Raw genomic sequence first — 55745 nt, 5'->3', positions numbered from 1 at the left:
CCGGTTTGTTATTCAGGTTAAAGTGGGAAGAAGCAGCGGGTCTGTGGGGCAGCTGAGTGAAGTGGAGCCTGAGGAGGAAGCACCGGTTAGCCCCGGTTCACTACAGGCAGATTCTCTCGCTACAGGGGCGAGGAAATAAAACCTGAACAGCCAATCAAAGTGATCTCTCTCACCGACAAGCTCTGCCACCGATTCAACATGCTCAATTGGCCGAAAAGCAGCTGACGCCGAAGTGCCGACGGTGCGGGACACACCGCAAAAACTAGGGCGACAGACACTCACCGACGGCCTGACTTTGACTGATGGCCAACCGTCGGCTTGGTGTGTCAGGGCCTTTAAAAGGGGGAAAGGGTGAGCCGGTAACACAGTGCTTTAAATGTGGATGTTGCTGCTAAGAAGCTCCAAACTGGATCCTTCATACACATCTTCAATCAGGAGATCTAGACGATCCGCAGAGTTTAAGATGGACACCCAGGATTAGAGTCACCAATTCAGTGTCTGCCTTTGTGTTTATGAGTTATGGCGTTGAGTAGCGCCCAGAAAAGTGTTTCTGCAGAACATTATGATGTCACAGTGAAGTTGACCTTTGACCTTTTGGATATAAAATGTCAGCGCTTCATTATTTTATCATAATAACATGACTTTTTTAATCCCTCTATTTTTATCCGCTTATCCAAGGCCGGGTCATGGGAACAAGAGGCTAAGCAAAGTACTCCAAACATCTCTCTCCCCAGCAACATTTTCCAGCTCCTCCTGGGGGATCCCGAGGCGTTCCCAGGCCAGATGGAAACATAGCTGCTTGTATCCACTGTCAGTCACTACCCAGAGCTCATGACCACAGGTGAGGGCTGGAACACAGATGGTCCAGTAAATCAAGAGCTTTGCTTTCTGGCTCAGCTCCCTCTTCACCACGACAGTTGCGCCAAACTGCCTGTCCATCTCATGCTTTGTGTAACTCCTTTGCTTGGCCTTGACCTTTGACCTTTGACCACCAAAATCACAGCAGTGCACCCCTGAATCCAAGTGGACCTTTGTGCCAGATTTGAGGAAATAACCTCAGGGTGTTCTTGAGAAAACACGTTCATGAGAATGGACGGACAGGATACATGGAGAGAAATAGGGGTATGAGACACAACACTGGTTTCCTGGTGGTCATGTGTTATGCACAGTAACCATTAGGATACCAGGATGCCAATAAAATCTATTTTTAGCACAAGAAAACAATGACAGACCCCCCCTGCTCTCTCATAAAAGTCACACCTGACAGAAAGGACACCTGCCACCTTGCATTGAGGTAAGAGTGAGATTTTCAACAGTGGACAAAGGAGGGAGCTTCAGACTGAAGATTTGATTTTTAAAAAATGTGCACCATTGAATTACTCAAATGACATAAATGCATTCTCATGATAAAGATCTTAAATACTGGCCTGTGTGTGTTTGTGGCCTACAAAGAGTCAGAGGAGTGCCGCAGCAGGTGTGGCAGGAGCTGTCCTGAACAAACACTCCGCACCTGTCCTCCTCTCCACCTCCATTCCCCTCATGTATAAACACACTCTTTCTCACAGACACACACAAAGCTTCCCACCACTTTTCTGCCTGACTCATGTTTTGCTCTCTGAGGCAAAGAATCAGACGTGAAAAGTGAGCTGCTTTTGTTCCACTGACCTCGCTTTACTCTCCAGGGGACTCATGACAGAAACCGCATGAGAAATTCTATCTTATCTCAGTTTGGGAAACACAATCACTGGAATAGTTATTGGCATTGTGCGGTTCTACAAACCATGGATACATTAGATTTATCTGTTATTATAAAGCAGATGCGCTGTAACTTTATTTACGTTTCGACACTGCTGTCTTCAACCTGTGGTTAAAAAAATCCACTTATTTATGTTGGGAAAACATCATGTTTTGGCTTAAAATACCTGATTTTTGTGGCATTATTCCAGAAGAAGTGATGGCTTGTTAAAAAAAAAAATTGACTTTTCTTGGCAATATCTCCAGTGGAAACACGGGTCGCTAAAAAACATCCACGTTTTTTGGCTAAAAAGCCTCTAAAAACATTGTGATGACTCTTCTCCACCTCCTGATTATAAATTCAGCTTATATCCTCCTGAGACCTGAGCTTTTGTTTGGCATGCATTTTTAATTTCTCCTAGCTATTTGAGATCAGTAGGATCTGATAAGTATACAAAATTAAGCATTAAACTCAATGATATCCTCACATGGGGACGTTGGGTTTATTTTTGATAGGAACAACTGTGTAATAAAATATAAAACAGTTCATTTAAATGCCTGAACATTGTTCATTTTGTGAATTTTAAATTTTCCTTGCGCCACACTCCAAGCTAGGAATGTCCTTTTTGTCTGGAACAGTCTGTCACTCCTAATTGGCCTGTGTGAAATGCTGCAATAATAAAGTCTCAGTGTCCAGATACGTGATGATGACAAGGTCCCAATGTCCTCAAACAAATATTTCCTAATTAACAGCATCTTAGCTTGTTATTCTTGTTTAGATTAGTCAAATTTGTATGCGATATTTAGATTTAGCATTTATATTTAGATTTAACATTTAGATTTAGATTGAACATTTAGATTTAGATTTAACATTTAGATTTAGATTTAACATTTAGATTTAGATTGAACATTTATATTTAGATTTAACATTTAGATTTAACATTTATATTTAGATATAGCATTTATATTTAGAATTAACATTTAGATTTAGATTTAACATTTAGATTTAGATATAGCATCTAGATTTAGCATTTAGATTTAGATTCACCATTTAATTTCTACCTCAAATGTGAAGAAAATGATTTAAATGTGAGAAAAGTTAGCTAAATATTCAAAATATATCTAGATATAGCTAGAAAAGTGTGACTGAATTCCACTTTTGTGTCGGGATCAGCTGCAGACTGACTTGGCAGAGATGGCTGCCATCTTGTTTTCACCTGTAATAGTGTACTGTGCTTTTGCTACCACTAGATGTCACACAAACAAGATGTCCACGAACGAGGACAACAGGTCTAAGTTAAGCAGAATGGAGCTGATATTGATATTGATATATGTATGAAACGTACAAATGCAGCTCAGCGTAAGTTCAATCAAGAAGACTTTTTTTTTTTGCTAAATACATTCACAATTCTCTCTCTATCCCACTCCCACCTCTTCCACCAATCAGCTGACTATGTGTTTCCTCTCCTAGTTAGCTAATCTAACTTTGTCATGATCTCCTTCAGCCATTCATATTGCTGCTGCCAAACTTTAAATCTGTGCTCGAATAACTTTTGGTCGACTATTACTGTACGTTCAAACCAACAGCGACCAGAGCTTCCAAAATGGCGGAAGTCATTCATTTTCAATAAGAGCCCTGCGATTTGGGCGACTTGGGTGACCTGGTCATCAGCTGTGCGTCTTGGGTGACCAAAGCGACTGGAGTGGTCCAGAGGGAAGTTAAAACTCGTTTAACTTTATGGTAATGATCTCTGACGCGGTTCGGCGACAACCAATCAGAATGCTGACGTGCTTCGATGAAGCGGGTCCCAGAGAACAAGCCATGTAACTTTGGTTCCTACAGCACACTTGTTCCCACAATGGATATCGAGAAGTTGATTACTTGCGTTTGCGCCCACTCAGTCCTTTATAATGTGTCACTGTTCGGTTACAGAGACCAAAATAAAAAGAATGAGGCTTGGGACGGCGTCGCGGAGGTAGCTGGTTGGTCTGGTGAGTTTTAAAGTGTGTAATGTTAGTAATAGAGGAGAGAATATTGCAGGCTAATGTTGCGACGTAGCATGCAAGTCTTCTTGCTTGGTTTGAATGGGATGACATACGTTTTCTGTTTTCGTTGACCAAACATAACTTTCTGTAGGCCAGCTACTGTATGAGCTTTTTCATCGGACAACCGCAAGCAGCAACTACGCTGCTTTCAAGCCAGTAGTCCGCTTTGCGGCTCCTTTAAACTGACAAGCACGATCGAACGTTGAATGATTCACGTGATGAGCGACTAGAGCGACCAAAGCTGCCACAAATATTTTTGACAGTCGTGCTTCTTGGGCGTCCGCGAGAGACTTTGCCTCTTTGGAAGCTTCTGGTGTGAACGTACAGTTAGGGGGCTATCATTATACTAGAGCCAGCATATCTTCATATCTAGCCGGGTGAATTAAGGGTTTATTTTAACAAAACCAGAGCTGGTGACCGTCGGGACAGTGGAAAGACGAACCAAGATCACTTTTGATTTTACAGTGTATTTTAGGATGATACAATGACTGTTTATTTAAATGGGAGTCAGGCAGGTTTGGCGATAGCGACTCTGGGACTGTTTCTGGTTAAACAAAAAGAATCTTACTGTCTATCTCTGTCGGGATCCTTTCCATAATGTCGCCTGACACTTACAATAACAATCTGAGCCTGTCAGTGACAAAAACAAGAACTTCTAGTGGACGTAAACTGACGGTGCGAACAAGCTCCAAGTGGTTACAGTGCAGCCTGTTTTGTGGCCGCAGTGACTCAACACAAGACAATTTTCAAAATTTGCTGTTACCGTGAGTCACTCAGTCACAAATACATCAGAAATAGGGTCAACGTTGAAAAACACTGACCTTACCCTTTAAGATATTAAGATAGGACGAGCAGTTCCTCATATTTCCCTAGCTCCGTGCTTGTGACTCACACCTCTCCCTCTTTCCCTCACCCCCTGTTTGTCCTTTATTTCCACTGACTTGTTTTTGATCTGTTTCTCACCTGCTGTTGCTCGCCTTTTCCCTCCCGTCACCCTCTCCCTCCTCCCGCACCTCCGACCAGCCCTATGACTTTTTAATAGTCATGACAGGGAGGTTTTCCAGCGAACTCTTAAAGCAGACTTGTGTCACTTTAACCATTACGGGTTGACGTTCGCCGTCAGCTCAGTATGTAAAGGTCACGGCGCAGGACAGGTTCCCATACCAGTGGCAGTGTCCAGTATCCCCCCGAGCAGATGAATGCCTCCACTTTGGTGTGTTGGAAACTCCGCATGTTTGTTTATTATGTCTGGGATGGAAGCCGCTGAGCCCAAAGTGGAAAAGACACATTTCTTTGATGAGTCAATGGAACTTAAATATGAATACAACATATTTCTCTCTGTGTGTGTTTGTGTTGTGAGGGTGGATGCAAACAAACACACACAAGCTTCAGAGGCTTCAGTGTTTTTTTCTGCCTTCGTTTTCTCTCTCCGTGTCGGGCTTGTTTACACGGGCCTGTTACATCACCTCCGCACACTGACAGAGAGAAATGACTTGTGTGGGAAGAGGATGGAAGTTTCGTGAATACATAATTTTGCCCTCTGTGTAGGCCTGTGTGTGTATGTGTGTGTGTATGAGCACATGCTGTACTGTGTGTATTAGAAACAGTCTGTGCTCCAGGTGTTACCATAACAATCTGAAAAACAGATACACAAAAGTTTGCTTAACAAAACTTACAGCTGTTCTGAAAGTATTCCCAAAATCCTTAAAGACTTTTCTCAGCATCTTCAATCTGTTGGGCAATAAAACAAATTTATTACCTGTTTCTCAAGATGCAACTGTATTTCCTGTCTGGGTAGCAGCAGGACTCTATCATGGCAACATCCAGTGGCGAATATTCCTTTAAAATCACAAAATAATTTAACATAAGGTTAAAATGATCCAAAGACTTAATGCTAACAGTCAGTCTATGTTGGTTTAATACGTCCATCAGTGTGTGATCACTACAGTCAGAACATGCTACAACATAGAGAGGGTGGAGTTGAGTGTATGTTGAGAGCGTAACGGTCTGTGTCCACATAGCCGCCGTAGTTTTTCAATTGTCCCCGATGAGGAGAGAGCGTATGCGGCCTTGAGAAAAAGAGCCACGTCCAACATCTTTTTCAGAGTGCTTCGCCTTTTTTGTTTGGCCACAATTCCTTTAGCTACTGTATCATATGTCAATCAGAAACTATTTCAACAAAGACAGAGAAGTCAGTTTGTGGGAGCAGATTGGCCGGCGGACACTGGATGTTGCTGGTGAGCGTTCTGCTTTTAGCACTGTACACGTTGTAAGCTTGTTAACTGTGTAGTCGACCGTCTTACCCCTGGACATTTTTGCCCATTTCCAAAATTCAAAAATTCCCTCACAGACAAATGAAGGGTCACAGGGGGGTGATTTTTGCATGGGGGTGTCATTCTGGATGAATTTTCAAAATCTCAACTTTTCAGCAACAACTCAAAGTACACGTCAAATAAAATTTCTCCAAACATGTTTCTTGTTATTTTAGGTAGTTGTTATCACGCTAATGTATGTTCAAGTGTTCATTTCCCCCGATAAGTTGGTTTTAATTCGTTATTTGATTCTATAAACACAGTCTGACCATCTCAAGCTTTTATTTTGGTACTTCCGGTGACCGGCAGTGTGAATTTGCATATTAGCTAAATATTTAGTTTCACCCAGAACATTTAGATTTAACATTTAACATTTAGGTGCCACATTTAATATTTAGATTTAACTATTTAATATATTTCTAAGTTAACAAATATTGCTGTAAATGTGGTAAAAGGTGACGTTAAAAAATTCACACCACTTTTTTAAACATTGCTTGAAGCTAAATGTGGCAAAATGTTGATGTTATTTTCAGCGTGAGCCAATGTGGCAAAATGTTGATGTTATTTTCAGCGTGAGCCACTTTACAAACGGCACCCCATAGTGGCTCAGTGAGTGGAGCAGGTGTCCCATGTGCGGGGGCAATGTCCTTGCCACAGTGGCCTTGGGTGTGATTCCAGCCTGTGGCCCCTTGCTACATGTCATGCTTGCTACATGACTTATTACTATCCTATCAATTAAAGGCAAAAAGCCCCCAGAAAACAAAAGATATTGTTGTCATAGAAGCAAACCCAAGTGTACATCATATCAACAAAACAAAAACGCTGGGGTGCTTTTTATATGAAGCACTGGAAGCTCTTTTCTGATAAAGAAAAACAGTATGAAGACACACACCTTTAGAGTAAGAGAAAATGAAAAGGCAAAAGTCATCTGGCGTGCAATACAAAAAAAAAAAAATAGAAATAAAATTTAAAAAGAAAAAATGAAGGCAGTGAAATTTGCAAATTTGCACATACCATATTCTTTTGCTATCCATAATTTTGTTTGCTTGCTCGGTTCTTTTTTTGTGTTGTCTTCTAAGTAAAGTCTACTTCTTGTCTGTAATAATAATAATAATTAAAAAAATTAAATCAGGAGGGGGAGGCCTGCTTAGAGCAATGAATGCACTAGGTTTGGCACTGGAAACATTTTGTTTTGCACAGGTGTTCATGGTTTCCAGAGGATGACTCTTTGTGACTTTGGTGATCCCCTGACTTTTCCTCTAGCACAACCAGCAGGTTTACATTTGAATTAAATGTCTGAACAATTATTCGATGAATTCTTACTTAATTTGGCGCCGCTGTAATCACTTTGAAGAATTTTCCATTAGTGCAGCCATCGGGTCAAAAAATCCACATTATTTTCTAATGCTTTGGTTTATGACCAAAAACCAGTGAAACTAATGACATTCCCATCAGTGCAGATCAGCAAATGTTTGCATGTAACTCACTAAACTAAGATTGTGAACATGGAGAACATTATACCTGCTGAACACTGGGATCTTTGCAGTGTCATTGTGAACATGTGGCCATGCTGATGTTATCAATTAGCTCAAAGCTTCCCTGTCCCTACAGAGCTGTTAACATGGCTGTAGACTCTCAGTATTCTTTAACAACAAGTATTAACTTTTGACATTGTTTGAAAATATAATATAAATGTGTACCATGAGGGTTGGATCAGTCTTATTGAGAAGAAACAGCAGGATGGAGATGGTTGACTTACCTAAGCAGCACTTCACTCTACTGCACAGCAACATTTTCTTGTTCCTGGCTCATGTGACTGAGTTCACCAATCAGAAGTTAGGAAGACAGACTGAGGTAAATGATAGAAAAACCACAGAGGTAGATTCATCACATTATTGTCACTGTTTCATCATCACTGATAAAAGTATTTAAATGTGTAAAACTGTGAATAGTTCACTGTGTAAAAACACTATTAACTTAAAAATATGCATTAACTTCACTTCTGAACCTTACCATAGTGAGCCTACAACTTTTTATGGTTTTCTTTATGTAAATTAACAACGGAGAGCTGCAGCTGGAGAAAGAGTTAAAGGCTTTACAATGCAGGAAATGTCCGCTACCGTTAGTGAACAGGATAAATGAAAGCAGAACCAGATTTGCTATCTTTGTGTTTTATCTGATTTTTGTAGCTTCCTCTTGGATATGTGCTGCTCATGGTCTGGCACATGGTCACAACCTTTTCATAAAATCGTGACCTCATCTGTGCTCTGTGCCAGGGAACATCCTGTACACAGCAACATAAGAAGGAAATAAGAAAATACAGACAGAGGGCAGTGTCTCTGCAGATAAATACACCACCACACTGAGAGTAGTTCATAAGTCAGTCTCTCCGGGAATTTGCATGCTGTTTTTGGATTGTTGCGGCCTAGAAAGCCAGATTTTTGTGTCTTTTTCTTTAGTGTCCACCATCTACTAAATATATACTACAGTCTATGGTCAAGACGCATCAAGAAGTGCAATGTAGCCAATCAGAGGCAGAGCAGGGCGGGCCTTGTCAAGAAAAGCCAATAGCAAAGCAGCAAGCAGAATAAACTGAAGGATTAATATTTGATGTCGTATGGAAGTGTTTCCCTCGTCTCGCTGGCGTCAGTCACATTACTCATCCTCAGTTTCATTATCCTTACTTTTATCCAGACCTCTGCAGGAACAAAGTCTTCTGGGGAAAATTGCTTGTAACTTTTACAGGTGCTACCACACTGGTCACTCAATTAATCAACTTCGCTACCGAAAAGCTATTTGACTCAGAAAGTCGTGACGTTACCACCACGCCAATGAGAAATGCAGTCGAGTTAGTAACGTCGCAACTTATAGTGACGCTGTTACCGGCTCTCCCTTTTTCCCCTTCCAACCTCATGAGAAGGCCATGTTTAATGTTTTGTTGTGAGGACTGTAATAAAGTCATTGTTGGTGAACGGCGCCCGAATGTCTCGCCATTCTTCCTGCTGCAGAGTGGCCTGCACCGCTAGAAGCTAGTTACCAGCTAATAAGAAGCTAAGTTAATGTTAATAAGCCAGGGTGTTCCCAACTACGGTTCAGGGCTGGTAAGCTGTCACTGAGAGAGAGGTAACAATGCTTCTGCCCAACACTGTCAATAACTATTGGGTAGCATTAGCTTTGTGATGCTAAGTGTTAGCCCTGTCACTGTGTGAGTGAATCTGTCCCAGACACAGAGCTACATGGTGCGTTTGAGGTCGGAAGTCAGAAGTGGGAATGACGTCACCTCCGAGTTGACAACAGTTTATGCATTCTAGTTGACAACAGTGGACAAGTCGGAAAAAACATGGACGTTACTGTTCTACCGTTGGGCTAGCTGTAGCCACTGTTAGCAATATCAGTTGATAACAATGCTCTATGTGGTAATTTGCACATACAGACAGCGTAGCAACATGCCCACGGATAAAAATTGAACAGTACTACGGGTATGGCTGACCTAATGTAAAACAAATAAGATAAAAATGCTATAAACAGTACTTTAGCAGAGTGTTTACTCACTATGTATGTGACCGGCAGCCATCTCGAATTCGTAAGTCGGGGTTGATGTGGTTGCTCCGAGTTTCCGAGTTGGAAATCCGATCTCAAGGTGCGTTCGAGTTTAAACTTCCGACAGGGAACTGGGAATTTCCGACCTCAGAGTACAAGTGCAAGTACAAGTGTTAAGTGTTAATTTTAACATAAATTGTTATGCTGTAGATCACCATCAGCTGTGAACACCTCATAGGAAATTACAGCTGGTGTCATGAAGTGGGATAACCAACTCACTAATGGTGCAAACTATAAATTAAAACACAAATGACAATAACTAGCATAAACCACCATGTTCTGAACAGACATGGCAATTACAAATAATGACACCTGCATTATGGAGCAGAAAACAGCGAACGTAACAGCGAACTACTTAGTCCAGCATGCTGGGAAATGTGGGCGTCACTACAATAGTATAGCTTTAAAAATATTTGTTACTGTGCAACACACATCATTTTTTAACCAGATGATTTAAAGAATCTGAAAATACCTTCAGATTAGCATTTGGGTTTATCAGCTGCTCAGGTCTGTGACTTGGATATAATGGTATAACATGTAAAGCATATAATGGAGTTACATGTGTGTGAAGGCTTTTGGAGTGTGTTGCTGATATGCAGATGTGAGTGTGTATGCAGATGTGTGTGTCTGTGCAGCAGTGGCCTAATGAATGCATCACTCTGCATGTGACCATTTGGTTAAGTGCAGGGGCTGATTTAGGATGAGGGGGGACGATGGTACAAATGACTGCAGGCTTCCCTCTGCTTAATGATACATTTCAGGGAAGCTGCGAGGGAAAACAACAATTTACCCACCCACAATCCCTCTCACTGAATCTCAACAAGCTGCCCACTGCGTGTGTCACCGGTGAACACTTTAATGTGATGTTTGAGAGCGCACACATGTGGGATTCGTATTTAACCCTCTCACACAGAGAGCATCAGTGTGTACGTTAGCCACCGGCTCAGGTACTGCAGATGGCTGGTTTCCTGTGTGCGTGTCTGTGGGGATGACAGGAAGATTACCCAGGCGGTGCTCACCTCCGCTCTGCTCTCCTCACTGAAAAACCAAAGGAACTAAATTCTTGTGTGTTTACATGGCTCGCTGTTTGTGTGTGTGTGTGAGTGTGTGTGTGCAGAGAGGTGGCCTGGGAACCTCTGAGTAGGTAAAAGGGATGTGGGGGCTAAAGACAGGATATGGAGGGAGGAAAGGAGAGTGATAAATTGCACGGGAGATTATCATAATCATTTTCAACATCACTATCACTCAATCACGTCGTTACACGCAGCTCCAAGACACACTCGGCCCTCCTTGTGTGTGTACTTTATCTGTCCGCTTCTTGTCTACAAGTATTTTTATAAAGTGGGGGAAGGAAATTCCTCCCTGTTTTCCATGGCTGCCCCCTGTATTAATGTAGCACAGACTAGCAGCTGAGTATATTTATTTTACTTTTCACAAAGCAGCGGCCGGACAGAGGTATGCGTGTGAAAAGAACTTTAAAGCATCGAAAATATTATTTTCGCTCAAACATAAATAAATAAACACCCAGAAGCCAGGTCCTCACTGGAATGTAGTAATTCTGAATTTTTATGAATGACTGCATTCATGCTCGGCCACGCCCCCTCTGCCCCAAACCTCAGCTCCCTCCGTGTTGGAGGCTCCAAGCCCCGCCCACCTCCCCTCCCTGCAGGGATACCTTGGCCGCGCGCCTGCCTCTTAATTGGTTAAAGGCGGTCTGGGGTGGGCGTGGCCGCCATAAAAAGCACGGGGCTGATATAAAAACAAGCCTCAAAGTTTGATCCATGAAAATGTGCAAGTGATGGAAGAAGGAGAAGAGGAGCATCGCGCATGACGGATTTAACCTTTGTGGACAAAAGCTATTGTTCCTGAGCCGGAGGAGGATTTATTCTGCTGTGACTTACATACTCCTTTTTCTTTCCTGTGACTCAGCTGACAGCATGGGGATACTGCTATTATTTGCTGTCTTGCAGGTGGTGACAGTCAGCCTGGTGAGTGCATGGAGTTTATTTTCTGTCACTGTTTGTTGCTTCATGTCAACACAGAGGAATAAAGACTCACGTGCAGCGGCAGCTCAAATCCGCTTCTGGAGCTGCGGCTGTCGGTCTGCTTTCACTGTGCAGCGTTGCATGTCAAATAATTATGGCCGAAGTAAACCCACTGTTCAGCCGCACACCAGTGAATAATACTGTACCTGTTGTACACTTAACTTCTCCTTCAGTGACTTAGTGTTGGTTGGTAATGTGTGGAGAATCTGTGGTTTCCAAAGTGGGGTTCAGGGACCACCAGAGGTCCTTGGGGGACGCCTCAGGGGGTCCTCAGCAAATTGAGTATTAGGATAGTTCAGGATAGGACTGCTGAGGACTTTCAGAAACATACTGCAACATAAAATGCACGGAAAACGTCACACAAGTAAAAGTTTTTAAGTATTATTATTAGAAATAACTCATAATGACTTAAAAATTATACTGTTGTAAATAATATAATTTAATTATTATTACTGATGCATTAATGTGTAAGAAGCTTTTTACTGCTGTTGGTCAGTATTCTGTATTCAGTAGGTCAGTTAAATCTGTAATAATGCGTTGTTGCACACAACGCAATGTTTTATAGGATCATCATGTGTTTATGCATAGGCGTAACTTTGGGGGGGAGGTGCGGGGGACATGTCCCCCTCAATATTTAGATCATACGCATTTTTCCCCAGTAAAAACATGGAAGTAGCAGAGGACTTTTATTTTGACAGAATAAGAGACAATTCCATCATAAATTTCGACAGGAAAAGGCACAAATTGGTGCATAAACACCAGAATGCATGAACATTTTTTATGTTAAATGCTGTTAAAATTTCTGACAGAGGACCCTGAAACCCACCGTTTATATATGAAAGTAGAACAGGACTTTTAATTTGACAAAATTAAAGACATCTCCACCGTAAATTGACAAGGGAAAAGGCACAAATTGGTGCATAAACACCAGAATACATCAAAAAATTAAATGTTAGATGCTCAAAATTTTCTGGCGGAGGACAACCCATCCCCTGATTTCATGCCCCCCCTCCCAGAAAACATCAAAGTAGCAGAAGACTTTTATTTTGACTAAATAAAAAGACATTTTCACCATAAATTTAGGCAGAAACGGTACAAGTTGGTGCATCGAAATTTACCAGAATACAAGAAATTAAGTGTTTGATGCTCGAAATGTTCTGGCGGAGGACCCCCAAACCCCCCATTTACATGCCACCCCCTCCCAGAAAACTTGAAAGCAGCAGAGGACTTTTATTTTGACACATGAAAAGGCACAAAATAGCGCATTAACACCACAATACATGAACAAATTAAATGCCAAATGCTCAATTTTTTCCCCCAAACCCACCCCAGAAAACATTTAAGTAGCAGTGGACTTTTATTTTGACAAAATTAGAGACATGTCCACCATAAATTGAGGCAGAAACATTACAACTTTGTTCCAAATGTTCACCAGAATGCAGAAAATCAAGTGTTGGATGCTCAAAATTTTCTGGCAGAGGACCCTCAAATCCATCGTTTCATATAAGACCCCCAACATAACCTACACCCTTGTCTTTATGTATGAAAAAATGTTACTTGTACAGTAAAGAACTGTCTAATTAAGTCAAGTAGAGTAAATGTACCATATATTCCTGTGAAATGTAGTGAAGTTGAGTAAATGCACTTGGTTATGTTCCACTGCTGCTCATTTAAATCTACATAAACTGATGAAACTTGGTGTATCAGGGGTTTGTGTGAGCGTTTAAAGGGTTTATTAACCTGAAAAACTTCCACACTTCACTCTTTTACAAAGTATAAGTACATAAGCTTCTATCTTTCTGTACTGTAGCTCCAAAATTACACTACTGTAATATTATCCAACAGTGGAGATAAAAATAAGGCAGATATGAACCCAGTGAACACTATAAATATTATCTGACTTATGCTCCAAGCACCAGGTTATACCCCAGTGATGATGCTAAAAATGGAAAGCTATTGTCCCCACATTGTGCAGTGTCATATCTTTCATCCTCATGAGACTGAGTTGACCCGGTGTCAGCAGCCCACCAGGACCTGGCCCGGGTTGAGACGGTGTCAGAGTCAGGAAGGGATCCTTCAGGTGACTGCGGACAGCTCTCTGTGATCTCTGCTGGGAGTTGTTGGAGTGGCTCTGGAGAAACAAAAGATGTAGGAGCAGGAAGGTGGGGGTGTGGAGGAGGGGATTTTGGGTCAGAGAACGCACCTTTCATCCCCGCTTGCCCGGCGAATGCCAAGCGGAAGGCGACAGAGGGTTACAGATATCCCTGTGGGGCTGGGGACAGTGCTGGGTATTCAGCGAATGTTTAAGCCTCACACACTTTGAGGAATTTCTGTGATCTGCGTAACATGAGTCAAACTATTGTCCTGCCTGGTTCCAGTGTGGCTCCCCCTTAAATGCACCGCATGAAGTGCCAGTATCCAGGTTAACTAACACCGTGTCCCCTCCTGTAGGTGACTGCTGGCTGCCCGGTGGTGTGTGAGTGTCCGGCGGGGCCTCCGTCCTGTCCCCCAGGGGTCAGCTCGGTGCCAGACGGCTGCGGCTGCTGCAAGGTGTGCGCCGCTCAGCTCAACCAGGATTGCCATGAAGGGCGGCCCTGTGACCACCATAAAGGCCTGGAGTGCAACTACGGCAACGATGTGGGCCGTACCCATGGCATCTGCAGGGGTACGTACCACAGAGGGCTGACAGAGAGACAGAGGGGGGGGGGGGGGGGGATGCAGGGGGAGCTTTTGGGTTTACAGAGTTTGGGGTTTAGTTTGGGGTTGAGTGAGGGAATGTGTAACTTCAGGGTGGGGAATCTGGCGTCCGAGCCAAGCGGCTGGAGTCTCTCTTTGATAGGGGCTTCGGGTTTGAAGCCAGTGCCACGTTTCAAAAACAGAGCACCTTCATGAGCTGCGACTGAAACCTGGCCAACTCCGGGATTTATATAAGTAGTTCAGTGTGTACACAAACAGCCCCATGAAACACACGAGCACACGCACGCACAGTGGTATTTTTATATGCCTGTTTATTTGGGGGTGTTTCTATATAAAGGGGGGTATCCAGGGTGTTGCATGGGGAGTCCCACTCAGGGAACGGAGGGGAAGGACATTGTAAACAAGTCAAAACTCTTCTCAGATCTAAGAATAGAGCTCGCTTCATAAATCTGGAGATAGTGTGTCTCTGCCTCTCTCCTCTGATCTCTGCGCGTATTAAAGAGTCATTTACATATGAGCCACTTCCTGTTTGTTGTTTCTCCTGCGGCTTAAGTTTTCATCAGCTTTTTTTCTTTGGATCCAGAATATTGGATACATATGGAGGCAAACAGGAGACAAAAGTGTTTGAACTTTAAACAGTCACTGAATTTATTTGCTCTGAATTTATGTCTTTGAAATTAAATTATATCATTTCTTGGGTTCCAATTTCATATGCTGAATTTTAACATATTTTTTTTCAGTGATCCAAAAATTCTAATTTCAGAATTTAAAAAAAGCAACAACAACAAGAAAAAAATAAAATAATTTCAGGTGGCTCTAATTCAATTGGCTAAATTCAGATCTAAAAATTCAAGTTGAAAAAAATTCAGATAGCAACATCTGGGCTACCCAGGACATGATAATGTCAATGACAATCAATATGGAAGCAAATAAGAGACATAAATATTTTTAATTCTAACAGTCACTGAGTAATTAATATTAAAATTAAAATATATATTTATACAGAATTCATAGCATTGAAATATTTTATTTGTTCTGAATTAATCTCTTGGAAATTAAAATATAAAATTTCTTTATTTGCAATTTCAAAAACTGAATTTTTTTAACAGTCGACACAAATTCAGATCCAAAAATTCAAGTTTCATCATTTCAAAAATAAATAAATAAATGAATAAAATAAAATGAAAATTAAATAATAAGATTCAGGTTTCTGAAATCCGATTGGTCAAAACAATTAGCCTCGATAGCCTATCCTGTCCCTGGTAGCCTGGGATATTGCTGTTTGAATTTTCTACAACTTACATTTTTCACATCTAAAATTGACCAGTTGAATATTTTTTATTTGTAAACACTGACAAAAAATATTCAGTATCAGCTTTTGAAACTGCAAATCAATAAGTGCTTGATTTTAATTTCAAAGAGGTAAACTCAGAACAAATACATTTAGTGCCTGTTAAAATTCAAATACTTTTGTCTATTATTTGCTTCCATAAAATGAGCCTGAATATTTTGACCAATCGCATTTGACTGTTCTATCTAAATTTTTAAATTTTCTACTTGAATTTTAAGATCTGAATTTGACCAATTAGATTTAAGTAACCTGGATCATTTTTTAATTTAAATTCTCAATCTGTAAATATTGACAAAAAATATTCCAAATAAGCTTCTGAAATTGCAACTCAAGAAACGCTATATATTTAAATTTCAAAGAGGTAAATTCAACACAAATAAATGTAGTGTCTGTTAAAATTCAAATACTTTTATCTCTTATTTGCTTCCATAAAATGAGCCTGAATATTTTGACCAATCGCATTTGACTGTTCTATCTAAATTTTCTACTTGAATTTTAAGATCTGAATTTGACCAATTGAATTTGAGTAACCTAAATGAATTTTTTGAAATTTATGACACTTGAATTTTTGGATCTGAATTTGTGCACATTTAAAAAAAAATCTAATTTAGCTTTTGAAATATTTTAATATTTAATATACAGGTAAATATAGAACAAACAGATTTAGATACAAATTAAAATAATTCACTGCTATGAATTTAGTGGTGTTTTAATATTAAGTATTCAATAGCTGTTAAAATTCAGATAGTCATGTCCTTATTTGCCTCCACAGATATCTGAACACGTTTGTGTTTCAAAGTATTTTAACCGACCTGTCTGTTTCCTTTCCCTCAGCAAAGGCAGAGGGCCGCTCCTGCGAATACAACGGCCGCATTTATCAAAACGGCGAGAATTTCCGCGCTGGTTGCAAACACCAGTGCACCTGCATCGACGGAGCGGTGGGCTGCGTGCCCCTCTGCCCCAGCCACGTGCCCCTGGCGTCCCCTTCCTGTCCCTCTCCACAGCTGGTCAAAGTACCAGGCCAGTGCTGCCTCACCATCGACTGCCACAAGGGAACCACCGTCGTGCCCCCGGTGCACCGTCGACCCCAACCTCCAGCTTACCCGCCTTACCCCTTCATCCCCTACCCAGCCTACCCCTTCCCGAAGCCTTACCCGAAGCCTTACCGGAAGCTGTACCCCTACAAACCCAAGAAGGAGAAGGACACCCTGGGCAACGAGCTGGTGGAGGTGGGGCGCAAGTGGGACAAGCCACGTGGAAACAAGCACCTGGCGGGTAAGAGAGGGTGCCGCCGTGTCGCCTCAGAGTGCCGTCTGTTTCCTCTACGCAGTAAAGCATCATGTTTATGTTTTAGTCATTTTAGCCCCCTGACGCACAAACGGCCTCACTGTGAGCCTTTTCCTCTGCATCTATGTGTGTGTGTGTGTGTGTGTGTGTGTGTGTGTCAGCATTTATGTGAGGCTTGTTTTCCACTGGCTCCTTGCACACCAGAGGTGCTCTCACACACTGCTCTCACACAGCACATACCTCTGTCACCCAGCTTTCCCCTCTCTGTAATCACCTTCTCTATGCGTCAGTGTTGCCTGTTCACTGAATGAGACCAGTGTGCTTTGCATCTCTGGACCTCTCCTTCTCCGTCTCTCTCCCACCGGCCCTTTTTACCCCAGCGTCACTTTGCTGATCTTGCTTCTCTGTCTCTGACTCGCCAAACTCTGCATTGTCATCTCACACGTCCTCTATATCATCTCTCCTAGCCTGGAGGCAGGTGGGAGATCAGTGCGTGGTTCAGACTACTTCCTGGTCCCAGTGTTCTCGGAGCTGCGGGATGGGCGTCTCCTCTCGTGTTACCAACGACAACGCCCGGTGTAAGCTCATCAAGGAGACGCGTCTGTGCAACATCCGGCCCTGTAGCTCCATGTCCATCCCAGTCAAGGTGAGGAGTGTGTGGTGATTTTAAGACTCTCATGAAGCGACAGAATGCAGCTCTTCCTCTGACAGACCACAAACACGCAGAGCAGCCACCGGGCTAAATAGATTCAGGAAAGGTTTGCTCTCCAGGGGACAGATTGGTATTAATACCGTGGCATGTGTACAGACCCCACCCACCCTGAATCCGTCTGTAGCTGAGCCCTTTCTGGTCCATTTGGTCTATTCACAGTTCTGTTGCTGTGTGGGAAACATCCTCAGCAGGATGACGACAGAGCAGATTTAGACCAAGTTTCCTCTCTGCAGCTTCGAGCTCAGTTCTTGGTAGCCCCTCTGTAAATGACAACTAAAGCATTTGGTTGCTATCTAGCACAGAGTTAGCTCTCATGTCTGTACGGTAAATATGAAGCCAGTAGGAAGTTAGCTTAGCACAAAGACTGCACATAGAGAGAAACAGCTACCCTGGCTCTGTCTACCATCACTCTAAATCTCAGTAATTAACACGTCTTAACATGTTGTATCCTTTCAATCATTGATTCATTTTCTGTAACCGATCATCCTGTTCAGGGTCGCAAGGGGGCTGGAGCCTATCCCAGCTGACACTGGGTGAGAGGCAGGGTTCACCCTGGACAGGTCACCAGACTATCACAGGGCTGACACATAGAGACAGACAACCATTCACACTCACATTCACACCTACGGACAATTTAGAGTCACCAATTAACCTGCATGTCTTTGGACTGTGGGAGGAAGCTGGAGCACCTGGAGGAAACCCACGCTGACACAGGGAGAACATGCAAACTCTAGGAACCAGGGACCCTCTTGCTGTGAGGCGACAATTGAGGCTGAAGTGTAGAGATATAATTTCGACATTTTACAGAGGGTTCTTGGCTGACGGTGGTAGCTTCCTAATCTATAAACAGAAGTCTGCACATAGATGCAGAATCTCCAGACAACAAGACCAGATTTTGGTATCAGAAGTGTTCCGATTGTAGTCCATGTACTATTGAACAATTGCGTTTGAGCAAGCTTTGGCTGCATGCAGGTAAACAGCCCGTATACACCAGTCCAGCACATATGGGAACCTCACAAAATGTCAAGGGGATAGAACGCCAAAGATCCTATTATAAAAACATGTCTAATAATTGTTTTGTGACCTTGCCTGAACCTGAGCATTCACCATTCCTAAATACCATAAATGAAAGTTGATCATTAAGTCCCTTTAGTCCTCCCCCATCCAAGTGGATCAATGACCCAACACAGTGGCCACTATATCTGATTGAATCACCAGGTATCAGTAGGATAAGTGTTGTTTGTTAACAACCAACTGTTTGATCTAGGTTGAGATTTAGTCGGAGACAGCTGTCTGATGCTGCCACAGTATGACTGTGCTGCAGCACCTTCCTACTCAAGCTAACGTTAGCTATCTATCAGTATCAACTGTCACCAGCATCATTTAGCATTTTCCCGTTTCTCTCTTTATGTGACGGTGCGTTGCTTTTGTCCAAAAGGGGACATGGAGTTGGGGGTGAAACCTTACCGCTCAGGTCTATAGCTTGGAGCCAAAGCCCATGCTGCTATCTTCCATCTGTTTTACAACATGGAAGGGAAACAAATAAGAGATACGTGTTTTCAAATTTATTGCTGGTGCAACCAACTACACAGCAACTCTTTGGCTAGTCTCTTACACAGACGCTGATGACGTCAGCATGCTGGCTGACTCTGTCGTCTGTTGACATTCCCATAGGAAAGTTGTAATAGAACTAGCGCTGGCTCCCAGCGGCAGTGATGTGATTGGATCCAAATCCGTGTACTTCCACACTTCCTTGACCAACGGCTGGTTAGCTTTGCCTTACACCCGCCTACACTGGAATTGCTGTTCCCGGAATTGTTGTCCGTAGTACAACAGAAAAGGAAGTGTTCAGTGCATCGCAAGAAGAGATTAAAATGGATATGATTTCATTTCATTCAGTTATATTGCAGAGCTGCAACGTCTCTGTTACATGTAACACACATGCTGTACCTATGGCAACGCCGTCACATGGTCTGGATATCTCCGCCCATTTCTATTACAAAATGAAAGATGAATGTCCCCAGACTCCCATTCCGAAGTATAGGGAGGCTGGTCACGCGAGACTACTCTTTGGCTTGGGTTATATATTTAAGCCGGTTTGTTTAACGTAGGAATTTGGAGACATGTTTCATCATCCTCAGTGTCCCAAAAGAGGACGTTGTGATGACAGCCTAGTCTGGATGACGCCTTGCTGGTCTTGTGTATCAAGAACAGAACAAAATACCATCTCAGAACTCATCAGCTAACAGCTTTTTAAAGTTTATCTGCATTTATAATCAGAAATCTATAATAGATATCGTCTCTCAACTCCAATTCCGTTGTCTTGTTTCGACTTGCTAATCGGACTGTAGACAATCATTGTCAGACTGATAGCTGATGTGTTCGGAGACTGGTAACTTTCGGCAGTCTCTGCTTAAGGTAGTTCTTTTCTGTGATCTTTTTAAAAACACAATACATCACCAACATTGTTATCAGCTTGTTTCTAAGTTTTCATTTTAAATAACACTGCAGCTCTCCCAGAACTTTTCAGAGATGTGACAAAGGGATAAAATCCCCCCTCACTCGTCTGCGGGGGTTTGCAGCTCTCCCACACTGACCCCGCGACGCTGTGGCAGTCAGCTGCACTCAGTGGCTCTCTGCTGTGTGATTTAAAGAGCACTTGATTCGCCCACTCTGCTGCTCTCTCACATTTCATACACAGCAACACCCTCAGAAACATTCTGCCTCTCGCCATGAGCCTCTCATGAGGCTGATGGGTTGTTATGCACCTGTTTCTCTCTGCTCTTCCAGTGTTTGCAGAGTTGCTGTGGGTGTTAATGTGTATCAGTGTCAATCCTTAACTATTGCTGGCATGCTCCCCTCGCTGGCACTCAGCGGTTGCTCTGACCTTTATTTTGTTTTTCCCCCGTCTCTGTACTTAACTGCATTAACTTTGTTTTTCATGGCTCACGGCTCAAATGATGAGTTGTTACATTTTGCTGTGCGGTATTCTAACAATGTGACTCTATGAAGCAGTGTTCAACCTGCTCTACAGAACGCGGCACATCACAGAAAGAAAAGATTATTAGCCATGCCTGCAGCTTAACTTGAACTATGGGTTGCCTTGAAATTTTGTAAATAATACTCATAGTCTCAAAAGATGAATCCCACTATTCATATTAGCCTTAGATAAAGTCAGTATTGATGGGAACGCCCACAAGACGTCACATCCTTTTACACCAAGGGGGAAAACAGAGCATTCCCCACTATGCTCAAGAGTTGCTGTGCTGCTTTCTGCATGTCAAATAAACATAAAAACCCAGAGTTAAGGGGTACTTTTCAACCTGGACTTTATTTTCCCATGTTTTTGTGTCTAAATAACCAATGGGAACAAATGTAGTAGTCAACTGTTGGGCGAGAGCAGCAGCCAGGCTGTTTGTTCAGTCAGTATACGAACAATAAAAGTGCTTGTTTTTGCCACTGACAGGCTCAGACTGTCATTTTAAGTCTCTGACAACATCGTTGAAAGGATCCCTACAGAGATAGACCTTTTTGTTAAAGCATAAGATCCTTTTTGTGTAACCAAAAACAGGCCGGAAAGCGCCATGATCAAACCCACCAGATTCCATTTAAATAAGTAGTAATTTTATCATCGTAAAACACGCTTCATTCAGAGTCAACAGAAAAAAATAAAATGTACAAATACTGTCTTGATTCGTCTTTCCGTAATTCCAGCAATCAGCAAATCTGGTTTGGTTAAAATAAACCCTTAATCCACCCAATTAGATGTGACAATATGCTGCTCTATACAGGCTAAAATTACTGTTTATTTGAATGGAGTCTGGTGGGTTTGACAATGGCGATTTCGGGGCTGTTTCTGGTTAAACAAAAAGAATCTTACTCTTTAACTAAAAGGTCTATCTCTGTAGGGATCCTTTGCATAATGTTGTAAGACACATAATAAAAATCTGTGGCAAAAACAAGCCCCTCTGGCGGACGTAAATTGACGGTGCAAACATGCCCCAAGTGGTTACATTGCAGCTTGTTTTGCTGATGCTGGATCACTCAGTAGTGAACCAATTTCAAACATTGTTGTTCCCATTAGTCACTTGTGAGTTTACAGACGTCTGTATTAAAAGTAGTAACAGAATTTTTTTAGCAACCCTCAAGTATAAGTTTGTTGTAATGTTTACTTCATCAGGTTTGACCTAAAACCTAAAAACCTTTATTATAATCTTCATCATCAATGATCAAGCCATGGTCATTGTTAAGGCAGAAATTATTTTGTCGTTGGTATTATCTTTATTCTCATGTTCAATATGTGTTGTGATACACTCACAGCGGTGGCAGCACGGTTGTGCAGCGGTTAGCATTGTCATCTCACAACACAAAGGTTCCTGGAACCCTTCTGTGTGGAGTTTGTTAGCTCTTTCTGTGTCAGCATGGGTTTTCTCCGGGTGCTCCGGCTTCCTCCCACAGTCCAAAGACTGTGAATGTGAGTGTGAATGGTTGTCTGTCTCTATGTGTCAGCCCTGTGATAGTCTGGTGACCTGTCCAGGGTGAACCCTGCCTCTCACCCAATGTGAGCTGGGATAGGCTCCAGCACACACGCGACTCCTAAAAGGTTATGGAAAATGAATGAATTTTTCTCACATGATAGAACAGATATCCAAAGGTTTAATTTCAGTCAACACTCAGTTTTGACCAAAAACATAATAAACTTTGTTGGGCAACATTGGTTGCCTTGAAACTTGAAAACTTGGAAATGCTCTCATGGTCCTCAGAGGATGAATCCTACTATTCATGTTAGCCTTTTAGCTTCACAGAGTCGTTAGCATGGCTTTAGACTCTTGTTAATCTCCTGAAAGACTGAATTCACTCTCTCTTCTCTCTCCGTCCCCAGAAAGGAAGGAAGTGCTCTCGTACCCATAAGGCCCCTGAACCACACCGCCTGTCCTACGCCGGCTGCAGGAGCACACGTCTCTACAGGCCCAACTACTGCGGCGTGTGCAGGGACGGCCGTTGCTGCTCACCCCGTCGCACACGCACTGCCAGCGTGACCTTCGCCTGCCCTGATGGCGAGCGCTTCAACAGGTCTGTGATGTTCATCCAGTCCTGCAAGTGCAGCGACGAGTGCAACCACCTCAACGAGGCCGCCATGCCTCCTCAGCGATGGCTCTACGGAGACACGCACAAATTCATCGACTAGTGGTATCAACCCCCGCCCCCAACCTACATTCCCCCATAAACTAAGACATTAACTCCCCCATAGTGACCCCCGTTATAGAATAGCTGTCCTTAGTGTATCTATGAGTAGACGTTAGCGAGGTGCACACGTCTTTTCTGAAAGATTATTTGGGGAGGAATGGGGCGAGAAGAAGGAATCAGACCGGCGCATCTCCACCTTGGACAGAGCAAAGTGAGCAGCCCCTGCTGTAGTGTAGATAAGAGGTTGTGTCTGGTGTCACCAGACTTCGACAGACTGTGATGAAATCTTTATAGATGCAACCGGCCGCCATGTTGCTGCCAGGCACCAAGTGTCCCCTGAACTCTGAGACTTTGGTCGGGGACGCTGGATCAAAAGCCGACGTGCTGGTGTTTCTTTTGTAGGTGGTGTGGAGCTGCATCACAGTCACTGAGCAACAGGTCCGACTAGTCAATAGAAAGCTGGTCTGACGTTGCTTCGGAGCCAAACAGGAAACCTGTTGGTGCACTCCGATAATTAGTATTGATAAACCAAATGAAGACTCACGGAGAAGACTTGACAGCAAAGACTGGGATCGAGATGGCAGAAGATGGAGGAGCATCTCAGATGTTCTCGCAGGAGTGTGGCTTGTGTCTTTTTATGGTATTTATTCACTGGTATTTATTGTTGAGACAGACATGATGACACAGCGGCCTGCCACCAGGGAAGGCGGAGCTGCTATGTTTGGAGCTTCAGCATGGCTGAACGGGGACAAAACAGCTGAGAGCTGTCAGCCACGAGAAGGAGAGAAGGACTCCCACAGATCCAGGGCTCGACCCTGGAGGTTACAGCGGTCAGAGAGCCGTATCTAATGATGGATGATGAAGGCTACAGGAGAAGAGGTGGTGCATACTAGAAAAAGAGTTGAACCTGACCGGTCGAGGCTTTGTGCGCATTAGCGGGGGAATATGTCAAAGGTTGTTTACACAGCTGGACTCATCCCCTGCCTCGCCTCCACAAGAGACTGAGACATTTAGCAAGCACCAGAAGAACAAGCCTGGGATTCTGGCGCCGAGACGTCGACCGCCTAATTCTGCGCAAATTACAATCCTGACTCGGAGGGGCGGCGAGAGCAAATCAGCCACTCTCTGGTTTTGCTGTAAAAATAAAAATTGAAAACTGCGTGTGCTGGGGTAAACATGTAATTTGTGACTGGCGGGTGGAACCGCTCTGGTGCCCAAATCTGGCCTGTAATCGAGCAGCATGCAGGCTCACTGACACAAAACAATAACTCATGCTTCCTCGTGTTTAAGTGGTGACTGTTTCTGAGAAATGAAGGCTGCGTTGTCAGTTGACGTCACTGTCAGAGGCGGAGAGGAGCAACACGGCCCTGCAGAGGACGGGGCCAATGAGAACCTGTATCTGAGGACATTTTGAAAGAGGGGACTTTTGTATTATTCTGTAACTGTTGTGGCCAAAATCCTTTACTATGACTGAAGAACTCGAGCGTCTCACTCGACTGGGACACGGGTTCAAGTCCACGCACCTTAAGACAGCCTTGGTTCATGACCTTTTATCTCAAAGGTAACACAGAGGGACTGAGAGGTCATTTCAAACTGATTTTTACACATTTTTAAGTGGGTGAAATTATTTAAATCACCATTTTAACATTTCAAAGATGTGTTTTCTTTCGTGCCATAAAATAGTGGCTTAGACATGATGTCAGTTTTTATGTGAAACTGGAAAATATTTGCATTTTCTACCATCTTTCGGCTACAGTAGGCTTCCGTAGGTAAAAAACTCGAAGCCTGACAACCTTTGAACTTTACAGGTGATTAACAAGACGCTATTTGCCTATGTAGATGCTGTGGTTTTGGTACTGTATGTGTAGTTTTGTTAAAGGACACTATAGAGCAGCTATGTACAGATGCATTGTTACCTTTCTTTGTAGTTCTATCTGCTGTATAAGGGCCAATCCGTTTACCGAGTTATACTGAAGTAGTCCACGTATAGTTTAGCACTGAACAGAGCAGGGTTCAGATCCTTTATGAGCATTAAGTGCCAAGTTGAAAGCATGATGATTGTATGTCTTCTAGTGTGCATTAATACCATCTGTAATAATAAAGTCATGCTTTGAAAGATTACATATTAAAATAAATGTTCACATGTTCCACACAACGACTTCTGTTGGAAACTGGTTGGATTTAAGAGTTGGAGTGAGTTCATCATTTTGCATTTTTAATAAAGACATTTTCACTTCCTCACTCGGTGTCAAGCATTTACCAAAGTCATAACTGTCCCATTGTGTTGGATCAGTGGCCTCCCTCTGGTGCAGCCAAGGAGTCCAGATTTCTCCTTAGTTCAAGGTCCACGCAGTTTAATATATTCAGCATCATACTTGTGTTTGGTCACATTGTCGAGGTAGTTTGCTATCCTGTTTTATGTTGTGTTCACACCGGGTGCAAATTAAATAACTTGTGCAAGTGAAGTGTATGTAAAGACGAGATTAAACAAATTCCCGGCAGGTGGCACAGTGCATAAATGAAGCAAGTAGCGCGATTTTGCGTCATTTACTTATTCGCAAGAGTTGAAAAATCTGAACTAGCGACCAATTCGCGCTGGATAGCCAATCAGCATTGAGATTCTCCGGGTGTATGATGCAGCGGAAGTTCATTTATTGATTCAGCAATTTCACGTACGTATGAAGCAAGTCAACACTAAATTTTCTAGCAATCAAACTAGCCCGAATAACGCAATGTGAAACTTTGCATCATGGTTGGTGTGAACACATAACATAGCCTGGATGTTGCTATTTGAATTTTTCCAACTTGAATCTTTAGATCTAAATTTGATCGGTCAAACTTGAGCAGCCTTAATTTTTTCTTATTATTTTTAATTATTAAACTTTGATTTTTGGATTTGAACTTGTGAACACTGAAAAAAAAATCAAATTAGTTTTTAAAATTCCAATCTTGAGACCTGAACTTTTGTTTGGTATGCTTTTTAAATTTTTCCAAGCAGTAGGGATCAGTAGGACCCGACAAGTATAAAGAACTTAAGTCCCAATGTCTTAACAAAAGAGACGATAATAATGTCTTCAAATGAGTGCTTCCTGATTAACAGTGTCTTATGTTGTTGCTAAAATTCAACTTTGTTGCCGTATCAATTTACGAACATTATTAATCATAAATAAACAAGTTTCAATCATAAAATAAGATCAGGTTTTGGATCTTGTCTACTTTTGTTTCGAGATCGGCTGCAGTCTAACTTGGCAGGGATGGCGGCCATCTTGTTTTTACATGGAGTATTGACAGTGTATTGTGCTTTTGCTGCCACTAGATGGCACAAAAAAGTGTCCACGAAAAAGGACAACAGGTCTAAGTTAAAGCCCAATCCCAATACCCCTCCTTGTCCACTACCCCTTGGCCCTCAAAATGAAGCAACGAGGGGTAGGGGTTGAAATCTTTCCCTAGGAATTGGGACACCACTCACTACGTCACCGCGTCGGTTACGTTCATGCATACGTAACTATTTTAAACAGGAAGCTGCGAGCCATCTACATTTCCAACCGGCATCTACAATGGAGTCTCATTCATCTGACAGATCGCGTTTGCCACATTCAGCATGCTTCGTTTGATGAACGACAGACGACAGGGGACTTTTGCTGGCTAGCTAGCTAGCTAACCGGCTAACATTATGAGGCAGCATAGTTATACTAGCTGGCGTGTTATCGTAATGTGAAAAGTCCGACAATTTTGCAGAACAGGTCAGATGACAGATGCCAGATAATGCGAGCTAGCTAGCTAGCTAACAAGCAACCTGACAACGGTAACGTTAGCTATGTATGAACTTTTTTCCCCGTCTCTTGCTCGGTGGTAGCCATGGCGACGTCTATCCCTCGCTGGCAAGTCAGCATCTGAAATCCCTCGCTGCAAAGGGCTAGTTTCATACCCACTACCCCTCGTTATGCCCCCTACCCCTACACGCAAAAAAGAATTGGGACACCACTACCCCTCGCGGGAACGCACAAATGTAGGGGTAGGGCCAAGGGGGGGTATTGGGACGGGCCTGTACAATTAAGTATAAAGTGCATGTCAGGAGGTTAAGAGGTCAATTCAGAACAAATTAATTCAGATACATGGTTTTCAAAGTAAAAAATTAGTGGTGTTAAAATTTATTAAATATTCACTGGCTGTTAAAATTCAAATACTTCTGTCCCTTAACAGCTTCCATAGCTTCTGTGCAGGGGTCAATGTCTATGCAGGCATTATGGGTATTAGAGTGAAGCAGGTTTGGTGTTGCAGCAGTATTAGGTTAAGGTATAAAAATTGATACCATGTTCATTTGCTTACCTACAGTAATGGGAAAAAATGCAATCAGTCGAAAAATCTCACCTATATTTGTTTTTTTAAAAGGGAGACTTGTTAACACTTTCAGAACAAAAATTGTCATAGTAATAAAGCATTTGTTTTCATTCCTTTAAGTGTTATAACTAATAATTGTGCAGTACCGTATACCGGCATACCGTGAAACAGCAATACTTTGAGACGGTTACCATACCATGAAAATGTCATATACTATGCACATCTACATTTTGTCAACAGGTAAGTGCAGGTACAAAGATAGCATTGGGTTCAGTGTTAAGTTTAATAATTTTTAGCATGAGAAATGTGGACATTCAGGCAGTTTGACTAATTTTAATGGAATCAAATGATTGATAGGTGAAATTTGATCAAATGTTTGACTTTAACCTCACAAATTAAAATTTAAGCCTATTTAATGACTTTAAAGGCCTATAATTTTATTTTAAAAATTGAACTTCATACATTTTAATGGCCTGCAGACACCATGTTTTTATCTGCAACACCATGCCACTGTGCTTCCATTTGCTAATTAGCACTAAACACAAAGTCCAGTACCATTTATGACATTTTGTGATGTGTGAAATAGTTTCCAAAACTCCAAAAATGACACCAGCAGACACACTAAGCATCAGTAATTTCATTATCTGGTGTGCTCATGACACTTAACATAAAAACTGGCACATTCACCACCAGGACTCCACTTGGTGACTTCATTTATTGGAGGCATTCAATTGGAAATTCAAAGAAAGAGCTGCCATGTGAGCCAAAATGTACTGAACTGTCACTACATGACTTTTTAAAGACCATCTGTTACAGTGGGGGGAAAAACAAGAGACACAAATCTTCCTATACAAACTAGTTCGAACATTAAAAAAGGGCTAAAAATCACTTGAACATGTTCTTCAGAACTACTTTCCTATACGTTTCCCTGAAGCTCTGCTGGAGATTGACATTAATGCGAATGGAGTAGAGACATGATGAGCCTCTCAAGAGACCACGACAGTAAAAATGGCATTTTATAAAAAGTTTTAATTTCATTAAGCAAAAAAAAAAAAGACAGTAAAAGACAAATTAAAATCAACCATACCCCCTGCCCCCAAAAAACTGACAATAAAAATAAATGTTTGGTGAACACAGGGAACGAGCAGAGCTTTCAAACCAACAGTGAAATACGTCTACGTCCAAATACAAGACACGAGATCCATGAAGAGGAGGCTGCTGCTCGGCCGGAGGACTCATCTGGACTGCTCGACTGCAAAGGGACAGAGGGAGGAGAGACATGAGCATGTGGAGGTTCAGCGTGATTAGCAACAGCTGAGCATACCAACTTTTCAGCAACAGGTTAAACATGTAAAGGCAGTTTCCATTTGATGGGAGTTACATGGCAGCAACAACTGCTGCCTCGAGCTGCCAAGAGGACTCTAAAAGTTTATTACAGCAGCTGATTATGTAAGGGGCAATCTTTAGATGACAAGATCTCACTGGATTAAACAGCCAGCGAAACAGAACATCGACCATTAGCAGTGTTGCTTTCATAGTAAACTCATTAATCCAAAAATTACAATCATTCCAACAGACTGCACTAAGAACATCAAGCATCACAGGCATTCGGAAGTGGAGAGGCTTACTGTAAGAGGAGATCTCAATCTCATCTGGCAGCTCGGCCACGTTAACCTCGAAGCGGTCCTGCACGTCGTTCAGAGTCTTGGCGTCTGTCTCGTCTGACACGAAGGTTATAGCCAGGCCTTTGGTCCCAAACCTACCAGCACGGGCGACCTGACGGAAGCAGAGGAGGCCTGAATGAGTTTAATCCCAAACACATGATGCACCAAAAAATGTAATACTTCACACAATGAGGGACTAATGACGGACTCGCGGTGCGGTCACACATGAGCGAAATTAACACAGGCAAATACTGGCTTCCTGTTCACTTCCATTCAATGGGAAACAAGGGGCAAATAAAAGTAAATTTGCATCTCCGCATCGAGTGAGTTCAACTTGGGTGAACTTTAACAGGCAAAGTTGAAGCATCAACAACTGCAAAGTCGCATGTGTGGAGGAGACACTGTTGGTGAAGACTCTGTCATCCAGGTCATGGTAATCCTAAATGCTGTATCATGTGCAACTGGACTCGCTTGAGTTTCTTGAAGTTTCACCTCTTGTCCAAGACGCTTCTTCAGTCTTGAAATTAAGAACTGAAGTCCAGCTGCCTACGATACAACACTGAGGAGGAGACACTGATTTATGCTGAGTTTAACCACCTGATATTGTTTGTTAGTGGCCATAAAAACACAACCTGCCAACATGAGAGATACTGCCTGGCTGACAGTAAGTTGGAAGACTGGCAGGGATCATAAGAAAGCAGCAATAACTTTATATTTAGCTGTAACTTTTAGTAGGCTAGCTGACGTTAGCTGGCAAGCTAGCTTCCTGCGTCATCACACTCGCAGTGCTCACATGCAACATGAAGATAACTTCATCAAGGAATAGTCACGCGCCTGCAATCGTGAATGTGTCACCGTGCCCTCACAACAAAATGACCTTTTGCTAGAATAGCATAACAGTTTTACCTCAGTAGGTGAGCACTCCTGTGATCAACAGCTTGGTGTAAAGTGGTTATAAAACTCATCAGAACAGACTTAAGTCTTTTTTTTCGTCTAAAGTTTCGTTAAAATCAAACATGTTTAACACGGTTGTATGTTTCTAGTCTTGGCTCAAGTAAATAGTAGGCCTTGGGGATTTGTCAAATTTAATTTTTGATTATGTTCTTGGCTTCCAATGGTCATGAAACAAGATAATCAAGATTATTGCGCCGCATTACATTTCACAATATGCTCTCATTTTGTCTTGTGTTATGAATCCAGTGCACAACTTTCCTGTACAGCAGTGCGCTTAGTGTTTACTTCTTGAAAGCAACTAGCAACAAATTGGATTATTCAGACGACCAGGGAAAAAGCATGAAATCAGTTTGAATACATTAGATGGCCTATTTGAGTCCCTTTTTTTTTAGACCATGCTATGTAGCGTGTGAAATAGGGTATGGTGAATGTGCTAGGAAAGGTAGTATCGGCACTGTCACTACCTGTAGCTTGCATGAACGGAGCCTGGGTTTGTTGAAGGTGGCAGTGCTGTTTGGGCTGAGAAAGCCTGTGAGTTTATCTTCTCTATCTCCTTTAACTTTAGCTTATATTGGCATTATGATATGTAGCATGTGAAATAGGGTATGGTGAATGTACTAGGAAAGGTAGTATCGGCACGGTCACTACGGGAGCTCGCATAAACGGAGCCTGGGTTTGTTGAAGGTGGCAGTGCTGTTTGGGCTGAGAAAGCCATGTGTAAGTAAGGTAAAGGAGGTTGTTGGGTTGGTGCGGGGAGCAGTGAGACCTGGCATTAGGGGAGTGTCTCTGGGACGTCAGAGATCACTGTCTAGCCTCCTGGAGGTGTCGTGGGACCAACTAGACAAAACACTGGTGAAAGGACGTTCCCACCTGATGACCCCAAAGACATGTTAGTTATCACTGCTCACTGGTCTGTATAGTTAAGCCTTGCCATAATAGCTTATCATAGGGCTTAGGAGGTTATTCACTGAGTGCTTTCTCTAGAGCACAAACTTCTTGGGTTTATTTGAACATCATGATCAGTGATCACAGTCCAAGGCTGTTCTGCCAACAGTGCGGGGTCTCCCTCTGCTCTTTTGCACCATGCTTATATTTCTTATAAATTTCTTATAAATATTTCATTTCTCTACATTGTTTTTCAGTTAAATTATACTCAACGTTTAAAAAAAAATATCCAGTTTTTAAAGTTTTAAATGTTCAGTCAACGCACAATGTTTCCAAAGTCGAGGAGTATTCGTGTTCAATAATCGTGATCTCAACATTGCCCAACATAATTACAATTTCGGTCTTAATTGAGCAGCTAAAGCTAAAAGTGACGTTTGAAGACATGAACATTATCAACAACCAATAGCTGTGCTCTCTCCAGCACCAAAGAGGAAGCAGTGAACTGGGTAGACAGTAAACTCTGTTGAGGTGCAAGAACGTGAACAAGTCTTGGTTCTCTTCTAATCTGGAAAAGGAGGAGAAGCTGATGGAGTTGTGATGTGACCAAGAGACTCAGTGTTTAACTTGTCACGTGTCTGATCCACCATCCAGCACCTATTTTAGTGAGAAATCTTAATATCTGAATCTTTCAACCTCTAATTCCAATGGTCTCCTTCCACTAAAACATTGCAGCTACCCAAAGGAGGCTCGTTAAGACTTCAAAATCCAAAAGGTTAAGTTTGTTCGCAAATACAGTTTCTTTAAGGAACCAAAAGGAATACTGTCGACGTGTTCATAGTTCTTAAAGTGAGTTCGGCGTATGGGGCAGGATGAGACATAATCTCAAAAGGAATTTAGTTGTAGTCTTACAAATAGTTGCTCTGTAAAATCCCATGTCTTTGCAAAATCTTTCTGTGTGTGATTAAAACCTCACATTTCTTTAAAAGGACAAAGTCTGACACCTTCTCACATCTAAAAAGTCTTTTCAAAGTCTTCTAGTGTTCGGTAGAAGTAACAGAATCATGCAGGTTATGGCACGCCTCTTAAAAACAAACTTCTCTAAACCAACTTCCCAGAACACCGAGAAGCTACACCGAACAAACATTAAGGGGAACAAACAGGTGCAGCTCTTTCCCCTCTGAAGTTCTCACCCTGTGCAAATAGGTGTCAGAATCTTCTGGCATGTCGTAGTTGAAGACGATATTGACTCGCTCGATGTCCATCCCACGGCCAAAGAGGTTTGTAGCCACCAGGATCCGCCTCTGGAAGTCCTTGAATTGCTGATAGCGAGACAGCCTGCGGAGTAAGACGGGGGTGGAGGGGAATTATCAACACAGCTGCTGCAGACATTACTGGACTGTATCCCCCTTTGAAGGCAATGATGTGTTGAGTTAACTGATGAGGCCTCATGCTCCATAAACATACTTAACATTCAGAGCTCAATGGAGCATATGTTTATGAGAGGAGGTATGTAAGAGGAGGATGTGTGTCTCACCTCTCCTCCTGAGCCATTCCCCTGTGGATGGCGATGGCAGGGAAATTCTGTTCCACCAGGAGCTGAGCCAGAGCGATGCAGCGCTGCACTGACTTGACGAAGATCACCACCTAGAGGAGAAGCAAAGGCACTGAATTATAGCTGCTGAGGTGGAAACATGAAACACTAGTTTGACTTCTGAGGGGTTTCCTTCAGATCTTCAATTAGGAAACTTAAAATTATAGTGACCTTTATTGCAGCGCTTATAGGAGCAGTGTACAGGATTTAGGGACATGAATCTGGATATATAACTATGTTTTCATTGGTTTATAATCACCTGAAAATAACATTTTTTTTCCCCTAGTTAAGAATTAGCCATTTATAACTACATCCGATACGGTTGCTCTTCCATAGAGTCTATGATGTTGTTCCTACATTAGCTCAGAACAGACAACCCAAACCCTGATTCGAGATGGGGCAATTCACATTTTCCTAACTTTAGTTTCAGTCTTCTTGCTATCTGCAACCTCACTGTTAGATGCCACTCCAATCCTATGCACTGGACCTTAAAGAGAGCTCCTAAGGTGAAAGATTTAATGAAGTGAAAGTGATTACAACACAGAGAGAACCAGCAACTGGAACACTGCAGCAGTGATGGGTGTCTCTCACCCCTCCATCGGCAGTGATCACACAAACACAGCGTTTTAACTGTCTCATATTGTGATGCTAATTACTTTATTTCCATTGGGCCACACCTTGCTGGCTCACAAAAGCACAATTACACCTTTTAAAAGAATGCATCACACATTGTAAAGGAGTCGACCACGCCTCCTCATTAAAGGTCAAAGTTTCTGTTTCTTCCTTCTTCAGAGTTGCTGAGAATTTTACTTAATCACTCCTAAGCTAGGACTCCCTGCACGACAGTTTTTATCAGTATGGTAGAGTGATGGGGGCATTGACCTAGTGACGTTGTGGTTACGTGACGTGCACTTTAACCTTTGGGCTACCAAGGTGCTACACATTTGTTTTTGAGCTTAACTAAAGAAAAAGAGCTAATCAGTTCTCTTCAGGAGGTGCTGCTGGGTGGATTGTTGAACTTATTTTACAGATTTCTTGTAAAGCAACTTTTCCAGCTTATAGTGTGACAATAAGTAATAGAAAGACTAATTTTTTTCTTACATATTTGCTCCTATATTTGACAATTCTTAAAACTAGCAAACACTCAGGTAATACAACATGCTAATGGCTATAGGGATATGCAATATCTCCATCACTTTACCTGGTTGAACTCCAACACGTCGAGCAGGTCGAAGAGCTTGCGGTTCTTCTCGCTGTCCTTCAGTTTGCAGTAGTACTGTTGCAGGCCGTGGAGTGTCAGTTTGGTCTCGTCGTCCACAAATACCTCCATGGGCTGTCCCGGAGGAGGTGACAGAGATTTAAAGTGAGTTACAGTAGCCACATGTGAAAAACATCTGAAATTCAAATGTGCAGCAGCTACGATGCCCAAGCAGTTTGTGTTCAGAAACCTTCATCGATCACTTACATCCTGCATGAATTTGCGGCAGACCGGTCGGATCTCCTTGCTCAGTGTGGCGCTGAACATCATGACCTGCTTCTCGTGGGGTGTGATCTTGAAGATGTCCTGTACGTCACGCCTCATGTCTGTCACACAAAGAGAGGTCAGAGTCGTACAGATTAATACAGACTGATGGAATCAATAAGAACTGATCATGTCAGCCAATATTCAGACAACAGAACGCACCTAGCTGCTCCAACATTTTGTCGCACTCATCCAGAACAAAGTGCTTGACGTTCTTCAGGGTGAGGTTCTTGCTCCGGGTTAGAGCGAGGATGCGGCCCGGCGTTCCGACCACGATGTGAGGGCAGTTCTTCTTCAAGACGTCCTCGTCCTTCTTGATGGCCATGCCGCCAAAGAATACTGCAGCCTTTACCGTGGGCATGTACTTGGAGAAACGCTCATACTCTTTACTGATCTGGAAGGCCAGCTCTCGCGTGTGGCACATGACTAATACAGACACCTGAGGAGCAGACAAACAGAAAACACTGATTCAGACACTGTGCATCCTAAAAATTAAATGTGCCCTGACCCCACCCTTTGCCAGTGCAAGAGGACGCGTGGGCTCTCCATAATGCAGGCCTCAGGTTTTAAAGTTAGTCACTGAACGATTTAATGAGCAAACAAATGCCTGTTTCTGACAGTAAGCCAATTTCATAAAGTCACTTTTTGTTGACCCAATCCATGAAAATGTCGCCTTTATTTGCAATTACTCGCAATTATTTATTAGATTAATCGATCTGTTATTTTATTGATGTCGATAATTTTTTTGTGCATTAAATATCAGAAAATTGTTAAAAATGCCTTCTGTGTTTTCCTGGTACTATGGATGGGCAAATGTAGCCTTATGAAGCTTTGGGACTTTCTATTTGTGCCCAAAAAAACACAAAAAAAAACACTTGAAGCTTCAAGTGCAGCAAACGGTGGCATCCAGTGGTTTACAAAACTTACAGCAACCCTTCCACATGGGGCGAAGCGCCACAACACCTCTATGTTTTAAATAGTTTTTCCTTTTGTTTCATGTGCATGCAATTAAAGTTTAACACGCCTGTGTGCTATTATTAAATCTGTGATGCTTTTGTTCTGATGTGCTGCCTCAAATGTAGCTGATATCGTCAGATAATAATCCTTTCTCTAACCAGTTGCATTAGATGTTTACCCACACTGGTCTAATTTCCAATGAAGACAATAATGCTTCTTCAGAGCTCAGTGTAAAATAGCTTTACTGTGACACAAAAACTGAGCTGGTCCCGGGAGCAGACGGAGCTGTCTCAATATTACATTCACCTTTCTGCTGCTCACGTTCCCCTCCTGCTGTGGGTCTAATTGACAGAGCCCTTGTATTGTTTCGCCCTACTCTGGTCACAAACTCAGAACACATTCCATGTGCCAACCTGCTCCTGATACCATTGTGTCTCATCCTCTGAACATCATGACATCACCACACTACAGATGGCAGATACACACATCAATCTGAAAACAAATGCCAAATGCATACAATAGATTATGGCCAAAATGATAATCACAATTAATTTGATCAACATTGAGAACACAGTTATTGTTTTAAAAAGGAAAAAACATTTCTACTGCAGTTTCACACCTAAAATAACCAGAGCACTGCTTTCACTTCCATGTTGATGCATCAAGATAAGACTGGTCCTTAGTCACAGCACATCTCCTAGAAGCAAAATATCAATATTGTACTAAGCCTTTTACCCACGATTAAATCAAGAGAGCACTGCTTTCACTTTCACCTTGTGCTACATGCCTGCTAATTCAATTTTTTGCATCAAATGAAGACTTAGAATAACGTTCTTCATCTGAATTCAGAGCTTCTCCTATATAAACATATCCACTACTGTACTGTTTATTTACAACAGTCACAGTACGTACTGCTGCAGTGTTGCTGTCAAGGATGTCTTGAGTTGACGCTGGACAAGGACCAGGGGCCTGTATCACGAAGCGTGATCAACCTTTCCTGGGTTACCCAGACCTATCCTGGGTTGACTAACCCTAACAATGGCAATCAGGATAATCGGTATCACAACGCTGGATATCAACTCGGTAACTCAACCCAGGATTGCTTTATCAAGAGCCGTGAACGCGCACGCAGCGTCACCGAGCATCACTGAGCGTCCTCACAGAGCGCCGTATGTGAGGGGAAAAAAAGGTATTTCTCGTGAGGATCAGAGATTAATTCTACTAAAATATGAGGAGGAGAAAAGCAACTTTACAGAAAAGGCCAACACCGTGGCAGCTGCAGGAGGAGGAAACATGCGTGGCAACGCATAACGGGATGAATAATATTTAGCTTTAGTTTAGATTAGTTTATTTGCACATAATGTTAAAAACAGACAGCATAAAATTTACAAGATTAAAAAAAGAAAAGTGCCAGAGAGGTTAGAAGCCACTAAAAGCTTATCAAAGAAATTCCCCTGTCAAAACATCAATGAAATCACATAATAAAAAAAAAAAAAAACGGGTCAGGAAAGAAGAAATAGAGGAGGAGAGAGGGAAAAATCAAGACAAAACAAGGTAGCAAATAAAATGATGTGTAGGTTAAATTACTCATCACTGGTTCAAGTAGCTACAGTACCTGTACCTGTACATCTGACACTGATCACACCCTTGAATCCCATGAAATCAATGCTGCGCAGATGAATTGCGTGTATTACAATTATCGTCTAACATCATTGCGTCTGATAAATTGGTCTTCTTTGTCATAACGTTATATATGCTACAATAAAGCTTAAAGCTGACGCCACAATTAAATCATATCAACACCAAATTGATAGTCTGAATAAAATCATCCTGATATTGAGCTGTGTTAGAAATTAACAGCTGCGCAAAAATATACCTAGTCTCCCTCTTTAAAAAACAAAAAGGAAAATCCCTCAAACACCATGAAGTGTAGACATGATAGGCTACTTTCCACATTTCCAGCAGCAAAGCTGTCAATTAGGCCCATTATCTTTAACAGGGATCATTTCCTCCAACAAAACAAAATGTTGGCACTAATTAATGGTGCTATTAAGTGTCCGCAAATGATCAGTTTCTTTCTTATGAAGGGGTGGGATGAAAGTTCCACTTCTTTCCACTCCTTTTTGAACAATCTTTTCATTGTCTGTTGTTGTTGCTTTCTTTTCTTTTTTAATGTTCAAAATAAACTTTCAAATCAAAATCAAACGAATTAAACTTCTCGTCATGACTGGGCTGCATTTCTGTCAGCGGAGTCATTTTTCTCCGAACAGCTGATTGGCCAGTGGGTGGTGCGTTTTATAGGATCAGATTCAACCCTGAACTTACCCTGCTCCGGAGCAGGATAGCCGTTCAGAGTAAGTTACCATGGTGATCTACCCCAATAAGAACTGAACCGGCTTCGTGAGACCTAAAACCCAGGGTTAACCCTGAAGTTACCTCGCTGAGACATTAATCCTGCTTCGTGATACAGGCCCCAGGAGTCAGTGAGGCAGTGTTAACGATGTTATTCTCCTTGACCTTCATGCATTCATCATACTGCCGACTGCAGAGATTTTTCAGGTGGTTAAACAAGCGGCGTTGCTTTGCAGTGCAGACACAAGTCCCATACACTTTTTGCATATGATTTGTCGGCTCCTAAAACCGCAATACTTTCTAAACAACGCTTGATGAACAGATGACAGCCCATCAGCAGTTGCAACGTTTCAGTTAAGCCTTTCATCAGCTGCCTCTGCAGGGTGCCACGTAGCTCTTCAAAAGTGGAGGATGGCTGTTAGGAAGCACTTGATTTGATATGCAGCTGTGTTTACTACAAGCAGAGCGTGCGTGTTAATATTGGAGTCCATTGTGTTCATGTAATTGGGAAAGCAAAAAATGTAATTGTGATTTATATTTAATTACTTGTGCAGCCCTAGCTCACCTTTAGGATAACAAAAATATACAACACAATCTATTGAAACAGTGCGCTTCCAAAGCAAAACAACCTTCAGAGTTTTGGTATCAGTTGCACATCTCTACCTGAAGCCCAAGTTGCTGTTTTCAAACGGTATGTTTAATCCAGTCCAAAAATGCAAAGCTATTCCGTTTATTGTCATGTATGATAGTATTTTAACATTCAAGAAGCATGAAACTAGCTAACGTCAGCTCTTTTGTTTATATAATAACTGGAATGATTCATCGATAACCAAATAGTTGGTTAATCATTGCAGCACAGACCAAGTGTGTTGAACATGCGCACTCACCTGCCCATCAACAGGTTCAATCTGCTGCAGTGTGGCCAACACAAACACAGCTGTCTTGCCCATTCCAGACTTGGCTTGGCACAAGATGTCCATGCCCAGGATAGCTTGTGGGATGCATTCATGCTGGACTAAAGGAAAAGCATAAAAAGAAGATTTAAGCCAGTGCGTACACATTTCATTAGAACAGCCAGTATTTCAAGTTGTTGTACAGTGTGTCCAGACATGCAGGAACCCTGCTAGTATCCTTACATGGGACACACAAATATATACAGATCCTGTAAGTTGTGTACAGGAAAAAAACTTTCTAATTAAACTCCTTCACATCTACACACCCTCCTGTTTCTTAAATCCTCTTCTGCAATCCAATTCCCATCACCATCTGCCCACTTTTCTACCATGGGTTCTAGATGTTCTGCCTCCCACCTTAGGAACTCTCCCCCACATGACATTCACACTATTGACTCCCTTTCCACCTTCAAATACCGTCTGAAAACACACCTTTTCAAGCTGGTATATTCGGTTTGACTTAATGTTGACACACACTCAGTACGCTTACATGCACAGTTAAGCTGAGCTACTATTATAGTTCAACTAGGCCAGTTAATGGGACTACTGTCCTTGTCCCAGTATACAAACACAGGAGGGGACTTACTCACTTAAGTATGTCTGACTCCACTACGACAGATGGCAGTATGTCACCTTTCAGCTTGTTTGTATTGGACCTTTTGCCGGTTGACCCTTTTACGGCACAGACCAAACAATCAAGTGTCGTCCAGCTGTTCCACCACTATTTACTCCTTCAGCTGATTGTCTGTCAGCTCGTCCATCCAAAAAGACACAGTTCTGTGTGCAGATTTCGCCGTGTTTATTACCAGCATCTTCTTCTGTTACTCATTTAATGCTATTTGACTTCCAGGTCAAGGCCTTGGGTGTAAACTGTGGAGCACGCCCAGAGCACCTAGGCCATTTTGGGGCTGGTTGACTGTATACACGCAGGAGCAATTCACCTCCCAATCGAGTTTATCTGGGTGTGTTAGTCTGACTTTAAGAAAATGAATAAGATTTCAGTTGGACTTTGTGTGGTGTTTACATGTATTTTAAAAGTCTGGTTTTAGTCGGACTGGCACAAATCTATTTTCTCTAATGTGATGCAAACATACTGACCGGGACTTGCGCTGATGATGACTGTAATCATGATGAGTTTGTGCGTATGTTTATAACTATAGCTTGATTTTTGTCTAGCCATTTCATCAACATTTACTGTATATTACAGAGTTGTGATTTTATGATCTATGGATACACTGCTGCTTGTTATGACTGTGTCTTGTACGGTGTCCTTGATTGCTTTGAAAGGTGCCTATAACTAAAATGCATTAAAAAGTAACTAACAATACCCCACTTGAACAAACGTGTTCGTCATATTTACTGGTTGGTACATACAGCCACTGAAGACAACCAAATGTCCCTCACCTTCAGATGGATGCTCAAAACCACAGTCGATGATGGCGCGAAGCAGCTCTGGCTTGAGCAGAAAATCTCTAAAACCAGAGCTGTGGATGGAAACGTAGGACCCCTTCACCTCCTTCTTCCCTGCGGGCGCTGCGCTCTCAGGGGCTCCCTGAGGCTCCTCATCCTCTTCGTAGTCGAGCAGCTCGTTCTCAACATCGTTCTCTGCCATTGTGTCGGTCTAGAACAGCATAAACAGAGAGAAAGTTACTATTCAACTATTCAATCGTCATCTACAATGGCAGGGCTCACTCCCCTTGCTGGGTTTACATGTGAGGCTGTTCACAGAGCCCAGCTGTTGTTGCCAATCTTTGCGCCAGGTATCACCAGATACATTTACATAACGTGTGAGCAAAGGTGTGTTTGTCTCCACGGATTTATTGCAAGATGATGATGAACAACGTGAACGCTTCACTAAGCATTACTGTGTGTACTCCGCACACCCATTGTAAGATATGAGGCCAGTGAGTGAGCTATCCGAGCTAATATGTAAATAACTGAGAGGGAAGTATTAAACCAGATATACACGAAAATCTGCCCTCTGGTATACACAACTCTGATCGAGCCTAGCATTGGAGTTTCGCCAACGCTATCAGATTAGCAAACCGGTTAGCTTCTGAGCCACTCACAATACTGGAATGCTATTGTGTTGCATAACTGTTGCTAACGTGGCAAGCTAACTTACTATACGACCAAAACCCTTTTGCTAACTACCCAGCTGAACTACACAAATACAGAGATAAAGTATAAGTTATAATAAAGAAGACATTATCGTTGATATGAAAAGGCTACGCACTTACTGACTATGAACGAATGTGCGGAACAGCGGTGCGTCAAGCTAACCGACGCTACCGCTACGCTACAAAATGCTAGCTAGCTCAATTAGCATCCTAAAGCAAACAATAAGGGAAGCTATTTCATTCAAGAGTGGCCACTTCGTGACTTTAGCCATGTAAAGTAATTTTCGACTTCCTGGACGACAGGTTAATGTTTTGAAAACTCTCTAGTTGCAACAATAAAATCGTATTCTTACCTTTACGGTGTTAGCTGCGCGTCCACCTACAGATCAAAACCGCATGGGGAGGAGGCCTCTGTTGGGTTATACGACTAACAGGAAGTCCCGCCTCCGCCGGAGAGCGTCGACATGATTGGTGAATTTAGAAGACCATCGGCAAAAGCAGCCAGCGATTGGATGAAAAGTGTGCCGCAGTCCACCGCAGTTTAAAAAAGCGGGATAGAGCAGTGCTAGGCTGTGGATGGAAGCCGACGAGGGTCATGGAGTTAAATAAATAATTGCGCACAATAAAATAAATGCATCACTATAATGTAGTATATATACAAGTATATAATTGGAACCATTGACCTTGAAAAAAAGCATAATTACATTTTAGGCTTTCTCTTCAGCTCTGAAGGGCAAACTTTTTCAATTTTTGTAATATGTGGGACCAGTGCTTGGACTACATGGGCAAAAATGTCCATGATGAGGAATTATTTAGCCTGAAAAGAGTACCTAACAGCAAACTATACGAAACTATACTAATTAAGGGAACAAAAACAATAATAAAACACACAGATCAAGATAAAATTATATACAAATAATTGTGTTTATTGTTCTCTGGTGGTCATAGGTAAAGACAACAAGTGCACGCTCAGACACATTCAGTGGAATAATACATGAATCTTCCCGCAAGCCACTGATTGGCACTTCATTAGTTCAATTATTAGTGGCATAAAAAATGTGCAGGATGTGTACTCTGTGGGCTAAAATGTAAATGAGACAGTCATGGCTGTTAAACCATGAAAAGAACCAATGGAAAAACAACATTCTTAAAAAACAGCTAATGAGCATTTTGCCAAAAGTACGCCAACACATATCCTGTTACATATCAGTATACAAAAGGTCTTCACTAACAGAATGTTATCAGTGTTAGCAGTAAGATAGTGAGTCTTATATCTGTGATTCCAGAGCAGAGGAGAAGCTCCACTGTGTGGGAGAGAAGTATGGGAAACTGTCGGACTCTGGCCGGGAATGACTCTCTGAGTATGTACCAGAAGGGGGGCAAGAACGGCTCAGGAGGTCCCTGACATGGGGAGGCAAAGTAAGAAACAGCCAGTCTTCCACCTGAAGACCACCTCCATGCAGGCCGGAGCAGCAGCCCAGTTCAGCAGGTAGTTCCTCCAGACTGTTGCTGCGCAGGTCCAACCTGCACAGCTGACTCGAAGCTGCAATGCCCCTGGGTAATGAGCTCAGAGAGTTGTGTGACACGTTAAGGATGCGCAGCTCCAAACAGCTGCTGAAGAGCTGAGGGGGAAGGCTCTCTACTCTGTTCCCACTGAGGTCCAGCTCTGTGAGCAACTGTAGTGCCTTCACCTCCACAGGCAGCACATCCAGCAGGTTACCAGCCAGCAGGAGCCTACGAAGACGGCGAAGAGTGAAGAGTGCAGGGGGAAGGCTCTGGAGCTGGTTGTTGGATAGATCCAGGAGCTCCAGGCCTCGCAGCACACCAACACTGGCCGGCAGTGCCAGAACACGGTTGTAGGCAAGTCGGAGGCAAGACAGACGTCGCAGAGGAGCCAGGCTCAGCAGCTCCTCTAGAGTTCTCAGGTTATTATGCTGCAGGTCGAGTGTCCGCAGGTTGGTGAGAGCCAGCAGGGCAGAGGGCAGACGCTCTAGCTGACAGTCCTGCAGCAGCAGCTCAGTCAGGTCCACCATCCGCTTCAAGCCTGTCAGCACAAGCAGTCTGGTGCCCTCGTTGAAGATCTCCAGCCTCACCAAGCTGCCTGCCACCTCACACAGCTCCCCAGGGATCCGCTGTAACATGCCCCGAATCACCAGCACACGGAGGTGACGTAGTTGGCGGAGGCTCCCCAGTGCCCAGCTGCGACCCACCCCACTGTCATTACTCAGGCGGCCAGAGAGGTGGAGCTCATGCAGGCTGCGGAGGGAGAGGGCCCAGTTGGGGATCTCTGATGGTTGAGTAAAGGTGAGGTGGAGGGCCTCGAGGCGTTCTTGGAGGACAGCAAGTGCGCTGGGATCCACCGCTGCTGTGCAGTGATAGAGGTGGAGCTCCCTGTGGTGGGAAGATACAATAAAAAACTTAATGTGCTTATATCCAACAAAACCTGAAAATAGGAGATAGCATAGTTCATAATGAAATAAATAACAAGTGGGGTATGTAAATGTGCGCACACCCACGTAGACTGTTAAAGTAAAAAAATGGGAGAAAAATGCATTTTTACCTACAGATCTAACAAAGAATTGATTGCTTTTATATTGATTATTTAAAGTGGAGGGATGCACTTTCATTTTGGTGTCTTTGAGTATGTTGTAATTCAAGTGGTCTGAGAGAAAACTAGATATCTGCACCTCCTCTTGGCTCTGTTCTCAGGCTTTAGAAAATCTAGCCCGAAACAACACTTTGGCCAATCACAGGTCATTTCAGAGAGAGGGGGCATTCCTGTTGGCTGTTCTACAAAAGCAGATGCAAGTGCACGCCAGATTCAATGGTGGGAAGTCCTGCAGAGAAAGCTGCTATTCAAGTATTGGCAACAACTGCCTACACTGCAAAGCAACTCAAAGAAGGAAAAAAGAGTCTCAAAGAGAGTCTGACAGTAAACGAAATAAAACAAGTGTCAATATAAATTAAGCATGTCAGAGATGGAGAGAAAGCATTGCTAATAGTTTAGCCTTATGCTAAGTGGAGCTAAAGGCTCACAGCTGCAGGTTCAAGATCACATTTATATAGCTAACATTAACTAGAGCCTCAAATCACAGTGTGTGCTTAATCTCACTCCCTGATCCTACAGATATCCTTGTTGGGAGGACACCAGGCACCAGCTCCAGAGACGGATGCCAGTCAGCACAAACCACAGCTCTAGGGGACTGGGCAGCCCTGACTTCCTGCTGGATTAGCAAACTTTCTGTTGCTGCCATTACACAAGTTAGACTGGTGTTGCTGCTGGCTGCCAGCCTGCTGTGACACCCAGTGCTGGGGGTTTGTGCTGACCAAATGACAACCAAGAGTTCACCTCCTGAGCTGCTGCCCGCTCTCCTCCCAGGGAAGCAATCCACAGTGGTGAGGAGCGAGGCAGGGGGACCATGGGGTGACTAGCAGCTAATTCTTATCTAAATTGATAAACAGAGAGGGAGACAATGGGGAAAGGAGGGGCTGCAGATGTGATGTGTGAAACTCTACAATGAGATATGATTAATTAAATCAATATATGCCTGTGGTTGTCTGGTGGGAGGGGCTTAGGACAGAGACAGGAGAGCTGCAGGAGGAGGGTGTATTTTTTCAGTCTGCTGTCTCTTTGCTTTTCCAGATTTCTGCGTACCCCAGCTTTAAATGCATCGAAAAACAATGTGTGTGTACATCACAGTGTTCAGAGTTATCCATATACATTATTTTAAGTGCCAAGTATAACCTTTTATTTGATGTGCATTGTTTAAATGTATAAAGCATGACTTCACGACTGTAAAACTCACCTGAGTGATGTCATGTTGGCCACCTGTGCAGTAAACCTGGCATCTGTGATGAGCTCCAGTTTGAGGACCTGAAGCTGGCTGAGGTTGAAGAGGGCAGGAGGGAGGTGAGGCAGGGCCACCAGCTGCAGTCTGGAGCAGCCCTCTGCGTCCACGCTAGTCATGGCATGCAGCTTCTCCTCCCCCCAGCGCCTCTCCAAGCTTTCCTCCAGCAGCCTGCTCTCACTGACGGGCGACAAGAAAACGGACAGACGCTGGGCCAGCAGAGGGTCGTACTGGTCTAACATGTGTAAAAGGAAAGCCAGGTCATTTCTCAGGTCAGGGACATCTCTCAGGGAGCACAGCTCTTTTAGTGAGTGGAAGGAGTACTGCCGCAGAGAGCTACGTAGGGCACAGAGCACAAAAACAACATGAGAAATTTATCACACAGAATATAATGTAACCCAAAAAACAGAATTACACTAATCCTATAATCAGGCCTCTGGTATGCTCAACATCATGGGCATTATTATGTTTAAAAGCCCTTTGAACAATTACAGCCTGTGTAGTCTACTTCAACTCTCAACAAGCTATTAATCAACCATTTAATATGTTTATCTTGTTCAAACTGTGACAAATGATTTATTCATAAGCTTGTATCCTATTTGACCGTAAAACTGTCGTACATTCCCCTCACGCTGTCTGCACATTTTATATGTTTTAAACCAGGTACTACAAAGCGCTGCTGATAAGTTTCAAAGGCTTATAATCAAATATGAAAATCAACGTGTAGGAAGTAGAAACCTGCAGCAATTAATTCATGAATCTAGAGGAAGTGGAGCAAAATTTGTATTTATTTGCAGTCTAGTCATCAGAAGAAAAAACTGCTGGCATACTACTTTTCTTTGATTCTTTAATTCCATACTTAACACGTCAACGCTTCTAAAGTGATGTAGTATACGAGCTGACTTTGTCCCCTGGAGGTGGAGGGGATGGTGGATGGTGTGTCACCCATGCAAGATATCTACCAAGCTGCAGACCACAGTTCGAGAACAACAAACAACAAAACTAGTTGTATTTTAATGAGTTATTGCTGCATTTCATGTGGCTTTTAAGCCACCAAACATGGGTGTTTTTTAGCGACCCATTGCTGTGCTTTCGGCTGGGGATTGTGCCATGAAAAGCGGGTTTATGAAACACGACATCGCTGCATTTCTTGCCATGATAGTGCTACAAAAAGTGATTATTTTAAGCTAAAACGTGATCTTTTCCTAACCATATCCAAATGCAGCCTCACTATGGTCACCAGCTAGTCGCTAACTCTGTCCAACATTTTGTGCTGGAACGGTGTCGTCAGTAGATCGAGCTTCATTTTCTGAAAACTAATTATTTTTGCCCCAGCATTAGCAGCATCACCAGCAGCAATTGTGCCACCAAAACTGGGTGTTTTTTAGAAACAACAAATCAAACAAAAGACACGCACATCTTACCATGGAAGGGCAGGTGCTGAGTCGATAGTCGTAGATGAAAAGAGGATGAATGACTCGCAATGCTGCAGGACTCTTTGCAGAAAATAATTATTTATTGCACCGGTCTGACGAAGAGCATACAGCTCGAAACGTACGTCACATTGCAATAAACAATTCTTTTCTGCAAAGAGTCCTGCAGTGTTGCGAGTCATTCATCCTGATTTTTAGAAACATCAGCATCTGTTCATTGACGAGTTTCAACATATCCGCCACATTATTGTACAAATGTAACGTAACATGGTTTCCAGAGTGCAGTGACAACATTTATTCTGACGACTGGTTTGCCCTGCTTCCCCAAATGCACTAACCTGTGTAAAATCCAGCCGAGGGTGTAAAAGTTCAGCAGGCCGTACAGCCCCAGCAGGGTCAGGTAAGCCACCATAAGTTTGCGTAGAAGGGAAGAGAGCACATGGATGCACTCAAAGGTGGTGTAGCCCACCAAGGCCTGCTCCTCAGGGTGACAGGTGTGGTTGAAGGAGAGGGAACTGAGGAGAGGGATGGTGTAACTCAAGATCAGCGTCACCATCAGCAATTTGAATATCGTCTGAGCCAGGTAGACCTGAACAGATGAAAGAGGGTATAATGAACAAAGAGATGAAACACAAGAACATCACTCAACAGATGGTTGCTGTACATATAAAGTCCTTTAACATCACGTCATAAAACATTTACTTTTTGGAACAGTAAAAAATTAATAGAAAATGTTTGCTACCAGAGAAAAGACAAAGTACTGTCTAGACTAGAGGATCTCTCACCTTATAGATGACATCTGAGCTTTCACAGTGGGACCGAAATTTCCTGACCTTTTCGAACAGTGCCCTGGCCTGTTCCCCATCACTTTTATCCAGACTGATCACCTGCCTGGGACTGTCAACCATGACAGGGGGCTTCGAAGATGGAAAGTGTGCCTGGGAGCTGATGGATGTAGACGTCATGGTGGAGTCACAGGAGAGTGTGGAAGGACACGGGGAGGGAGGTGCGGCGAATGATGCACTATCTGACCACTTCAGAAGTGGGCTGTCTGTGCCAGAGTCTACACTTGTCCGTCTTGTGTGGGTTACTGGCAGTGAAGGTGAAGTTGAAAGAGGAGGCTGGGGTGGTCGTCTCTCCTCTAGCACCTCCATCTCTTGGATGCTCTCCTGCCGGGCAGCATGAGACAGGGCCTGAGATGTCCACGGTGACTCACAGCACTTTGCCAAGATGGCCAGGAAGTGCTCTATGCGGGAGGAGCTGTGGGGGAAGTGGAGCCAGAAGGAGCCACTAGCCACCAGCACTAGAGACTGCAGCAGGGCCATGTAGGGGAAGAAGCGGGAGCACAAAGGCAAAGCCTCATGGTAACACACCTAGACAGACAAATAGACAGGTACACACTTAAACCTGCAATAATTTTTTTGTCCACTTGGGGTCAGTGGAAACATGTTGTGAACACAACAGGGTATGTTACATATTACCATTCTTTACCAAACGTCAGCCTGCAGAGAGGAAAACTGAAGCAAAAACTGCAGTTCCTTTAATGGCCACTTGAGGCTGTCTCCAAGAGTGAGTCAATCCTCATAGACCCCCACATTAAGATGCTCAACTTTACAGCAGAAATAAATGTTTACAGCCTGAAACAAAAATGGTTTTGGTCTCTATATCTAATTTTTCCGTTCATTGCAACTGTACGGTGGTGATTTTATTTACATAGCTCATCTGTTTTAATGTTATGAAGGCTTGAAGTCATGCATAGTTAAGGGGGTGGCCACTTTGAGTGACAAATAGGTGCCATCCAATGAGAAGTCGCTACCACGGTGACAATGTTGGTTAGCTAACATAACCAAGGCATAACTCAGATTCATAGAGCACAGACATAGCTATAAGTGTCACTATTTAAGTCTGTTTTCAGTTCATGAAAGTTATTTGTAATGTTTTAGTTGTCTAAAAAAGTCTTGCTCCGCATTTGGTTGTACAAAAAAGACCCTCCAATGAGTTGGATATTCAATTTTCTACCAGAGACTGCTGATAAACCGAGATGACCCACTTTAGATTAACTTCCTGGATCTGTGTCACATGGGTTTCGCCCTTCGCCACTACCTTGCCCCTTCAGCAGACTTGCAATGGTCCTGAGTCCATTTATTCCAATGGGAAAACTGAACATGAGTACAGATTATGACTGCTTTGTTTTTTTGTTCCATAGTCACTGAAGTAAAAATTGGACCCAGTTTTCAACCCTTGTACACATTCTGACTCTAAAATGGCAGTTTTTGAGACACCCAAATCAGGAGAAAATTAATTTTGTTCAAGACATCAGCAAAATACTCTTGCAAGATGTGGCAACAACTGACGTGATCTTACACTCGGTTGATATCAGACATTAAGCTAGCAGATACAGATGAGCAGTTAAAAAAGGAACAAACATTAAATTTGCACTTTATATAATGTTGTATTGTTCTGAATCTGATTTCATCCGTCCACACAACGTTTTCTACACTGCTAAACAAGGTGGGGATATGCGGACTACAGACAACTACGCCCACTTAGGAAACTGGACGTGTATACCATTTTGTACCATTGATGCAGCTTTTGTTATAGAGTATCTTTGTCTTCATCCTTTCATCCAAATATGGTCACTTCTGGATCTAAATTTCCAAGATGGCAACAGTCAAAATGCCAAACTTGTGGCTTCAAAACAAGACTCCACAAACCAGTGGTTGACGTCACGATGGTTACGCCCATTTTTTGATACAGCCTATGGTTATCAGGTACTTATTTACACATTCAGATACAAAGCAACATCATCAGAGTTGTGTTTCTGATTACCTGATCAATTTAAGTCCAATATTCACTCTCTTATCTCAGTTTAGTCTCCACCAACTCCTGAGGGAAATATTGGCCTCTTTGGTGGCTAAATGCTCCACTCACATATAAGACATGTGATCCATTGTTGTTATCAAAATATGGAGTATAGCTGCTTTGAGGGACTTGACAGTCAACTTTTTAAATTGGTTTAACCTAGTGGTGTAGTGGTGGTTGATGAGGTGGGTGTACTATTCAGTAGATGGGTAGGTAACTGAGGTGGAAGTGGGTATACTCCTCGATATATTCCAATGCCTTTTGGGCTGATAGGTTGGTTTATGGTAAAAGGCCAGAGATTAGCAGGATAAAACCCTTATACCTGTGTATACCCTCCACTACACCCTTGGTTTCACCTGATCTGTTGCATCATCTTCAGTGATAAAGGCAGCTGAGTCTAGTATTACAGTACCTGGTTAATGTAAACATACTGCTGGTAGACCAGATGTGTGCGTCGACCCCGGGCTGTAGAGTGAAGATTAGGGCTGATGTGTGGAACATGGGTTGGGGGCTTTAAAGATGGAGACAGTGCATTCCCGCTAGGTGAAGGATTACTGGTATTTGCAGTGGCAAGTGGATCCCAGGGAATGCACACCACTCGGTCCCTGGACAGCTGGTCAGTACAGGCCAGGACAGATGCCATCAACATCAGGACCACCAGGTAGTCCATGAAGACCTCCCACCAGGGCTTCAACAGTTTGGACCTACTCTGGTGCTGGTTCAGAGGCGCCAGCTCCGACAGGGAAAACATGGCGGCCTCTGGGTCCAACGAGGATGACTGTAAAAGAAGGTGATAAATGGTGAAGAAAGGTCTGGGTTACACAAATTAATGGATGTACACGAATGAATTTGGCTTTCATTGTCAGTGTTGATGGGTTAAACCAAAATCTGTGACTCGTCAGACTCAGCTGTAGCGTTAGGGCTCTTCAGACAGAACTCACCACCAGGTTTCTAAATATTTGTGACCACAGCATGATCCAGGAACATCCTGATCATGTCACAGAATAAATGTTAAGTGCTAATATCGTAGGTAACTGGACTTGCTTGCGTTTCTTGGAGACGTTCTGCTTCTCATCCAAGAAGGACTGAAGAAGCTTCTTGGATGAGAGGTGGAATGTCTTCAAGAAACGCAAGCAAGTCCAGTTGCCTACGATATCAGCACCTACGATTACCATGACCTGGATGACTGAGAATCTTCACCGACACGTCACAGAATAATACCCTGGAAATCCAGAGTTCTCGCTAGAGCACAATTTGAATTTGCTCAGCGAGTCACTCTGGCAATCAGTAATGATGCTCATTACTCATGCCTTTGGAACCGAGCTGCACCAGTCACATCGGTGTATCTGATATAGGCGGGCCAGAGGCGAGCTAAACAGATGACGACAGCGCTGCGACGACGAAGTCCGGAATCAGTCAGTAAACATTGCAAGATGGCTACGGATGAACACCAGTTGTTTGAAACGGCTTTGGCCGCTACAATGAACGAGTTAGACTTGGCTTTTTCTCTAAAAGAGGAACAGAAGACGGCGCTCGAATCTTTCCTTTGCAAGAAGGACGTTTTTGCTGTTTTGCCGACCGGATACGGCAAGAGTCTAATCTACCAGTTAGCTCCGCTGGTAGCTAAGCTCTGGATACGTCACCCCGTGTATTGTTCTGATTGGTCGTAGTGTTATCCAATTGCGTGCAGTGATATTTACAAATGCATGCTTGGTGCCGCCCCTCGAGTTGGGCCATTTGCATTACTCATAGCCAGACCCTAAATCTTTCTAGATTTGGGTCTGGATTTCCAGGCTAACAGAATAAAGCTAAATCCACACAAATACATTTTCGCTTTAAAATGAAAATGATTTCTTAGCACTGTTTCAGGAATAATCTGCATCTAGTCGAACATGTCCAAAAACATCTATCACATGACCATTCACGTACACTGGGCATGCACCTGCAAATGTAAACAGGAAGCAGTTCGTCAGCTCTGCAGTTGGTTGCGTAGTTGCTGAAACTACGAGGGAACAAAAGCGAAAAGTGAGACCAGAGATTCCTTGGCTCTGACCGACAATGAGGTGAAGGCATGGAAGTATTAAGAGATTTGGATACAGCGTTGGCCAGTATCGCTCAGTGCCCGGATGATCGACGCTGCTTCAGCATCATTGGGCCCATAGAGCATGTGCACTAGAGACTTCTGTTGGTCAAGCTGGCTACTTCTGGTTTAATGCTCTAACTTGAATGGGGATACAATGATTTAATCGTGCGGCTCTTCTAGACTTTCCAAATATTATCGGACTGAATGGATCAAAACCTGATAGTGAAACAAGTCATTTCGCAGGGGTTGTAATGCTTAAAAAATGGATCTCACTAATCTACAAGTGTGTCTTTACCAATGTAAGTCTATGGGAAACAGTGTTTTTGGGCTCAATGCCATTATGTGATGGACATGGGAGTTGTAATTCCACTCTTTGGCCGCTCTGAAATTGGCTTGGAGGTGGAAAACACAGATTGGGAGTCGTTGCAAAGCAAATATGGTCATTGTTTTCAAAGTTTCAGTTTTTGCCTTTGCATGCTGAAACACAACCCTGGAGTTTCCTAACTAATACGGGTTTTCAAAAGTCTCTGTTTTAAGGGTTTGAAAACACCGTTGAGACCTTGTGTAAACATGGCAGAAGTGATACATTTTGATGAAACAGGTTAGCTGAGTTTTTGAGTGTTGAACTCTTGAATAATAGTAAAAAAGTTTATCTCCTGAACTTTAACTTGGACTTTTGCGTACGTGAAAATTTGATGAAATACTTTGAAATTAAGTTTATCAGCTGGACCTTTAAACATCTTTCAATCAATGTTTGCAAATTAAGAGTAAACAAAATAAAATAAAACATCTGACAAAATTCTTCTCCTTGACAAAAATACAAATCACAGCTGAGCAGTTTGTTGCTACAGACCAGGATTAACTTGAACCTACCTGGTTGAATAACTTCTTCTTTCTCTCTGTCCCTCCTGTGATCAGCTCACAGCCACTTCACAGAGACTTTCATTCCGGCGCTGTCTGGTTCTGCTGTGAAAAACTCCTGAAACTTACAACAAACTCCTCCTCAGCTGGCTCAACACACAGCTTTTCAACAGTTGTCATGGCAGCAGAGGATGTGTGGCTGAAAAATCTAATTCAGCACTAGAGGCCCGCTCAAGACCCACTGAGGGGTTTCCTTCACCCCTTAAAGGTCCAGTGTGTAGATTTAGTAATTAATATTACTATATTTTCAGTAGTGTACAATCACCTGAAACTAATAATAGTTGTGTTTACCTTATGGTATGTTCGCACCAAACACAATGGAAATTTTAGCATTGTGTTACACGTGAATATACAGCCGCTGGAGTGTTTTTGCAACTGGGGATTATTCGTCCTTGACAGCTGTGCTAATGGTTGTGCTAACTAACTGGGGAAGATAGCCAACAGCTAATTTGATACAACCGATAGTGTTGCATAGACATAGTATAGAGAGAACTGGACCCAAAAGCAAGACTCAGGCAGCTGTTAAAGTGGATTTATTTTCAATAATGCAAGAAGGGGTGTAGAGAAACAGGGCACTCACTGTCACTGTCATTGTGATGATGTTTTTATCTTGTCCTGTGAAGCAATGAAATGTAGCACTGTGCCCAAGATGAATTTCCCTTAGGGGACAATAAAATTTACCTTACCTTGCCTTACCTTACCTTATAGTACTCGGAGGAAACAGGTTGGCAGGCTGGAGAGCCAGGTAAACAGGTGACCAGTGAGTGTGGATCGAAGGCACAAAGAAACAAGGTTCAGGCAAAAAATCCCAAAGGAAAAAAGCAACAAATAGGCCACAGTTAGTACCACAGTGTAGACTGAATGATTTGGCAGAGACTGGACTGCAGAGCCGGGGTATTTGGTGGTGGGTGGGTCCAACAAACACAGACTTTCACCCTGGAGAGCGGTGCTCACATCCCGTAAGATTATAAAGCCAAACCCGGTTATTTTTTCCTAAACCTAACCATAGTGTTTGTTGTTGAAGGAAAAAAAAAAACATTAGTTCACAGTGTTGTACCGATGTAGTGCTTTTATTTTGAAAGAGACTGTATGCAAACAGTAAGTTTCCTGTGAAAACAAAAGTGTATTTTGAAAGAAGACAATGCATGTAACAGGTGAAGTTGACACAGCATCACAGAACGTCAAAAACACACCCAGGGTACCTTGCACGTCGGATGTGGACGTGAAAAGTCCATGACCAAATGTCGATATGTGTAAAATATGTATCCACTGATGTACAGACGTGTCTTTTACAATGTCATGACATCACATGATGGACCTGGATGCTGTAATTCCACGTTTACCCACCGTTTTAAATTAGTGTCAAAGCCCGGTGCTGTTCCTGAGAGCTCGGGCCACTCACATTTTTCGTCGGCCACTGTAGTTCTCCTACATACTTGGCACGCATGGGGGAAGTTTCAGCAGGTTGCAATCTGCAACCTCACCACCAGATGTCACTAAATCCTACACACTAGACCTTAAACGCCTTCAGAGCTGACTCTGAAAACATCAGAGGAATATTAGACAAAAAAATCATAAGTCACAGTGACACACAAAATACTGATTATCCAAAATATGTATGATATATATATATTAAAAGTAAAATAACTTCCTATGCAGAATAGCCCCTCTCAGAGTTCAGTAGTGCAGCTGGTTGAGTTGGAGCTAATTTTTCACCATATATACTGTCTGGTAATTTAATCTCTAACATTTCATCATATTCTGTAAACTCATGATTGTTTTTTTTGTAAAACTATAAAACACTATTGCCACCTGGAATGATGTGAGGTAAAAGTATTAAGCAGCATAACATGGAGGTACTCAAGTAAATCACAATACTTTAAAGTTGTATGTACTTGAGTGAATGTGCTTTTCATTATCGCTGAAAGTGTCAAACAATTTGTCATTTTAAATCAAAGATAAACTTCCCTCAGTTATCTGGATAAAATACTGTAAACTGGCATTACACATTCCTGTGTGACAAAATTAATCAAAAGTTTGTAATACCACTGCTCCAACCTGAATTCATGCACAAGTTGCATCCTACAGAAAATGACTTATGCAGTATTAACCAGCAGGGAGTGCTGAAGTCACTGCACTGTGAGTTACACAGCAGCGTTTGACTCCACAGTTGTGATCCAGCTGATGTAGCAGCGCACCAGCCTGCCCTCATAAAGGACAGATGTGAGCTCCTGTAGAAAAAACAGGCTTGTTTGGAAAGAGGTTAGAGGTTTCACAAGTCTGATGACCAAGGAAAGGAAAATATTAAGTTAACCAAGTTCCATAGTGTGTGTGTGTGTGTGTGTGTGTGTGTGTGTGTGTGTGTGTGTGTGTGTGTGTGTGTGTGTGTGTGTGTGTGTTTGTGTGAGTGTGTGTGTGTAACACATGAGAGGGTCATATGTAACTCAGTGTTTTCTGTTTCCTTTGTATTTGGGCCAACAAGAATCTGGAGCAAAGTCTCAAACTGACAATAAACCACAACGTGATCTACTCTACACAGCTGGTGTGTGTATTTCCCGCGTGTCTGTACTACATGTGCAAATGTGTGTGTGTGGAGTATGGGGTTTTGGAGAGAGCAAAGAAAGAAAAGTGATGTGGTAGTTGCAGCAGTGGTGACAACCAGCATGTGAGTGAGACTGGGTTTTTCTGTTGCCACAGAGAAGATAAAGTGTGAAGGTGTAACTGAGAGGGACAATTCCTTAAATAGCGTATTATCGACATGTACTTTTACACACAAAGTCAAGCCCACTATGCTGTACACTGTACCAGGACAACCCAGTCTCAAGAAAAAATGTTTGTACTGTACGCTTTTGCAAACCATGGATAAATTACAATTGTGCATTACTTTGTAACAGATTTGTTAAAACTTAATGAAGGTGTGGTTAGGTTTTGGCACAAACATCACCTGGTCAACACCCACATTTAGTGGCACAAAGAAAAGTGGGGACAAGTCAGTGAAAAACATGTGTGTGTGGTGGCTTAAAGGCCGCTGGGAAACTCTGCGACCCAGGTTTGGAGGCTCACACGTCTTCATTAAAAGTTGTGATGAGTCAATGAAAGACACCCAGATTCAGAGCCACAAATGCTGCTGGGAAATGCCGTGATGTGCTGCTTAAATACCCAGGGTCAGTGGCTCAAATGACGCTGGGACATGCTGCAATGTGTCGGTGAAAAATATGCAGGCTTGGGGCCACAGATGGCGCTGGAAAACACTGCTATGTGCTGCCAACACCAAAAAACAACCGGTATTGCTGGTGTCGAACAGTGCTCTGCAGCTTTGCAGGTGTCTCGTGAGCTGCAGTCGGAGCTGCTCCGAACAGCCATGGTTGACTGGTTTGACAAATCTCTAACTGAACATGTCATCTAGTCCATGCATGAGTATGGACTATAAGTCCCCAGGTCCGGGTGGGACACACCACCGAAAGAGGTTAAGAACAACAGCGGTAAGGTGCTGTGGGACTTCAAGTTCCAGACTGACATGCAGCTCCTAGGAACCAACTAGATCTAGTCATGGATGACAGGCAGCAGAGGAGGGCAGTCGTGATGATGTGGCAATCCCAGCTGACAGTAACATCAAGAAGTAAGAGCATGAAAACTTTGAGAGGTACCGGGGCTGAGAAGGAACGACTTGAACAGATGTGGAAGTTGAGGTCCAAAGTTGTCCGTCCCAGTGGTAAGTGGAGCACCATGGGGCTGTGACCTTCAAACTGTGAGAGTGGCTCCAGCAGATTCCAGGTACAACATCTGAGGTCTCTATCATGAAGAGTGTAATCCTAGGATCAGCTAAGATACTGCGCAGAAGCCTCAAACTCCCAGGCCTCTGGTAGAGAACATGAGCTAAAAGAAGACACATACCACCTCCACCAAGATATGCAACAAAATTTTGAATGAAAATACTTAAACCGTAAGATAATCCCTCGACTGTAGTTTAAAATATCTTTTCTGTTATATCGTTTCTGTTATATTTATGTTTTGATATCAGCCTGCTATGTAGTAGCGTGTGCATACGTCCATGATTATCTACTAGCTAAACTATGATATCGAGAGAGTAAGCCAAGGTAGAATTAACGGTTTCAGCACTGCAATAATGGCTCCAAATAACTGACCCAATCATAACGTAGCATGGGGCCGGCTGTGCTCCACTGATTCAGATTTCCTTCATTTTCAGGCTGGTGTTGTGGATTTGGAGCTAAATGTTGTGTCTGGGGCACGTCGTGTATTAATGATACTCGTTACCTGGAGAGGTTGG

The 55745-nt window shown here is 42.8% G+C and overlaps 3 protein-coding genes across 3 annotated transcripts; 1 reads left to right on the top strand and 2 right to left on the bottom strand.

Moving 5' to 3' along the window:
* The first annotated feature begins 11481 nt into the window (after positions 1–11481).
* Positions 11482–28383, top strand: si:ch211-106h11.3 (CCN family member 1). The gene is made up of 5 exons (XM_050069242.1): positions 11482–11680; positions 14189–14402; positions 16620–17060; positions 17540–17718; positions 22667–28383. The coding sequence occupies exons 1-5, from the start codon at positions 11630–11632 to the stop codon at positions 22970–22972; spliced, it is 1191 nt and encodes a 396-aa protein (XP_049925199.1). The 5' UTR covers positions 11482–11629; the 3' UTR covers positions 22973–28383.
* Positions 28009–40810, bottom strand: ddx39ab (DEAD (Asp-Glu-Ala-Asp) box polypeptide 39Ab). Its single transcript, XM_050069238.1, has 10 exons — positions 40664–40810; positions 39595–39811; positions 38125–38252; positions 34091–34367; positions 33872–33990; positions 33608–33739; positions 32350–32459; positions 32006–32150; positions 28941–29088; positions 28009–28564 (listed from the first exon to the last, which is right to left on the bottom strand). Exons 2-10 carry the CDS (start codon positions 39800–39802, stop codon positions 28548–28550), a joined length of 1284 nt encoding a protein of 427 aa, XP_049925195.1. The 5' UTR covers positions 39803–39811; positions 40664–40810; the 3' UTR covers positions 28009–28547.
* Positions 40811–41271: 461 nt separating this feature from the next.
* On the bottom strand, positions 41272–51447 carry si:ch211-106h11.1 (volume-regulated anion channel subunit LRRC8D). The gene is made up of 6 exons (XM_050069273.1): positions 51410–51447; positions 48866–49231; positions 46377–46964; positions 45930–46180; positions 44117–44494; positions 41272–42701 (listed from the first exon to the last, which is right to left on the bottom strand). The coding sequence occupies exons 2-6, from the start codon at positions 49202–49204 to the stop codon at positions 41579–41581; spliced, it is 2679 nt and encodes an 892-aa protein (XP_049925230.1). The 5' UTR covers positions 49205–49231; positions 51410–51447; the 3' UTR covers positions 41272–41578.
* Between the last annotated feature and the right edge of the window lie 4298 nt (positions 51448–55745).

This window comes from Epinephelus moara, chromosome 18 (genome assembly GCF_006386435.1).
Source record: "Epinephelus moara isolate mb chromosome 18, YSFRI_EMoa_1.0, whole genome shotgun sequence".
NCBI classification, from domain to species: domain Eukaryota; kingdom Metazoa; phylum Chordata; class Actinopteri; order Perciformes; family Serranidae; genus Epinephelus; species Epinephelus moara.
Note: the sequence above shows the minus strand (reverse complement) of the source record. Positions and strands in the feature narration are given on the sequence as shown.

Excerpts from the sequence above, each read along its gene's own strand:
- ddx39ab (XM_050069238.1), bottom strand. The coding sequence starts at position 39,802 with ATGGCAGAGAACGATGTTGAGAACGAGCTGCTCGACTACGAAGAGGAT. Across the intron at positions 32,460-33,607 it reads ACGTGTTGGAGTTCAACCAG|GTGGTGATCTTCGTCAAGTC; the intron begins GTAAAGTGATGG and ends CTTCTCCTCTAG. Across the intron at positions 29,089-32,005 it reads CTGACACCTATTTGCACAGG|GTCGCCCGTGCTGGTAGGTT; the intron begins GTGAGAACTTCA and ends TGCTTCCGTCAG.
- si:ch211-106h11.1 (XM_050069273.1), bottom strand. The coding sequence starts at position 49,204 with ATGTTTTCCCTGTCGGAGCTGGCGCCTCTGAACCAGCACCAGAGTAGG. Across the intron at positions 46,965-48,865 it reads AGTATGTTTACATTAACCAG|GTGTGTTACCATGAGGCTTT; the intron begins GTACTGTAATAC and ends TTGTCTGTCTAG. Across the intron at positions 44,495-45,929 it reads CTCGGCTGGATTTTACACAG|CTCTCTGCGGCAGTACTCCT; the intron begins GTTAGTGCATTT and ends TGCCCTACGTAG.
- si:ch211-106h11.3 (XM_050069242.1), top strand. The coding sequence starts at position 11,630 with ATGGGGATACTGCTATTATTTGCTGTCTTGCAGGTGGTGACAGTCAGC. Across the intron at positions 11,681-14,188 it reads AGGTGGTGACAGTCAGCCTG|GTGACTGCTGGCTGCCCGGT; the intron begins GTGAGTGCATGG and ends CCCCTCCTGTAG. Across the intron at positions 14,403-16,619 it reads TACCCATGGCATCTGCAGGG|CAAAGGCAGAGGGCCGCTCC; the intron begins GTACGTACCACA and ends CCTTTCCCTCAG.